Source organism: Scleropages formosus, chromosome 5, assembly GCF_900964775.1.
Source record: "Scleropages formosus chromosome 5, fSclFor1.1, whole genome shotgun sequence".
Classification (NCBI taxonomy): Eukaryota; Metazoa; Chordata; class Actinopteri; order Osteoglossiformes; family Osteoglossidae; genus Scleropages; species Scleropages formosus.
The window spans coordinates 4,447,085-4,515,139 of record NC_041810.1 but is presented as its reverse complement, the minus strand read 5'-3'; the positions used below and the strand labels follow the sequence as shown (position 1 = coordinate 4,515,139).

General features: G+C 41.7%; 3 protein-coding genes across 5 annotated transcripts in view; all 3 read left to right on the top strand.

Moving 5' to 3' along the window:
- Positions 1 to 2,402, top strand: part of rnf38 (ring finger protein 38) — a 33,282-nt gene extending 30,880 nt beyond the window's left edge. For both annotated transcript variants that reach the window (XM_029251941.1, XM_029251940.1), the window contains exon 12: positions 1 to 2,402. This exon is cut by the window's left edge and continues 317 nt beyond it. The gene's annotated coding sequence lies outside the window, so the exon portion shown is untranslated.
- A 26,215-nt stretch (positions 2,403 to 28,617) lies between these two features.
- chrnb5b (cholinergic receptor, nicotinic, beta 5b) lies at positions 28,618 to 47,163 on the top strand. 2 transcript variants are annotated; one of them, XM_029252469.1, is made up of 7 exons: positions 28,618 to 28,775; positions 28,913 to 29,077; positions 40,921 to 41,066; positions 41,680 to 41,724; positions 42,800 to 42,909; positions 44,316 to 45,270; positions 45,920 to 47,163. In XM_029252469.1, exons 2-7 carry the CDS (start codon positions 29,002 to 29,004, stop codon positions 46,064 to 46,066), a joined length of 1,479 nt encoding a protein of 492 aa, XP_029108302.1. In that variant the 5' UTR covers positions 28,618 to 28,775; positions 28,913 to 29,001; the 3' UTR covers positions 46,067 to 47,163. The 2 variants fall into 2 exon arrangements, with proteins under 2 accessions (XP_029108302.1, XP_029108301.1); XM_029252468.1 differs by having other exon boundaries at positions 28,618 to 29,077.
- Positions 47,164 to 58,965: 11,802 nt separating this feature from the next.
- LOC108930790 (neuronal acetylcholine receptor subunit alpha-3-like) overlaps positions 58,966 to 68,055 on the top strand; it is a 17,315-nt gene continuing 8,225 nt past the window's right edge. Inside the window, exon 1 of the mRNA XM_018746198.1 lies at positions 58,966 to 59,188. Within this exon, the coding sequence (XP_018601714.1) occupies positions 59,128 to 59,188 (61 nt within the window). The 5' untranslated portion in view covers positions 58,966 to 59,127. The remainder of the gene's footprint in view (positions 59,189 to 68,055) is intronic.

The window sequence follows — 68,055 nt, the reverse complement described above, 5'->3', positions numbered from 1 at the left end:
CAAAGATTGATTATTGAATTTTCTGGTATATTTTACGGTTTCTATTTTCTATTGTATCTTTTTCCTTGGGTTTCGTTTCGTTTCCGTGTGCGCACTAACATTCCCGAGTATGTGAGAGCTTCGAGCGGGCGCAGATTTACAGCGGCCGCGGGGGCTGACTGTGAGCGTGGGCTTTTCGGCTTTTTATATGACACAAGTGAATATATAAACATGTATATGGGGAAATAAATAACTTTTATTACCGGTAATGAAATACAAAACCTATTTTATACATAGAAACACACACGCGTATATGTGTGTGGTGGCGTGTTAGTGGAAACTGTAGCTCGATTACAACATAGCAATCTATCTTAAAGAACTTTGAATACTGTGAGCTGTGTGTGTGTGTGTGTGTGTGTGTGTGTGTGTGTGTGTGTGCGCGAGAGAGCGAGAAAGAGCACTGCGTGTGGCTGAGCATCGCTGGTATTTTTGTTTTTATTTATACGATGTGTGTGTGTGTGTATAGTGCAGTACACTGGTACCCCTGGTTCGCCCTCGCTTCAGCTACACCTTCGGGGTGTGTGTGTGGACCGCGCTGCCCAGGGTGTGGAAGGACCCAGGACCCAGCTGACTTATTATAGTCGTTACTACAAGGTGTGTGTGTGTGTGTGTGTGATGTACGTGTCTCGTCTCGTCATGAGCCTTGATCTTACAAAACACCTCCCAAAACTGGAGTTGGACGCTCATGCTTCTCAGAGACCCAGTCTGTCAAGAAAAAAATTGACCCAGGATGACCTAATGTGGTCCAGTCGCTCAAAATCTGACCCAGTCTCTCCTGTTCTATGAAAATCTGGTCCAGTCTTACCCATTCTGCAAAAATCTGGCCCATGATGGCCTAGTCTAACCCAGTTGGTCCAAATCTGACCCAGGATGACCCAGTATGTCCTGGTCTGTCCCATTCCTTGAAAATGTGGTCCAGTCTGCAAAAATCTGGCCCATGATGAACCATGAGAACTCAGCTGGTCAAAATCTGACCCAGTCTCTCCCAGTCTGTCTCAGTCCACATTTAACTCATATGACAAGACCACACCCACAGAGGAATTGTGGTTTTTGTCCTCAGGCGGTGACTGTAGTCCTCTGCTCTTCGGGCTTCCTGTTGTCGCACGTTTGGGATGAGGATCGTTCACCCCCCCCCCCCCGCTCCGCTCTGCACCGCCGGGTCTCTGGTGCTGATTGCTTTGCTTCACGCTCTTGCCTTCTTGGCACAAGAAGTCGTGGAAAAGCAGAGAGAGATGACATCAGTAGCGTCTTCACCCTCATTAGCTGCACTTAACAGTCACTATGTACATGGTTTCACAGTTCACGGTTTTTACGGAGGCAGAAATCCCTGTTCGATACACAAAAATGAGTCCGGTGATTGTTCTCACTATAATAAAATGGGGAGTTCCACATGTTGTATGTGTGAACCGATTAGTCAGTGCGTGTCCCTGATGTTCATGGAAAAGCCAAAATTGTTACATTCAAATTTAGGCCTTGAAAGGAATGACCAGTTCATTTCCTTCCTTGCATCAGTACTGTCTGTCGTCACTAATAGATGCGCTGTCTGTCACATTTCATTGGCTGCAGCATCTGCCAATCCGAAGGGGTGCTTCAGCAGATGGTCCAATTGGCACATCCGGCTATTTTTAAGGCGGGGCTTGGGGCTTCCTTCCACTTCCATTGGTCTATTCCATCGTTATTTTATCGCATTACTGAACTCCACACAAGTAGAACATATTATTACAGTAAAAATAAATGTAAAAAAAGGAAAAAAAATGCTTAATAGGAACAGCAGTTAATGCATTCTTTGCTTCCACTCCTCTTTTGACTGCCTCCATCACTCCCTCCATCTCGTCCGCTCCCATCGTCTTTTGGAATCATGTCACTCTGAATGTCTTTAGAATAACCAATTTCGGATCGGAACCCGCAGTGTCTTAATATAAGCGATGCCTTTTAGCAGTTCTCCGGCGTGGAGACGTCCATGTCCTCCATACCTTTGTGAGTGAGCAAAATGCCCTTTGCCTGTCGCCAATGGGGCCTGGCAGCCTGAGTGGTCACTTTTCTCCTTATTCTTTTTTTTTAATATCATCCTTTCTGTGTGTATGTGTTTTCCTCCTGCTTGGTACACTTGCAGTTACCTCATTTTTACTATTTATGTATTTTCAGAGTATGCTTAAAGTTATATGAAAGCATTTTGAAGTTTTGTTTTCTTCTAAATTCAGTTGTATCATTTAACTCGACATTGTAGTGTCACATGTGTTATGTATCTGTAACCAAAATCATTGGAAGGCTTGATATAAAATTTTTAACAGAATTTGTACATTTTTTTAAAATGAAACTATCATTAGTAAGGCTTTACAAAGTAGTGCAATGAAGTATTTTATTCCCTGTGCTCAGTGTTTTGGATTTGAGAGGATGGTTCAGTAATAAATGTATAACATTCACATACAGTGCTGCTGTGGTACATTTTTCTTCCTTTCTGTCTGGGCATGATTAGATTATTTATACTGTAATCTTTTTCCCACTATTTCCAGAACATGTGCAAGTCAATGCAGTCAGAAAGTTGTGTATAACAAAGTGCCACTAGAGGGCGCCATCACTGGCCTTTCTGTTTCTATCACCAACAGGCTTCTCACTGTGGATTATAAATCATAATAATTATTATTACCATAATAATTAGTAGCCTCCTATAATAGACTGCCATCTCAACCAGGTGTATCCTACTAAGGTTTACTACAATTTCCTCTGCAACCCCGTCGCCCTCCTGCATCAGCGTGGGCGGAATATGTATGAACACGTGGTTCGTACAGCATTTCACAATTATTATATCCACACGATAATTCTCAGTTAAAATTTCACATTAATATTGCACAAAGACATTTTTAAATAAGGCTAAGGAGAAGAGATACGATGGTGTTAAGTAATTTCAGATGTACACTTTTAAAATGATGGGAGCAAGAAGTGTTACTGATTCATCGGTTCTCGGCACATTTCTGTCATACGATGTGAACGATCGTGAAGAATGGCTGGATAAGAGCCCATGGACTTATCCAGGAAGAGCAGCGATGGACGTCAACCAAGCCTTAGGCAGAGTCCAGGCTGCTCCGGAGCCAACCGCAGTACCTGTGAAAAGTTTGAGTCATTTTACATTTATTTATTTAGCAGACACTTTTCTCCAAAGCAGCTTCCAATGAACTCGCTGTAGTGTTATCAGCCCACACACCTTATTCACTGTGGTGACTTACACTGCTAGATACACTACTTACAATGGGTCACTCAACCATACATCAGTGGAACACACACAGACGCACTCTCTCTGTCACTCACACACTATGGGTGAACCTGAACAGCATGTCTTTGGACTGTGGGAGGAAACCAGAGCACCTGGAAGGCACAGCAAGAGCATACAAACTCCACACAGACTGAGCGGGGATCAAACCCATGTCCTCTCGCACCACCCAGGCACTGTGAGACAGCAGTGCTACTAGCTGTGCCATTCCAGTATTCTGTAAGTAAGTTATGGCATGGTGGCACAGCGAGTAGCGCTGCTGCCTCATAACGCCTGGGTGGTGTGAAAGAATGTGGGTTTGATTCCTGCTCAGTCTATGTGGAGTTCGTATGTTCTCCCCATGTGTTTCCTCCAGGTGCTCTGGTTTCCTCTCACAGTCTAAAGACATGCTGTTCAGGTTCATGCACAGTGTGTGAGTGACACAGAGAGAGTGTGTTCCACTGATGTATGGATGAGTGACCCAGTGTAAGTAGTGCATCTAGCAATGCAGTCACCTTGGTGAATAAGGTGTGTGGGCTAGTAACACTACATAGTATTTGTTGTAAGTCACTTTGGACAAAAGTGTCTAAGTGAATAAATGTAAGTAAAAAATTATTAAATAATAGTTTTTCATTATTAGCTTGGATTATTTATCCATGTAACTGATTCTTTTCCTCCAAGCAACTTACAATATTGGCTACTCATTTAGCTGTTTATACAGCTGGGTAATTTACTCTGATGCAATAATACAGTAATGTACTGTATCAGTTCAGAGTAAGTACCTTCATCGAGGGTTAGTGCAGCAGGAGGTGGGATTGCTCAGTTAACCTGAAACGTAGCTAAGTGTGTACTGTACAGGGCTCCCTTTCTTTCCCAGCTTTTTACCGTATCCCCTGAGTGTGATCGACCAGGACTAGTCCCGTGTCCTGCCCTGTCCCCCGTCCCAATCCTCGTCCCCTCCCTGATCACGCCTCTCACTGTACTAACCGGACGTGAGGGCTGCATTTTCCCTGGGGCTGCATCTTGCCTGGACAGGAATAATTCAAGAGACATTCTTCGTGACTCTTCCCCTCAAGTTCTCTCGAACACAGAGGCACGTTTTCGAATCGGGAGACGATAATGAAGACGGAGTTCTCCAGCACGCCACACGGGCAGATAGGGCTGAAGAGCAGGCCTGCGGTCATCTTCCCACTCAGCGCTCACATCAACACCGAGCTGTGGTGTTTGCAGTAACTTTTCTGACCAGAAGGAGGTACTGTAGCTTCACTTTGACTTTTGCATTTTCCGTCACTGATTTAAAAAAAGAGTTACTACAATAAAAGGCCACATAACACATCACATGCATGAACAAGTGAAATATGGGTGCAGTTCAAGCTAAAAAGAAATAAATCACAGAAGCTGTATTTGGCCACATATTGCTCAAGCTTGACTCCATTCTACGGCAGAAAATGCCTTGTTTTGCTGGCCCTTAAACTGTGGAATTCTCTCCCCAAGAACACTGGACGTTCTCCTCTGGACACCTTTAAATCCAGGCTTAAGACCCAAGTGTTTAAAATCACTTAGACATAAAAAAAAACAAAATTACCTACTTACTTTTTTTTCACTCTCTTTTTCTTCTTTTCCTGACATGATTCATGTATTATTTTTTTCCTTGTTGTAATTCTTAAATTATTATTTTATTTTTAATTTACAGTACAGATTTAAAATACAGATACGGATACAGATTTTTTTCACTTTATAGTTGTAATCCATGCAAGTGTTTTATCACATAAAGGTTATTATTATTATTATATTCTTTACATGCATTTGGCCACTGATAGTGTTGCACACAACTGGGCCAACTTCATTATGCACGTTATTTACCTGCAAAACACGGAAAGGTGTAATATCAATACACGCCCATTTCCTGAATGTGCTCAAAAAGAGACATTAACTTGAGAACTTTAGTTGCTTTTAATCTTTTCTAACCTTAAATCTTTATTCAAACATGATTGTGAGACACACGTGCATATGAGTAGTTCAGTACTATGTAATTTATTTTTTCCTTTAGAATTTCAGAGCATCGTTTATTTATGATGTACTTTGTAGCATAAATATTGCAACTGACCACTGACCAGGAGCAGAGAGCCATTACCATTCAATTACAGATACTCGTGTTGTCAGTGTAGACCAGTGTTTATGCAAAGTATGCAAGAAGTCATGACTTCCTGCCCCTGGGCTGATCTCCACGTCCACCTCGATATCGCATTAGAAGGAGATATTTATTCACGTATGAGCCATTCTGTTTATTCCTGTCTTATTTGCTTGATCTTTTCATGAAGACAGCCGGCCTAATGTCATGAATAAATATGCTTGCTTTTGCATAGGAAACATTGGTGCAATGTCTAATGAGGAAAAAAGGATCAATTTTGCATATTGTTCTTTCATGCAGTATTGGTTCTTGCAGGACTGGGTGACTAATAAGAATCTGATACCCATGTTGTACCAGTATCATTGCAATGGCAGTTGTCAGATTCTACATAACCTTTAAAAATGCATCCTTTCTTAGAAGTTTGATTAAATTGATAATATAAAAAAAGAATTTTCTCAACTCCTTCTGATTTTAAAATTTAAGTTTATGTCAAAGAGATTTTTTTTCATAGCCTGTTTTTCCATAACTCTGATTGGATAGGGTTTGGGTTATACATTATTCCACTGTGTTGTGGCATATGAACTTGAAGTAATATTATACTCTAACTTTTTGTGATTGCTTATCCAAGTCAGGGTCATAGTGGTCCACTGCCTGTCCTGGAAAGCCAGGGTGAAAGCGCAGGCCTGAGTAGGGTGCACCCCACATGGTACGCCAGGCCATCGCAGACAGACAGACACACACGCCATCTGAAACTGCTTGTCCCATATGGGGTCAGGGAGCCTAACTTGGGAATACAGGGCGTAAGGCTGGAGGAGGAGGGGACACACCCTGGATGGGATGCCAGTCCATCACAGGGCACCCCAAGCAAGACTCGAACCCCAGACCCACCGGAAAGCAGAATCTGGCCAAACTCATCACGTCACCGCTCCCCCCACCCATTGCAGCTATTTTTTCTTAATTTAATACATTTCTTATATTTATTAAACCTTTTATGGAGCTTGCTTATTTTTACAGTATCAAATCAGGGTAAGGACCTCGACTGTGGATACTACCGCAGGAGGTGAGTTTCCAACCTGGATTCTTTGACTGCAAGACAATGGATCTCAGCACAACACAGTGAGCTCGTTGTAGGAGCACCAGCAGCCCCAGTGTTACGACCAAAGCCTGCCGCCTGCTCAGTGTACGGTCAGCTGTGCCACGGCGCCTGCCGCCACACTGGACCTCCTTAGGGCAAGAAAGTGTTCGCTGTCTTTCGACTGACCTTGAGGAGCACGGCGGGTTGATCCAAGCGAGCTACAGTAGCACTTAATTACAGCCAGGGCCCATGGGAGGGCCCCCGGAATAAGTCATTTATTCCAGCTTTGTGCGACTCTCCGCTGGGCTCAAAGAGCTCCGTCCCACAGCAACTGGTGCAGAAACGCAAGGGTATTTTTAAACAGCAGACGCAACTCAGCTCTTCTGGAAGACTTTTTTCTTTTTTTTTTAAAGATTAATTATTCAGAAATGCCACTATGTGGTAAATTCTGCTCTCAGGAAACAACAAAGGCTGAAAAATTAGACGGCATCAGATATGCCGCAGTAACTCTTTTGATATTTCTTTCTTTGAGATGAAATTGTAAAGCATGATTCTAATGAGTGTTTGACTTGAATTTGAGCTTATGTAATTTCCCATTTATAGCCACATGCTGAGAAATGCGTTACTCTGCATGTCTTAACCCTCAGTGAGCTATGAAATATTTCTTCTTCTGATCCACCTGAAACTCAACCAGCTGGATGTTGGATCAAGACTTGAACTGGTGGAAGTTATGACGCCTTGACCAAATAATTAACAGGCTAACTAACTGCTTCTGATTTCAGCGAATCATAACCTATATGATAAAGAATAGTTTATAATTAAGAATTTTTTTTTTCCTGCATTTTTGTGAGTTATTTATAGTATATTATTGAAGAAAATAGAACCCTGTATTGCTTGGATGTATTAAGGAAGAAAGTTACATAGATACACACACAATGTCTGCAGCTGCTTGTCCCAAGGGGTCACGTAAACCAGAGCCTAACCCAGCAACACAGGGCACAAGGGGACACACAATGGATGGGACACCAGTCCACCACAAGGCACCCCAAGCAGGGCTTGAACCCCAGACCTGCCACACAGCAGGCCCTGGCCAAATCTGCTGCACCACCACATCCCCGTTCTTTCTCATATTATCTATATATAAATACACACACACACACACACACACACACACACACACACACACACACACACACACACACACACACACACACACACACACACACACACACACACACACACACACACACACACACACACACACACACACACACACAGGGTTCTATCGATTCTAAATATATAAGATACACATATATGTTTAAAGAAAATCCTCGTTATAATGGTGCCAGACTTGACCATCTCCATTCTTACAACAGTTGAGGAGATTCTGTTTTTGTGGAGGTATTTGTTGGTATTTGTCAAGCAGCTCACCTACAATCCCACCCGCGTCGCTCTGGACCAAAGACCCCCGTAGACCTTTTTTAGTGGCATTTCATCTGTGAGGCTATTAAAGACTCTGCCATTGAACCTGTAATTTCAAGATGTGTACAGTATTCTCTTTATCTCGACTTCCGTGTTGTACAGATGTGGGAGGAGGCCTCTTGTACCATCTTGTGCACAATTAAATGAATGGCTAATTCTCTATAAATTTCCCTTCTTTTTGGAGCAATTAAAAGAGCTGGAAGGTTTAGGAGGAGGCAAAGGCAGGGGGACCTTCTTTCTTTAGATTCATTGCAGGCCCTCAACCCAATTTATTTAAAACTCAACGAGGCCCTTTTGTTCTTGACGCAGTGACTGGAGCGCATTTTACCCTGTTTGTGAGCACCTTCACTGCACGGCTCAATGCAATCTGGCTGGCTGGCTGCAGGTGACAAAAGTGACATAGAGGTGATGATGCGCTCATTCAAATTTCTCATTGGGTTTTTATGCAAGTGGAATAAAGTTCACCACAATGTACATATGTACCATAATAAGAACAAGTATTAGCTATTACCTGGACCCTGTGATGGACCGGTGTTCCGAACAAGGAGCCTCTCTCTCCCACGCAAGCCTTGTGCCCAGTGTTTCCGGGATAAGCTCCTGACCTCTGTGACCCTGATCAGGACGAGCAGTTTGTGAAAATGAATGAAAAGGGGTGCCCCATAATGGTAGGTAAGCTGCATCGAGCTGGTTACAATCATTTACTCATTTATACAGCTGGGTGATTTTTACTGGAGCAATTCAAGGTAGCGCCTTGATCATGGCCACTACAGTTGAGTCAAGTAACTCAAGTATGTTTTCTTAGGATCTCATGATAAATTCCATTTATCTTCATTACCGTGAACATGAAACAGTCCCGTATGGCATTCGTTGCACTCTGAGCAGAAACGGCCCCACGGACCCCGCAGACTACACAAAACGGGGGGGATGAATGATTCAAGAGATGCAGAAGTGGCCGGTTTATAATGGTACCATGACGTCTTCGCTTCAGCTCGTTTTTGAAGGAATGCCCTGAGTGCTCAGTGAACATTGTGGATATTTGAATCATAACTCTAAAAGCTACAGTAGAAGAAGTAAGGATATTATGAGCATCCCTCGTATAACGGAGATCCCTTACAATGCAAAAACCGTTACAACGACTCATATATGCATTGCTTTTTCTACCACATACGGTACTGTGCAAAAGTTTTAGGCACTTGGAGAAAAAAGCTGTAAAGTGAGAATGCTTCCAAAAATAATGCTCTTAATTAATGAACTTACTACAAAGCTCAGTAACCATCCATTATCAACAACTGCTTGTTGCAGCGGGTTTGGCTGAGTCCCGCTCTCTGGTGGGTCTGGGGTTCGAGTCCTGCTTGGGGTGCCTTACGATGAAGTGGCATCCCGTCCTGCGTGTGTCCACTCCCCTTCCAGCCCTGCGGCCTCTGTTGCCAGGTTAGGCTCCGGTTCACCTTGACCCTGCTTGGGTTAAGAGGTTTCAGAAAGTGTATGTGTGTGTACATACTTTCTTTAACATCATACAAAACCTTTACTGTAATACTGTAACTTTTTACAAACAGAATGCTTGGAAATCTAAAATATGCTCTTTCCCATTGACACTAATGCAGAAGACATTAAATAACCATCTAAAACAAATATTTTTGTGGAAAATCTACACCCTTAAGACTTTTACGCACTACTGTATGTTTAATTTCCAGATTAAATAATTTGAATGATAGATAGATAGATAGATAGATAGATAGATAGATAGATAGTCATGCATATACCTCATCCTTTTATTCATTTTTTATTTTATGTTTTTTGCCTAGGGACTATTTATATTTTTTTCCAGAAGAAATAATGGTAGAGAGATGGAGAAGTAATGGCATAATAATAATAATAATTGTTTCTGACAGGGTGATTTCAACAGTAGCCTCATTAGATGGTCAGTTTCTTGAGCTGATGTTTGGTACCATGTGGTCCAGCAGGGAAATACAGTAAGAGACATAACACATCTTTCTGTTTCTTCTAGAGGGTCTGCGGTGCTGCGTGATTCCACCATATGCTCAGAAAGCATCCAAATGTCCATGTGGACATTGCTCACTGCCATACCGCGTTTTGCATGTTGAATACACAGGAACACATTCAGAGCGGAAGTCGTGTGCAGCCGTCTGATAGTCAGCGGTATCCACTGTGGCTTGAAATCCAGTTTGCACGTGTGTTGTATTTGCGTTTGTGTGTTTGTTTTACTGTGAAAAGTGGAGGAACGAACGAGCACTCTTATCATGTTCCTCAAGCAGGGCAGACGAGTCAGAGACTGTGATGTTCAATTAAACGGCTTCAGAAATGGGAGAACATGCTCCTTGTCTCTTTGCTGGGAGTGGCATGGAGATATGACTCTGTGTGTGTGTGTTGGGGGATTCAGGTATTTTGGTGTTAATAAAGAAAGGATTTTCGGCTGTCTTGCTTTGTGGAAACATCATGAACGACGCACTCCTCCTAATCGTGCAGTCACACGTGGAACGATTCAGAAAGGCATCCCGCTTGTTATTCCCCCGACGTGTTCGTCTGAGAGAGGATGCCCGTTCTTTTCCCCCCATTTCACAAGTTTCTGTTATGCTTACATCTCTATTTTTAGGACTCTATGTTTTTGCCAGGTGAATGGAGTTGGAATGGTTGATGGGGGATTTGTGTTTTCCATGAGTTCTACTTGCAAAAGGCTCTCTGAACTTTTCTTCAGGTTTAACTTGAGTGGCGTGGTGGCACAGCGAGTAGCGCTGCTGTTTCACACCTCCTGGGTGGTGGGAGAGGATGTGGGTTCAATCCCTGCTCAGTATGTGTGGAGTTTGCATGTTCTGTCTGTGTGGGTTTCCTCTGGGTGCTCTGGTTTCCTCCCACACTCCAAAAACATGCTGTTCATATTCACCCATAGTGTGTGAGTGAGAGAGAGAGTGTGTGTATTCCACTGATCCATGCATGGATGAGTGACCCAGTGTAAGTCACCATGGTGAATAAGGTGTGTGGACTCATAACACTACATAGAGTTCATTGGAAGTTGGTTTGAAGAAAAGTGTCACTCTAAATAAATAAATGTAAATGCCCTCACTTTCTGCAGAGTTCTTCTGTCCACCTGTTTTTCAGCATGGTCTCAGTTAGTCAGGGCTGTAATCGGAAAGTTTGTGGTAGAGCTTCGACAGTAAGTTGGTCGGAGCACACACACACACACACAGTTACACCCTAAGGGTCATGTGGTTCCCAGCTTCCTTAAATAGTGCCTAGAGAACATTGGAGGAGATCAATGCACTCAAGTAATCCCATCCGAACACAAAGCAGGTGTAACCAGGTCACTGAGAGTGTCAACAGATTGCGTCTTCGCTCAGGACAGAAGTTGTTTGTCCAGCCGCAATGTTACACCCCAGTCATATGTGCTGCCATTCAACCTCCATCGAAGTTTCATATTTCACATAGACTTGAACTGTACGCGTAAGGGTTCGAATTCCGCCGCTCCCTTCCTGAGCCGTCTCGGTCAAAGGGCGTTCAAATTTTGCACATTTTACAGATTTACGCAACCATGGCTTTTTCTGTGTATCAAGTGAAAATATAGGATTATATGTTACAGAAAGAACCCAGCAGTTACTGGAATTATTTACGGCTTCCATAATGTGGCAAATACTTTTTCTGCGATCGGTTGGGCTATTTTTGTGGAGGGGTGATTGAATACAGCCCTAAGGGGAGAGTGTGGCTAGAAAAGTGGTAAAAGGCAGCGATAACTGCAGAAGCTCCGGGGCCGTGGAACTCCGCAAACACACTTATCCGTCAGAGTCCGTCGAGTCAGCACTCGAGAGGCCAAGTTAATGGGGCTGCCCTCTTCGCTGGGGCTCATCTTCCAACGGAAGGCTGAACAGAGCCCTATATCACACCAGAGCTCTGACTTACGGCGCACTGGGCTGAGGGATGGTCCAACTGTGGAAGGTTTACCGCCACATTCCTGGGTCGCCGCCCAGATTCCTCAAACCATTTCCAAGCCTCAACACAATCTGCTTCTTCTTCTTCTAATAATAGTAGTAATAATAATAATAATAATAATAATAATAAGAAGAAGAAGAAGAAGAAGAAGAAGAAGAAGATGAATACCGAGCCAGTGCTTTTAATTATGATAGCCAAATTTTTCACCCATTTATATAGCTGGAGATTTAATTAGAACAGTTTAAGTAATATGTTTAAGGGTACAACAGCAGGATCCATTCTCTTATTTCAAAAAGCAATGGTCATGGAAACTATAAGTATGTATCACTTTGTCTTTTTTTCTTATTTTGTTAATCGTTCAAGAACAAATGAGCTTTTTGCGTCATTTCTGGAGTCGCACTTTACGATGCATTACTCCAAAACTGAACCAAGAAGCAAGAAATAGGTGGGTCATTTTGGAATGGACCTGGTCCACACTTGGTAGAGGACCATTTTCATGTTAATGAAGAAAAAGCGCAATTCATTAATTTTGCCCATACAGTAACAACATTTATTATCTACCTTTTCCCCAGGTTATTAAAACAGTTTAAATAGAAGCCACGTTATTTTGTTGATTTATCACAACACATTTTTGGGGCTATACTTACCTGTCTTGAACACAGACAATGATTTTTTTTTTTAGAAGTTAACCTTTACATTTTCTTTCAGAAATATTTTTTTCCAATTCGAGTTTTTTTTTTTTTTTTGTCTTTTCAATGTCTTATTCCTGACTACAGATTCAAAGCATGAGAACCTAATTAACTATTTAACAAAAGAGCAAATAGAGCAAAGCTAATTGCACGGTCTGATCTCAGTCCTGGAGAAATAAAAGGGAACGGCAATACCGTTCAACAGCCGTTCGGCTGCGAGTCCAGCTTTCCATCCTTTAATTGCATGTCACTCAATGGAAGTGGTTTGCAGTAGATTAAGATTTTCACATGCATTTCAATGTAACAGTACAAATAAAAAGAATAGAATATTTACCATAATCTTTTATATTCTTTGTCACTATCTATATTCTAAAGACCTGGAATGTGTCCAATGTTGACATTATCAATCATATACTACAGTCACCTGTGTACGGTGGTGACATAGGGACTATTCAGGCACGCTGACCTCCAAAATCATTGGCACTCGCAAAAAAGATGGAAAAAAAAAAAAAAAACCCAGTATAAAACAGCTGTACAGATAAACAGACTCATGACATCAATGCCTCAGGCTTTTATTCAAACACATTATATTTTTCCCAAAAAAAATATACATAAACGAGGAGTCCAGTGCTCATCAGAAATATAGGCTTATTGGCTCCTCCGTGTTATTTCTCTTCTATTTCTAATTTGTGCCAGAAAATAAAACAAAATTAAACATGCAGCTGAATTCATATTGTGCAACTAATTGCCCCAGGGACCGTTTTTGGACTTCCTGCATCACTAAGGTATTAAAAGGGGTGAAATTCAGCATCCATTATGGCCAATGATTAAGAACAGGCAACTCGAAAAGAGAAACGATTGTTGATCTTAATCAATCAAGTCAGGGACACAAAAAACAGCATCATTTTACATTAATATTTCCACATTTACATTTATTTAGCAGATGCTTTTCTCCAAAGCTACTTCAATGAACTCTATGTAGTGTCATCAGCCCAGACACCTTATTCACCGTGGTGATTTACACTGCTAGATACGCTACTTACAAGGGGTCACTCATCCACACGTCAGTGGAACACACACACTCTCTCTCTGTCACTCACACACTATGGGTGAACCTGAACAGCATGTCTTCGGAGTGTGGGAGGAAACCAGAGCACCCGAAGGAGACACACACAGACAAGGGGAGAACATGCAAAGTCCGCACAGACTCCACATCCTCTCGCGCCACCCAGGCGCTGTGAGACAGCAGCGCAACTCGCTGTGCCACCGTGCCGCCCGTTAATGTGTTTTTGGATTTATTTCTGAATGCTGGGAAGTGATTCAACTTCTCCTCTACCTGCACTGCAAGTTATTTTGCCTCCTTCCCCGTCCGCAGCTCATGGATCTCACTATGTGCGCATGATGCATTGATGCGGTCACCACGGGTGCAGCAAAGAGGTATCATTACTATAGAAATCAGCACAAAACTGCCTTGCAGAAAGGGCTGCGTGAAGAAGCGGAAGAGGTCTAAGCCACAGTATCGGAAGTTTTATTTATGTCCGCGGGAGTCAGATCAGCAACGGCACTCACTGTTGTTGTGTGTCAAGCGTGCTTAGTTTGAGGTCACTGCGTTGACTCATCCACAGCGAGAAAGAATACTAAGCACCGAGCCGCTTGCAAAGCCTCCACAATCCCAAACCACAGCCTTTCATTTTTGCTTTTAAATATTTCTAGAGCAGCGGGTGCAGTGGTACAGCTGGCTTAGGAAGGTCCTATTCTCCGGCAGGTCTGGGGTTCGAGTCCTGCTTGGGGTGCTTTTTGACGGACTGGTGTCCCCTCCCTCTCCAGCCTTGCGCCCTATGTTGCCGGGTTAGGCTCTGGCACACCGTGACCCTGCTTGGGACAAGAAGTTTCAGTCAGCGTGTGTGTGTGTGTGTATTTCTTGAGCACATTATAGAATGAGAAGGAAGGAAGGAACCGGATTTCGTGGACGCAGCTGCTTATGCTCGAACTTCACTGCTTTTGTCTCTGCTTATTCCTGAATGCTTTGGTAAACCCTAGGGGGCAAGTAATGTGTGGAGTGTGTACTTTTTTCATTATCCGGTGCCTCCTGATGTGGTCGATACCCAATTTCCATTCCTCTAATCTTGTTTCTTTGTCCGCATATAAGAACTGTCACATCTTTCGAGAGGGAGGTGGAATTACATGGCTGCCGCCTGTGTGCCGATACCGTCCCTTTCAGGCGTATCGCCATGAGAGGCGACGTGACAAAGAGTTCTGTTTATTTAATCTCACCGACATGTATTGCACTGAAAGAGATGGAGGCGATCAGACTACGTGTACGAGGTGGATTGAGTCCGATTCTCACTTTGCAGCCTGATAATTTAAAAAAAAAAATGATTTGAATCAAATTACTCCAAACACGGCCGTTTTTAAATCTGGTGGTTCTGATTCCACCGGCTTAAGAGTTCCAGAATGAAGACTGTTTGCAATGAGTTTCAGGCTGCAGCAGCTTACCCGAAAGCCCTACAGCTCTGGATCCCTTGGTAATGAGATGCGGTGAGCGACTTCGACGGCACAGCAAACAGCAGGGGAGACAGAGGACAACCATCCCTGGCACCTCTACCCAGTGCCAATGGACCCATTCTTGATCTGAATAGTCAGAGTGGTTATGACAATGTTCTACCACTTCGACTCGACATTGGATTTCCCTGTCACAGTTGATTAGGGAGAGATGCCAGTAGCGTCAACAGTCGCAGAGGTCCTTGAAATTTTAAAATATGCGAGATCGGTGTCTTAGACGGGAAGAAGGCTGAAATTCTCTGGAGCATTTGTGTAAATGTGACTTAGAGCTATGAAGAGGAGTAACGTGATCACAAAAGTTTGTTCTGGTGCTCATTGCTTTCCTCTAATACATTTAGAAGAGCAAGACACTGATTTTGTTTTTTGTAAAGTTTTTGATTAAACTGGGATATACTGAGAGGGGGTGCGATGGAGCAGTGGTTGGACCAGGTCCTACTCTCCGGTGGGTCTGGGGTTTGAGTCCCACGTGTGAGGAAACTCACACATACACGAAGAGAACATGTAAACTCCAGAAAGGCTGAGATGGATTCGAACCTGCGCCCGAACAGCTCCACCACGGCAGACAACAGAGTAATTCATCATTCCTACAGCGATGCTATCATACTTCCATGTGCTGCAGATGTTCCATGGCACTTGGAATATTCTTATTCTAATTCTTATAATATTATAAGAATTTTTTGATATATCCATAGCTATTTCATTCAGACTGCACTAGAAGAAGGTTTCATGGGGACTACAGTATTTAAAAAATATTGTATAAATACATTGTAATATCCTGAGGTTCTTCTTGGGCGACTTCTCACATTTTTATAGCTTTTTTTGTCATTTGAATGTGAACCCAACTGAGCAGCCTCCCTACCTAAATTGCAGCCACGCTTTATCAGCGTCACCATAGGCCTTAGTATTCCCGAAAAAGAGATGTTCTAGCAAATGTCAAAAGGCCTACAAGTGGATGGCTGCATATCAAGGGCGGCTTTACCGTGAAGAGCAGGAGAGCTCAGTAAAAAAAGGGCATGGACACCATGATCCACAGTAAACAAAGACTTCATTTATTTTGATCCCAGATATAAACTGCTACAGATGTCCATGCGTCACGTGATGTCTACTTCAGTCTAAAGCCCTAACAGGGTGGAGCCACTTTTACCTTGTTTGCGTTTGCCTATTTTGAGAAGGGTAACATGTCCGCTTTGATAGAAAGTGGCTTGTCGTGCAGCGGACTTCTGTGCGCCGGCTGCTGGGGACCCGAAAAGGAGCTTCCGTGCCATGTTTTGTCAGGGTTTTGTGTGACTCATGACCATCCTCCCCCAAGAGGGAGGATCTGCAGTGTATTTTTGCGACGGCTCAGTCTCGACCCCGCATGATTTCCTGCTACAGCCGTCGTGAGCAGGGCGAGCTGACGGGGAGGTGTGTGGCGGTGCCAGGGGCGGAGACCCTGCCAGTACAGCGGAAGGGGGGATGGGTTCGGTGTAGGGTGGGAGGGGCGCTCGCTTTCTCAGCTCGCCAGACCCAGACGCACCAAGCGCAGCGATGCAAGCGTGGATCCGCAGTCTGAGAGCTCCCGGAAACTGCGATGCTCTGATGCCCTTGGCCACATCAATGCTCACTTCACTCTTCGCTGAAGAGCCTGTTCACAGCTTTCCACGGGTCCTATGGACTCACCTTGGAGCTGTCGGCACGGTGATCCCTCGACAACATGGACAGAGTGCATCACTCACAGCTTACCTGCAGCCCAAAGGCTATACTATATCTCATTCTGTAAATGTTGAGTAATTCTCTTGAAGCAGATCATATTTACAGCTTAACTATATGCATCGTGTGAGCATAAAAAAATGGTTATGAAATATACAAACCCCTCAAGCTTTTAATGTGATATTTAATCATCTCTGGAATCATCCAGCTGATGTGCCCGTGTCTGTTAAGCAACAATCTGCGCTTTACTTCGCTGCAGCAAGGGCACTTTATGAAGAAAACGACATTTTTGCACCAAGCTTTGCTCAGTCAATAGCACGATAAGGAATTGAATAGATTGTTTTGTATTGTACAGCCAGATTGTTACTTTTCTGATAATGTTTTACACCTTACATAATAAGATCAGAGCCCTTTATGACCTCGTAGGCTGTAACTAGAGTTGTGAATTGGTATGGGCAGCTACAGGAAATCTAGAAAGAATGCAAATAGTAATGATAACAATAATTAAAAAAAAAAAATTCATTCACATTTACATGCATTCATTTAGCAGATACTTTTCTCTAAAGCGACGAACATCTCATGGAAAATACAATGTGTTCATCATATTAGCAGGAAGAGACACTTAGATGCAGACGTGTGATTTTAAAGTGCAGTTTGTTTCTTTCCACCACATGGACCAATGTTCATCACACGAGTAGCTGCACACAACATATTATGAGAATATCCATGATTTCAAATAACCTTCCTAGTAATATATTTTTTTTGAGATATCTATCTATCTGTCTATCTATACACATTTACATTACATTACAGGAGTAGCTTTTTAAAGGTTTATTGTTAATTTCATTGTGTGTCGATATGAGAATAGTTATGAATATAGTTATGAAATATGAATAGAGATGCATGCTCAGATAAAAACGCACAAACGTATAACTGTCACGCAAAACATGTTCACATGTTTACAGAGATGCTCACAGATGTTTGCGCTGATACACCCAGCTTACGCATGCAGCGAAATACACAAAACACGCTCGATTGTTCAGATGTTGCTCACACGCGAACTCGTTCAAAGCCACAAGGGTAGCAGGTGCGGGGCAGAAACCCACAGTGTTTTGTCACCTGCCACATGTGCGTATGGTCAAGTGGGCATGTGTGTGTCTGCACCTGTGTGTTTCCATGGTACATGACCAACACAGAACACATTATTCAGCCCAATCTCCACTGACAATGTTTCCAAGCCAAACCATGTTGTTAAAATTTACAATTAGTCTTAACACATGAACCATATGCAATACAAAATTAAATGTAATTTTCAAACTTTAATGGGATCACACTATATTTTCATTATAAATTACATGTAATGCATCTCCTATAAAGTAAGAGAGTCCTAGAACTGGGCTCATATCATCAGAATTTTAGGGTATTTGCTACATCAGGTCATTAGAGATTTTTTCCCTCTGTTTCACTCTACTGGCGCAGGGGCCGTGTTTTCATACAGAAATATTTGAGAACATACGAAAAATCAAAATCTAGTTGTCATATGAAATAATGCTCAGTGTATTGCCACAAAGGTCACTTGGTGTCTCAGTCTTGCCGCCAGACCATTCCTTCTCAAAACAAGTCTGTAAGCAAAAGTTGAAAAGTTGGACATATTTTCTAACAGACAAATTATAGCTGAACTGGAGTGACTAATATTTTCAGTGTGTTCATAAAGCCTCCTGAGACAAGGTCTAAATGCTTGGACCATCTGCAATATTTATATGTATTTATTTAGCGGTTCAGAAAATGTGTGTGTGTGTATTTAGCAGACATGTTTCTCCAAAGCGGCTTCCAATGAACTCTACGTAGTGTTATGAGGCCACACACCTTATTCACCGTGGTGACTTACACTGCTAGATACACTACTTACAATGGGTCACTCATCCATACATCAGTGGAACACACTGTCACACACACTATGGGTGAACCTGAACAGCATGTCTTTGGAGTGTGGGAGGAAACCAGAGCACCTGCATGAAACCCACACAGACACAGGGAGAACATGCAAAATCCCCACCGACTGAGCAGGGATTGAACCCATGTCCTCTTGCACCACACAGGAGCACTGCTTGCTGTGCCACTGGGCTGCCCACAGTTACGCCTAAACTAGAGCAGGGTCAACTTTGTGTGTTCCCATATCAGTAATTCTACTTCTCTGTAAACTCAAATAATGGGCTAGTAAAAAAGGCAGACAGGGAAGCTCCTTTTTTACATGAATATATTGACATTGAATGGAGAACCATCATATCTGAAATAGTCCTTACGGTTTCAGAAGCTTCAGAACTGGCTTTTAGAAACATTACAGGTACAGAAGATAAGCACACTTAGCCCACACTTAGTGCAGCAAAATATAGATCAGTCATTCGTTGCGGTTTTAAAATATGTCAATTAAAGTTAAAGTACAGTAGAGGACCATTAAATTTTTTTTATTTGTTTACCAATTGCTTGTAAAAGCCAGGACAGCTCCCCATCTGAAGCAAACAAAATGTGGAGTTAATAGTTTTCGGACACTCCAGCACCAGATCAATGGCCCGCGTTAATGCATCTCTGCATCCGCGGCGATTTCCCACAAGAGTGTTCCGCATCCAGCGGACAAGTTCACCGCGTTTGCATTGACCAAGCAGTTGACGGCATTGGTGCCACAGAAGTCATAAACGATGACGGATCGATCCGTCCTCTCTCTTTTTTTTTTTTTTTTTTTTTTTCTGGATGCAATCTGCTCTGGATTCAGGAGGATGTCAAGCCTTTCGCTTTTTCGTCCGCTTGAAGTAATTTCCTAAGTCTTACCTGTCAAGTCCTGCTAAGTGCTCAGCATACCCCATTTCCCCAAAATGCATGAAACCCTAGACACGGTCAAACACGTGCCCCTTGTTGAGGAGTCCTGCTTCTAATGGATTGTGAGTTGAGCCAGATTGCTCTCGAGGTATCCACATGCCTGGTAAGCCAACATGTCTGGAACTGGTTGGATGGTACTGTATATCAAGGAGCGGCTGTATTCTAAATCAAGCCTGCGGAGGCCCTGGGGGGTGAGCTGTAGGTTGAGGACATGGTTGGTGGGAACAGAATGAGCTGGTTTAAGGAAAGGCCTTGACAAGGTACAAGCCATACAAGACTGTTACGGAAGGAAAATGATGCAGGAAATATATATTGTGACAGCAGCTCTGCCCGACTATATTTCACCTAGACTGCAAAACCTGAAAAGTATGACCAGTGACGACTCAGATAGAGTTTTACACAAACTGGCCAGGACACTTAGAAAATCATTCAGAAACACCTATTAATCTATTTTCAGAAAGTCACCTTTTATTGTTCATGTACATATATAGTCATTGTGCAATGTGATGGACTGGCATGTTGTCCAAGGGTTACCCTGCCTCAAGCCCATTGGAGGAAAGGGTCTGCTAAACACACACACACACACACACTGGCTGAGGCTGCTTGTCCCAAGTGGGGTCATGGTGAGCCAGGGCCTGGCCCAGCAGCACAGGGCCTGGGGGGGAGGGGGGGGGGGCACACTCACAGCAGGATGCCAGTCCATCACAAGGCACCCCAAGCAGGACTCGAACCCCAGACCCACCAGGGAGCAGTGTTCCATGTCTCTGGGAACTGCTGCAGAAGACATGGCCCCTCGTTACCTGGTCAAGCTTGACCAGATGTGTAGAGAAAAAAGATTCCAACAACTCAGATTGACTAATTTCCTATCTGTCCTACTGTCTTTTATTGCTCTTTTAGGTATAACACATCTGTCCTGCTGTGTCCTTTTGTTGGATTAGGTCCACGTATCCTCATGTATTTGTTTTTTAACTTGCGTTTCCTTCTGAAAACCAGCGGGCACTAGCAGGGGCGTCCCCAGGGCCCCGGAGCCAGGCTTCGACTTGCTGTCCCCTGCCTGCTTGCGTGCCGAGAGGAGATGGTGTCTTCCCCTTCACTGCACACGTCAGCACCACGACCGGTTCAGTAAGAAAACCGGCCGCTTGCAGCCTCCAGTCCCGCAGCAACTGTCTGGTTGCAGCAGCGACCGTCTGCTTTGTATTCAGCTCTTCTTCCCAATATCAGCACTGTTTGCAGCGGAGAACCTCTCTCTGTTCCTCTGTCTTGAAAAATCATGACTTTTATTTGTGATATTTTTGGTTCCTACATTCAATACCTTTTAGGGGCATTCATAATGCCTGTAATCTAATGTAACTTACATTTATTTATTTAGCAGATGCTTTTCTCCAAAGCGACTTTCAATGAACTCTATGTAGTGTTATCAGCCCACACACATTATTCACCATGGTGAATTACACTGCTAGATACACCTGTTTTCAATGGGTCACTCATCCATACATCAGTGGAACAGACACACTCTCTGTATGGGGGAACCTGAACAGTATGTCTGTGGAGTGTGGGAGGAAACCAGAGCACCCAGCAGAGACTCACACAGAGAACATGCAAACTCTACACAGACTGAGCAGGGATTGAACCCCTGTTTTTTCACACCATCAGCAGCAGCACAACTTGCTGTGTCACCATGCTCCCTGTAAGAAAAGCGGCAGGTAATATAATGGTAAAATCCAGGTTCAAACCCCACCTAATGCTGTAAAACCCTTGAGCAAAGTACTTGCACTAAGTTTATACAGCACAAATTACACAGCTATGCAATGTTAAGTAGCTCAACCCTGCAAGTTCCTTTGGCGAAAGCATCCAATAAATAATTTCACTTCTATAATGTAGCTATTATTATTACCCTTTGAAGAGTTATTATAGGAAGGGGATTTTTTTGATAAAACGTAAACAAAGACAAAACAAAAATGTGGCACATATTTGAATGATACAATATAAATCAAAAGCTAACCCAGCCAGCCTTTATGCTTATGTTCACAGCATATTACACAGATCTAGCATATTACGCTTTTTTTAAATGCCATCGCTAATAATGCTGGCAATTGTTCAAATACAATTTCAACCAGCAGTGATTTTAAACGTCCCCAATGCCATCAGACTGGTGAAGTGGAAGCTGTGTGCTATAGCTTTAGCAGCTCAATGAATGTCAGCTTGCATTAGTTACTTGATTAAAATTAATTATTACAAATTCTCTTGGGAATCTTTCCAATTAGCCTTTTCAAATAAGTGGACGTTATTTATATGAATCACTTTTACAGTTTTTTTGGGGCAAACAGGCTGCAAACCATGAAACTGCAGCAAATGAATTGCCATTGACTCTGCTATCATATAAGGATGACAATGAGGGTATGAGGTTACAGTATCACTGACAACCTCATAAGTTATTTGAGGAGGCGAAATCCTGTTTAACTTGATCTACCCTTACTACCCCTTGGTACCGTTCTTGTTGAACCCCTGCTGTACTTTTGTTGCGTATTTCGCAAATCAGTGCATTAGTGAAAACTATTTCTAGGGAGACTTTTATTCAGTGAAGCTGTGACAATGACTTGGTTTGCCGGACACGAGGACGTTGATTCAGGATTTCTCGATTCAGTAGTGTTTATCTGGGAGCTTTTAGATGACCAGGTGCGTGGAGAGGGGGGTCAGAACGGTTTTGTGTTTATATGCGTTTGAATGCTGCATGCATGTGCGTTGTGTAGACAGTATAGGTTTGCTAAGTCTCCACTATGGAGGTTAACATTTTCTGTCAAAGTGCCACAAAGGCCTATTTAGTTGAAGGGTATGTTGCAGGTAGTAGTTTAAAACGTGAATTTTCACCTCAGATCTGGGTTTTCTTTTTATTACACAGGCAACATGCTTGACCAGAACATGAAATGCAAATGTATCAAGTAGATTTGAAAACTTAGGCGTCTATTTATGCTTCTGTGTTTTCAGAACGGTTGAATCTTGACAATCGTCCTAAGATTGTCCTGCTTTATTAAATTTCCATTCCATCTGAGGATGGTACAAAAATTATTTTGCTGTAACGGACAGCGTCATGCCCAGCATCACGTCCCAGGCACCTGATCCTGGTCAACCAGTTCAGGTATAAAGGGAGCCGGTTCACCACCATGCCCCTGCAGAATCTCGTCAGAGACCACCGTCCCCTTGTGTCTCCAGCGTTTAATGTCCTACACCCCTTCGCCCGTACAGCCCCTTCCACGTCTCCTGGTTCAAGACCCCTCGCCCCGTTGTACGACCACATCTCCAGATCCTCAGCCGTACCCTGACCCCCGATCGTCCGAAGCGTTTGTCCTTCTGCAAATACGGCAAAAGCATTTCTTTGGTAACAGAAATTCAGAGCTTCAGCTTTGATAAAAGCAAACAGGTAAATATGACCACAATGCCGTGTCGACATATCACAAGTTGGACAGCAGCTACTGTGGCAGTTAAGGACACGGAGTGCTGACCTGAAATTTGCCAGTTCATCTGCCAGGAGGGGTCCATCTGTAGTTACTTTGGCTAGATCAAAATCTTAGTTATGTGATATTCACAACATATGGTCATACATCATTCTACATTTACATTTACATGTATTCATTTAGCAGACGTTTTTGTCCAAAGCGACGTACATCTCAGCAAAAGTACAATTTATGCATTACATTAAGAGAAGGAGACATAGCTGCAAACATGAAAGTCTCAAGCAAACCTAGTTTGTTCCCTACCACTTGCTGCACCGAGGTTCGTCGTGCATATTCTACGACAAACAGGGCCCTACGACAACGGGTTGGGCATCTTGAATTTGGCACTGATTTGGACAGGTGACAGTTATACCTGATGGCACAATCTTTTTACCTTTTTGTCATACTTTTCCATCTTATCTTATTTGATGTGCCTGAAAGGAATAAATGATAGTTCAAGCATCAAATTGGTACAGTAGTAAAAAATTCCTGATTGAATGCTATATGCCTCTGCCAGTTTTGATTTGAGCTAAATAAATGTCTTGCATCACCCCAAGGGAACATTATCATGATTATATGCTATGCTTACAGCACATATCTCTTCACATGTTGACCAGCAGACAGGAAAATTGTTAGCACCACTGAATTCCATTAGAAGGTCCCAGGTTTGAATTTAACTGCTGTTGTAGTATCTTTGAGCAAGGTACTTAACTAACTAAATAAAAATCATCGAAAAACCTAATATTGCAAGATGGCTTTGAGAAAAATATCTCCAGGAATGCATCGCAATATGTGCTGTGAAGATCTCAGTCTCAGGTGTGGTTCAGTTTCAGGAAGAAAAAAACTGTGCAAGACTTAGCAGCTGAGATTTTGATGAACTGTATGTAGTATTTCATAATGATCTGCAAAAAAGCACACTTTTCAAGTCAAAAGCTTAATTATTTTTGCCTGGAGTTCTGAATTGACATTTATGAAACATCTGTGCCACTGTTATAAGAAACTGAAGATTTTGAAGAAAGGATTCTGCCAAGGACTGATGGTACAGACAGGATATTAAAACACCAGTTCTTCAGAATATGATAATATGCCCATTATTAGAATTCTCCCGCTCAGATTAAACTATATTTATACCAGAATCACCACTTTAAATGTATCTATATAAGGAAACAACTAAATGGACTCATCAGTTGCCCAACATATTAATTCTAATATAAGCATCCTAAGAGCATTTGCTTGAGCTGTTAAAAGGGAACTTTAGCTGCAGAAATTTGACCAGACTTCAGCAAACTTCCCTGGCTTCAAAAACAGGGTCATTTGTCTGTGGAGAAGTTTGGACACCAGCATTCAGACATCAACAGGAACTAAATATTTACAGCTGCTGCTGGAAGTACATAAATATTTTAACCTTGATCTGGTTCAAAAACCATTAGTTTTCCCGAGCCGTCAAATTAATCTAAGCAAAGCGTTCAATTTAGCAGCAGCTAAAAATAAACATTAAACTGGCATGAAGATAAAAATAGTGCTCACTGTATTCTTCCACGAATGGCATCTGCTTTTTTTTTCAGTATGGATCCCAAAATGAGACAGACAGAATTTACCCAGTTCCTTGTAGTACTCCTTCAAATGGCTATCTGGTTACACTGATCATTTTTGACGACTCAGTTTCTTGGAAAATATACCCAGGATCTCCCCAGCTATCAGTCCTTGTCTGATCTCAATACTTCAGCAACAGGCAGAATGACCATCTGAATATAATTTTATCTTCTATACTCTTCACGGGTATCCTCCCAGACAACTGTTTGGCATCATTGCTAAATATCTCTGGCAGACCAGTACTCGACCGAAGGTACAGAGGTAGATGGTTAGGAATGGTAGAGAAGATCGATGGTGTTAGTAGCTCAGGTTGTTGATTCAGATGTTCAGGTGTTTGCAGAGCTTGGCATTCAGACTGCAAATGTTTCATCATGGGTCAAGGTGACATCATCAGTGTTTAATGCATGTAGTGCTGGTTTGACCAGAAAATAGAATGGGATCCAACTCTCAAGGTCATCTCAATCAGTCAATTAGCCAATCAAATTGAAGCCAAGGAAGATTCCAGCGTCCAGACCCATTTTAAAGATTGACGTTCAAACCAGCATTCCATGCATTAAGCACTGATGATGTCACCTCGACTGGTGATGAAACGTTTGCAGTATGAATGCCAAGCTGGGCGAACACCTGAACATCTGAGGCTGATGGTGCCAGGGAATTCTGAGTTCAACAGTCAGTCTGATTGGAGATCTGCGGCAGCTTGGATTACTTGCAGGACACATGCATGTATGTCAAGAACTGACAGCAAGAAAGTAATGAAGTGCAAATGTAACACGGACCCATAATCCAGCATAAATAGACACACTCTTCAAAACTATGTGACCTTGAACAGCGTTTGTGATTCAGCAGATGCAGAATTTACCCACTGGTACCAGTTTTCAGGGCACTGATATCGGCTTCTTGATCAATGAAAACGTTTGTCTAGATGTTTATAATGGAATGCCTTAAAAAATCAGTCAAAGTTACAATCCATCCTGTAATGCATTTTGTGTAGTGTTGTCACAGTCTAAGGTTACTGTAAATAAAATGTAAATTGTGACCATCCGAGGGTCATTTCAGATGAACGCTGCAGGCCAATTCTTCAGCAATGCATATAATCCAGGGACCTTCTTCATTTCACTACATTAATTACATATGCAAATTTCAATGTTAATCGGATGAAAATGAAAGTGAGCCGTGAAAAAGATTCTTAAAAATAAAAAAGATTTTTCATTGTTATAATGCGTTCAGCTGTGGAACTGGTCACAGGTCCTCATATTTATTCCACTTAAAAGTGCCTTACTTCCCAGTTCGTGAAACTTCTAGCATCCATATTTAATGCTTTTGAATATTACAAACTTTATGGAAAATCACTTTTACCTTCAGTGACTCTTTGCCCAAGTGTTGTAATAGTTATAATAAGTCTAATAGAGATCTAACATTTTATAACACCTCATACATTCAGACATAAATGTAGCCTACATTATTTCACACAATATTTATTCACTTTAACTACTGGTAGAAAAGAAAAAAGGTCAGTGGTTTCCTTTGATATTAATTTAAATATGATCTGAGAAAAATTTAAGTTCTCACACTCGTGGTTTACCTACTTTTACTGTTTCTTCATCGCTGTATCTTTATAAAGTGCAGTGATTGTGATATGAAAATTATACAATCATGATATATCATTCTTTCGGGACACCTTCTTGTACTTTTTCCCCCAAAGCCATTCTCAGGTGGTTAAATCAAAGCAGTGCAGTATTATAATGCCAAAGTATTGTTTTCATAGTTTTTAAGATTCCAGTGCACTGGTTAACAACAAAACCCTTAATTAAAAAGCCATTGTTGTCCTCTGAAGCAACTTATGAGAACATATTGTTACAAGTATTATAGTGCATTAGTGTAAAATAGCAGCGGTAATAAACATGGAAACAAGTCCAGCAGGCAGCCAATTAAGTGAACCTTTACTCTGCTTATTGCATGAAAGGAGAATCAGCATCAATAATAATGTTACCCAGCAGGAAACTCATCCTTTGCTCCTTAGTTCCATACATGCATTTTATCAATTTAATATCCTGGACATATAGTGTAAAAGCATTAATACAATATTTAAGTGTTCAAATGAATGTGGGATGAGCTTCATAACCAAGCAATTTTGAGTTTTGAATTGTAAACTAGAGTTATTTCCATGAATAATTCACATCTAGCTGACACCTTTGCTCAATACTACATTTAAATTTATTTATTTAGCAGATGCTTTTCTCCAAAGCAACTTCCAAGAAACACTATGTAGTGTTATCAGCCCACACACCTTATTCACCGTGGTGACTTACACTGCTAGATACACTACTTACAATGGGTCACTCATCCATACATCAGTGGAACACACACACACTCTCTCTGTCACTCATACACTAGGGGTGAACCTGAACAGCATGTCTTTGGACTGTGGGAGGAAACCAGAGCACCTGGAAGACATGGGGAGAACATGCAAACTCCACAGAGACTGAGCGGAGATCAAACCCACATCCTCTGTGAGAATACAGCGCTACAATACTAGACACATTAAGGTACCTGCAAACAAAACAATTCCACACACTCACACACACACACGACAGGTTATACTGACTCACCACTTCACTTGAAACATGTCTTTGGATGCGGAGAAAGCCTGAGCACCCAATGGAAACCCACACAAACACAGGGAAAACATGCAAACTAAACAGAGACTGAGGGATTTGAAACCATTTCAGAACCTACAGCCCAGGGGTTGTGAGGCACCAGCACTACCTACTGTGCCGCTCCACATTCAACTTGTAAAGGAATGAGTTAGGCTGGGCTGTAAACCAGTAAATTGGGCAGGGTTACAACCCAATAACTTGTGCTGATTTCATGCACAGGCTTTTGGATTTGGTTTTAAGTCATGCTGTAAAGGATCTGGAACCAAGCTTATTCTCTGTTTCAAATTAAAGCAGCACGGGATTCTTTCGGACTAACATTTGTTTCAGCGTCGCGCGTCTCGCAGCTTTTATTTGTTTTCTTTTTTCCACAGAAATCAGTGTGGAGCTTGCATGTTTGCACATTCATTTCTTCAACAATTCATGAATAATTCACGAATAACCCATTCCAGTTTGAGGGAAAATACATTTCAACATTTCAAGCACTGGACCAAAGAGGTGTTCCTGAGTCCTACCCTAGTCATGTGGTCCAGGGCTGGAAACTTTTGACAATCAGTGGCTTTGTTGCCCCAGATGTAAGAACCACAGAACTTAAAATCTCATGACCTATTATATTATTGATTAAATTAATTATAATACCCAATATTGCACAACTAGAGCCCTTGCATTAATAGTTCCCAATCAACATACACATTCTGAAAGTGATCCATGAGTGTATATATAGACATATACATACACATAGACACACACACATTTGAAAGCATGTGTGTGTTATGTTTTAGCTCCAATTACACCCCTGAAATTCAGCATATCTGAAGCAGACGCCAGATGTATAAGAATTCATGTTGACTTAAGTGGATAAGTGATTTTTAAAATTTTTTTTTTACACACATAAATAGGAAGTGAGAGCGCATCCTATGCAACATTTCCACACGAATGCGCGTCCACGAGATTAACACACTGAATTCACACAGCGAACGTGACTTGTTGTTGCTTTTTCTTTTTTCCCCCCATCTCTCTTTATCTTTTTTTTTTTTTTTTTTGGCATTAGTGCAGCCTGTCTCCGCGATGTGGCCTCGGCTGATGCGCGCGCTCAGTGGTGCGGCGGCACGCGGACACTGAGCGAGCGCGCGAGCCGGCGACCGACCCTCCTCAGCGAGCGCGCTTCCGCGGGTAACCGTCGCGCTGCGCACGCGGGCAAACGGGGGTCTCCCGTAGCGGGGGGCGGGGGGGAACAAAAAAAAAAAAAAAAGGTGTGCGTTTCCGTCGCGGAGGCGCGGCTCAACTCGGGCGCTCCGTGGCTGAAGGTCTGTCTCAAGTCGGCGACGCTTTTTCTCCTTTATTCCCCCTCCGCTTCGTGGCGCCGAACATCTGGGAGGGCGATGGGAGCCTGAACCCCCCGCAGAGCCCGTTTCTTTTTCTATATGCTGCCTTATTTGTAAAGGGCAGAGGCAGAGGCAGAGGACCAAGTTGTGGAAGAGCCCCGATCGATCGGGACGGGACGGGACGGGACGGGACGGGAGGCTCGCCGAGATGATGATGATGATGATGATGGCTCCCTCCGCTGCCACTTTGTCGCTCCTCTATCTCCTCATCCTCACTGTGGCAAGTAAGTGAAACGCTCGCAACGGCTAGCTCGAGCGGGAGCGAACGGGGTGCTTCTCGGGGAGTGCGTGTGCGCGGCGCGCGGGCGGAGGAGCGCGCGCGCGCGCTCGCGCGCCCCGCGAAAACGGCGAGACGCGCCTTGTGTGTGCGCGCGGCGCGGCGCGGAGCGGCACCTTTTTGTCGGCTTTTTCGGGAAAGTTCGTAGGGCGCGCTCACGTTCGGCCTTTGAATGTCATCATCATGTGCAGGTGTGAATGAAAGAAAGAAAGGCTCGGAAAGGTGCGAGTGCTGTCTGCTGCTTCTGCAGGTGAAGAGTATGAAAATATTTGTCGACTGCCTTATTTCCAAAACATTCTGTTGTAAGGTGTCACGTGGCGATAGGAAAACTTGAATGGAAAGTGGAAGAACACGAACAGTGGAGTAGTGTCTTATATAATATATAAATTAATACATGTATATACATGCATAGTGTCATATATATGGAATGAGCTTCTATGCATATATTCTTTTATAGAGGCTCTATACATGTCTATTATATGTGTACAGTAGATGGGATTCAAACCTGCAACCTTTGGGTTCAAAGGAGAGGTAGCAGTTCTGACCACTGCAGTACTATTTACCAGTACACAACAAATGGGTCCTGCAGCTCTTCTCCAGCACAGTTTCTGCACCTACAAAGCGCTCATTGTGCCCATCCTGTTGTTTCAAATCGACATTATTTTGTGCAGATGAAGAGACATTCTGATCCTGCAAAAATGTACATCTTTCATAGCTGCTTTTTTTGTGAGACAACAATATCACACTGTTGGAAAGGAGTATGCAGTAGTAAATCATAGTGTAGTGCTCAGAACTACTGCCTTTGAACCCAGAGGTTGCAGGTTTGAATCCTCTCTTTAGCTGTACACATATGTACATTCATAGAGCCTCTATATATAAAAGAATATGTGTGTGTAAAAAATGTAAACTATTATTTACCACTACATATAATTTATATAGTAGTGTAATGGTCAGAACTGCTACCTTTGAACTCAAAGGTTGCAGGTTTGAATCCCATCTTTAGCTGTAGTATCCTTGAGCAAGGTAGTACTTTAAATTTCTCCAGTAAAGTTACCCAGCTGTTTAAACAGGTAAATAATTCTAGGTAGCTTAACATTGTAAGTTGGTTTGCGTAACAGAGTCGGATAAATGAATGAATATGCGTTTATATTGGGTAGGAAGATAGAACCAATATGAAAAAGGGGTGCTATTAATTTCTTTATTGCTAAGAGTATAATATATATACGTGTGTGTGTGCAGGTTTTATACATAATATAGGTTGATTGATTGTTGAAGTGAAGATGTATACAGTGTTGCTAAAAACGGTGAAGCACATTTTAAGTGTGTCAAAAGTGCCACATGATGTTGCAGGCTGTTCTAAAGTATTGTTTATAATATATTTTTGGGCTTCATAAAATCTATGCATGCATATATTCTTATATATCCATATATTATATATGCATATATTATTATATCCAGACATTGTTAAAAGATCTCTGTTTTTATGAAGCAAGTCAGTCAACTCAGCACAGCGTTCATCATTTATTTTGTGACCTCAAAGGATATTAACTAATGAATTTATAACTGATTGATTGTTATAATTGTAAATAGCCAATTATCTTGATACATATGAATAATCAACTTATTATACTGTATATCAACCTAATTATGTGCATGTAATTATTTGCAGTTAGTTGTATAAGATGTATGATTAAGTTTAACTGACTTGATATATAATTAAGTTTACGTATACTGTGCATATTTGAAAAACAGGTCAAAGCAACACATTAGAGCTAAACAAGCAGTTTGGTTGAGCACATTGAGATGTTTTATGCAGCCCGTTTGGTGGAGTTAATAAAATGCTCTTCCACAGAGCTTGCCATGTGGTTCAATAGTGACAGTCTTGAGGTTTTAGAGTTATACAACGCAGCAGTAATGCACTAGGTGGTGATGAATTCTGATGATGTCAGTAGCTGAGCAGATATTTATTTTTTTTGCAGTGCATATGTTAAATTTTGCTCTTCCCGCTGTAGTCGTATTGGAGAAACGTCACCCTGCCCACTCGCGTGCGTCACTCATGTGTATGTAAACCTGAGAAAATGCCCTTCCTTGTTGTGCGAGTACCATGTTTTGCTCACCAAGACATCTACTGATCATGGTTGTATATTTTTCACCATTTCCATTAGCTAAAGGTTTGACCGAAAAGAAAGTGACTCCAGCAGGACCCAGTTTAGTTTATGCGCCCTTCTGAGGGCTAGTTTTTCTTCATACAAAACGTTAAGGAACGTGTAACATCATGTAGGGTCAAAGTGTGACAAATTCACACACACTCCTCAATGGAAGGTCAGCTGCCATTGGTTGCAGCTCAAGATGAAAAAATCTGAGTCTGAGATCAAGTCATTGGACAAAGGTGAGATAGATTATCAGGTTTATTCTTTACAGTTTTCACATGTAAAATTTTGTTCAGTCAAACAATTATATTTTCACCACAATTATTGATGGGGTTGGTTCTACACAGCGCATATGAAATAGTGATCTATCGAAATATTTGAAAATAGTCCAAAAGACCGAGGAAGTATTTTATGAAAAACACTAAAGTGTATTTTAATTTGTGTTGAATATATTTATATACACATATATAGGATGTATATGGGATATATAAGATATATATACATTTCTATCAGAATACTTTGTTGATATGTGTTCCACATGCATCTGGGATATTTTCTAATAGCTGCACTGAATAATCTAAGTGTACCATTTATAAAGTGAGAGATTAACGTATATCCGAGCTGAGCATTGCCTCTCGCTGAGTGCAGTGCTCTCACACAACTGTGTCCTCCTCACACCTGTGTCATTTTAATCCACCCTCAGGGTCTGATGAGATCTTTGCTCATTTGGTTATTGCAAAGCATTTTGAATCCAGCAGGGCAGATTAAATGCTCTCACACCTGCAGTAAACACATCTAGCAGCCCAGAGATTAGAGAAGTCAGGCATGGTATAACAATTCCCTTCCAAATCTGCCTTTTATAGATATTGTTTACATAGCCGGCGATGTAACTGTGCAGTGTACTGGCACAAGTGAATAGATGTGTATGTGTTTATTAAAACACCTGCCTGGTTCTAGTTAAAGACATTATGCTGAACTTTATGATTTATGCAACGCTGCAGAAACCAAAGTGCAAAGCCAGGAAACTTTGTAACATGAAGTTTATTTATTGCTGTTTCGTCATTTTGACGACATTAATGATATTTGCATGTTAATGTAAATATTAATATGTTTACGTAAACATGTATAAATGTAACAGCGACAGAGGGCGTCACGGCATGTGGGTGGTGCGAGAGGACATGGGTTCGATTCCCGCTCAGTCTGTATGGAGTTTGCATGTTCTCCCTGTGTCTGTATGGGATTCCTCCGGGTGCTCTGGTTTCCTCCCACAGTCCAAAGACATGCTCTTCAGGTTCACCATAGTGTGTGAGTGACAGGGAGAGAGTGTGTGTGTTTCACTGACGCATGGATGAGTGACCCAGTGTAAGTAGTGTATCTAGGTGCTCTGGTTTCCTCCCACAGTCCAAAGATATGCTGTTCAGGTTCACCCATGGTGTGTGAGTGACAGAGTGTGTATCTGTGTGCTCCACTGATGTATGGATGAGTGACCCATTGTAAGTAGTGTATCTAGCAGTGTAGATCACCACTGTGAATAAGGTGTGTGGGCTCATAACACTACAGAGTTCATTGGAAGTTGGTTTGAAGAAAAGTGTCTGCTAAATAAATAAATAAATGTAATGTGTCTCAAGAGTGTGATTGATACCTGTTGAAGCTTTCTGTCAAAATTTTTCTTTACGAAAATCAAAAAAAGGTACCACGGTGTGAGTGCCAGAGCGATCTGATAGAGACAGCCGGATGCTTCATAAGGATATACGGTATTCGCAGTGTCAGGCGATAATGTTCACTGTCAGCTGTGAGACAGACCTTTCGTCAATGCAGACACAGAGTGGAAAAAAGGCTGAAGTGTGCGAGACACTGACCTTATAGGGAGCTCTGCAGATGGTAGTCCTCTGAATTATTTACGCAGGATATTTTTGTTGCTGAAACAATTTAATATTTATTTACCGGAGAACAAAGGGGGGGAAATTTCTGTGTCTGTGTGCTCTCTCAACCCGAGTCCTTGTCATTTAGGTTCGTGCATCTGCTTTGCTGCGGATGTATCTCTAGGAGGAAACATTATTTGATGCTGGATTGTTCATGCAGCAAAATGCTTCTGGATGGTATTTCAGTCTCAGCTCAGCTGCCGCAGTGTTTTGCTGAAGTGTTTCGTGAGATCACGTGTGTGTGTGTGTATATGTTAAGAAAAGCGACTTAACACGTCACACTTTGGGAACTCTGAAAACATTGTTTTTCAGCTCTACCATAACCCACATGTGGTACATTATGGAACCTGCTTTTTACAGGAAGTCTTCATGTTTAGTCCAACTGGGAATAAAGACTAGTATGTCATTGAAGAATGGATATGACTGCTGTTGTACTGAGGAAAAGTACAATTCCCTATCAGATGGAAAAAATAAATAAAATTAAATGAAGTCAAACTGCATTGTTTCTGCACTTTCATCATATTTAACTTACATTTTAATAAAATGGGATTTAAATAATCTCATAATAAGATTTTCAGTTATTTGCCTCTTTTCTGAGAATGAGCCAGTTATTCTTTGAGGTAGACAACCATGCTACGTTTACTTCTCATAATAATAATAATAATAATAATAATAATAATAATAATAATAATAATAAAGTAGGCTAGACCAGGTATAAGTGAACAATCTTTATCAGATGTGAATCTAATCACAGAGATTGAGGAGCAATTATATTATGCTGTCTGAACACTTCTGTATGGACAAAGACTCTTATACTTAACCCCACTTGACCTTCATATCATAACAGGCTTCTCGACACATTAGAAAATATAGAAGGTGCTAAGAAGGTGAGTGCATAAATGAACCTTTAATCACAGTTTTACGCAGCTCATTAAACCCAAGCCTGAATCCACTTCCTGTGTGTTTGTTAATCCCTTTAGTCATAGATTCCCGTTATGAGGGAACGTGGAGCCCAGGGGGACTTCGGGGAAATGTCTCGAGGGGCTTTAGGCAAACAGATTCACTGAAGGTAAATTAGTTTTATTTGCAAATTATCTGTTGAAATCCCTTTTGATGCGCTTGCTTCATTAGCTCACATTTTCGGTATTTTTAACGTATGCCGCACAATAAAGCATATTGACGTTGCACATAATTGAGATTACAGTTTTCCATTTTATGAGAACACCTGTGCTCCTGACTTTTTGAGAACCTGACCTTGATTTTATTGAAAATCCTAATACCTAGTGCTTAAGGTCAATATTAAAGTACTGGTAGTTCTGATGTCGCACACTTTGTCCTTTTGGACTTAATACCATTGTCTGCCTTCTATACACTGAATGCAAAAGAAAATGACTCCATATGTTCTTGTCAATAGGTCTTTGTGGGTTGCATCTGCGAATAGAGCAGTTATACACTTTAATCTGTCTTTAATTTACATTTATTTAGCAGACGCTTTTCTCCAAAGCAACTTCCAGTGAACTTTATGTAGTGTTATCAGCCCTCAGCTCTCTCTGTCACTCACACACTATGGGTGAACCTGAACAGTGTGTCTTTGGACTGTGGGAGGAAACCAGAGCACCACAGTCTGAACAGCATGTCTTTGGAGTGTGGGAGGAAACCAGAGCGCCCAGAGGACACCCACACAGACACGAGGAGAACATGCAAACTCCACACAGACCGAGCAGGGATCAAACCCACATCCTCTTTCACCACCCAGGCGCTGTTTCGCTGCGTGAGACAAAATTCTGGAAAGATGCCTTGGAAGAGTTGTTGAGCGTGTTTTTCCGATACACCCCAAGGTGGCCTCTTTCTTTACACACAGGCTCGGTCAGTGCTGTGTATGAAAGGTACAGCTACATTCAGCTCTCCCGCTTGCAGATGCCTGACAGGTTTGAGCAGGAAACTTGCACACCCTCAACATCAGTGAAGAAATGCTAACTATATTTTGCCAGTAGGGTTAAATTTGATCTGAGCCATCAGACTGTGTCCTTCATAGATCACCAGCGGCCTGTCTTCTATATGGCGACACTTGGTTCTGAAATCCAGGAACACACATATGTATCTGTGCCAGGATGCTCTGTGAGGAGTTCTTCAGACGTGATTTATGGGTTATGTAACACCAGAGACGCCTCTGGGACAGGACCAATGCCACCCTTAACTGGTTTACATGGACTACGATCAACCATAAAGCCGAACATCCTTCTTCAACCAGATTAAAAATAATTCTGCAGCACTGTGACCAACTCCTATACTTAATTTCATCCTCAGTTTAATGAGAGATTTGAATCTAATTAAACACATTCGATACGCTTTGAAAAGTTCCTGGAAAAGCTAAAGGCAGCTGTGGACTTGAGCATTGCTTTTTTTTTTTGTCTGCTGTCTTGTGTGCATCTATTGGGAAGCTGCTCTCCCCAAGGATCCCCAGTATTGACAGTGATTTGTGTAATTCCCCATCTGCAGTTTACGAAACTCTGCTTCAGGAGATTGACAGGCTGAAGACAAGAATCCAAGCTGTGCATCCCCACGAAAAGCTCAACATACAAGGGGGAAAAAACGGGAACAATTTCTGAAAATTTACAGTAATAGGTCCACCTCCAATTATTATGTACCAGCTGTAAAATGTTGCCATGTATTTCTAATCCAGTTTTAAATCTGTGCATTTTTAGTGTATTTTTTTCACGTCTTTGTGTCTGCATGTTCTGAGACAGTCACTTACAGATGTTTCAGTTTTGAGCCATATACATCATATGCTGTTTATTTGGATTTTCTAGAGCAGTTGGGTTCAGATGTGGCCAACCACAAATGGTAAAGGGAGCTTTGGAAAGTTGGGTGTTTAAATAAATTTAAAAAAAAAAAAACTTAAAAGCTATTGAATCAATTCCTAGTTTGCCGACACAGCATGATATACAGTATTACACCTATTTAAGGTTATTTTTTGTGATTAAACATGTGAGTAAATTACATGCTCAACAAGAAAAAATAAAACATTGTGAGGCCACATCACAGATGCTGTTGTTAACCTGCTAAACATCAGCTTGAAAGGATTTTTCCTGCCTTACTTATTCGACCACAGGTTGTGCATTTACAGAAACGAAAGCCGTTCCTCATCGATTATCGGTCAGTGGTATTAACAAATGATTGATTGTACACATAGGAGAGAAAATCTCTAAAGAGGGAAGAACGGTAATTCATTGAAAGCCACCTATGCTAACCCAAAGTTAATTGGCTGAATTGGAATGACTGTATTTAGCTGATACTTTTTCCAAAGTGACTTACAACTATTTAGTCATTTGTATAGCTGGGTAATTTTACTGGTGCGATTCAGTGTACTACTTTACTCAAGGGTACTATAGCTAGAGATTGAACCTGTGACCTTGAGAATTAGAGACAGCAGCTCTAACCACTATGTTACCACCTTGATAAAGTCTGTTCCCTGACAAATACTTTATGGTTGGCAGCCAAACCAGACCCCATACACCTGGATTGAGAGCAACTTCTTACAAGGGTTCAGTTAGCACAAATGAGTACAGGTGGTCCCAGATTTACAATGGTTCTACTTACGATTTTTTTCGACTTTACGATGGTGAGCTGGCGAGAGACATTCAGTAGAAACTGTACTTCGAATTTTTTTTTTCTTTTCCTGGGCAACCAGTAAGCAGAGCGATACTCTCTCACAATGCTGGGCAGTGGCAGCGATCTGCATCTCCCAATCTATCACGCAGAGGCGTGTATTAGGTGTATTACATGCATTTTCGACTTACGATATTTTCGACTTATGATGAGTTTCGTGGAACGTAACCCCATCTTAAACTGGGGACCACCTGTGCAGCCAGTCGACCAAACCAAGGATTTCATTTAGTGGGACCAAAAGTGAGCAGGAAGGAGATTTTGAGAATGGTTACTTGATGAACGTTTGAGTTTTTCGACAGCAATCTGTTAGTTTTTGTTGTTTCGTTGTTGAGATTCTTCCTTTGAATTTTTGTGGTCTATAATCTGAATATTTATTTTTAAAATTTATTTTCCCCTCTGAGGAGTTCATGCTGTTAAGGTTTTTTTTTTTTAACTTTCATAATCATGGGTGGTAAATCCAGTAATAAGGTGTCCAAAACCTGATTGTGTCCACAGACCGGTGGGTCACAAATTATATTTACCGAAAGTTAAATTAGTTGCTCTCAAGGTCACAACACTAGAAGTGGACCTGACGATACAGTTCTCAGGTTGTGCTGATGACTGACACAATATGAAGGTGAAGTGAAATGATGTGATTTGATTGTGTGATTTGTCTGAAACTCTGTTCAGTTACATTTCACAATTTTTTTCATTATGTTCTGTAAAAAAAAAAAAAAAAAGTATATTTTTGGCGGCATAGGGGCACAGTGGGCAATTCTGGCACTACAGAGCTCTTTGTCTGTGGAAGTAGATGTCTGACTCCAGCTCAGTCTGTGGCGTTTGCATATTTTCCCCATGTCTGCATGGGTTTCCTCTGGGTGCTCTGGTTTCCTCCCACAGTCCAAAAACATGATATTCAGGTTCCCCCATAGTGTGTAAGTGACGGAGAGAGTGTGTTCCACTGAGGTATGGATTAGTGACCCATTGTAAGTAGTGTATCTAGCAGTGGAAGTCTTCAGGTGCTCTGGTTTCCTCCCACAGTTCAAAGGCATGCTGTTCAGGTTCATCCATAGTGTGTGAGTTACAGAGAGAGTGTTCCACTGATGTATGGATGAGTGACCCAGTGTAAGTAGTGTATCTAGCAGTGTAAGTCACCATGGTGAATAAGGTGTGTGGACTGATAACACTACATAGAGTTCATTGGGAGTTGCTTTGGAGAAAAGTGTCTGCTAAATAAATAAATGTAAATGTAAAGCGATTTCAGAGTTCCATGTTGTGCTGCTATCATCTGCACAGTACGGTGCTGCAGTAGCACACGCTTCGCAACGGGATGCTCCACCATTGTGGTGGTTAAGGAGAGACAGTGTGTGGTGAGGCTATCCCCTCTCCTGCTCCTCTCTCCATCTCACCTCTCATGCCCCTCTTTTTGCTGTCCTGTCGAAACTGTTTTTCCTCCCTTGGCTGCAGCCGCCGAGGGCTCCGTCTGGGGCGACGGAGGCAGCAACTGCTGCCTGGATTCCGCGGGAGCACCGTGATTCCCGGTCACACTGTGACAAGACCTTCTGAACTGAAACCACACACCTGCCTTGCTGTTCCGCCACCACACCGCTTTTCCCACAAGACGCTGGAGCTGTTCGGTGTTCACACTCTCCTCGTTACACCTGTCTGTGGGTTGAGCGTGTATGTGCAACATGCTTTCTGCCCATGGTGTCTCTGTACGTGGAGCTGTCCCATCGCAGGTGCAGGGCTGTGGGGTTGAATATCTTTGCATATGTTTACTGTGGTTTTATCCCACACAGCTGAGGTTCCTGCAATGGAACGTGCTTTCATGCATCACAACATCTTTCAAGATCATTTTTGTATTTCCTGCCTCACTCTCACTCCTAGAGACAGCCACTTGAGGAATATGCACTAGTAAAAACAGGTTTGAAGGTCATAGAGAGTATTGGTGGTCTTCGTAGCTCGGGTTGATGGTTGAGGTGTTCGGTTGTTCGCCGAAGCGTCCAACACAAATCACACAACTTGAACACTGATGATGTCACCTCGACTGGTGATGAAACGTCTGCAACCTAAATGCCAAGCTCGGCGAACAACCGAACACCTCAAAAACAGGTTTATCGGCCAGAGGAGCTGTGCCTCAGTGATCACCTCCTATCTGATGCTCTCAGCCTGTTGTGAAAAGCACTTCTGCAAAAGTTTGAGATCTACGTTGCTTAGGAGGACCATGTTGGTTCGAAAAAGAAATGTACAGTTGACCCTTGAGCAACACGGGTTTGAACTGCATGGGTCCTCTTATACTCGGATTTTTTTTCAATAAATATATTGGAAAAATTTTAGGAAATTTGCGACATTTTGAAAAAACTCACAGACAAACTGCGTAGCTTATAAATATCAAAAAAATTAAGAAAGTCTTAGGTATGTCATGAATGCATCATATACACACACACACACATTTTCAGAACCGCTTGTCCCATACGGGGTCACGGGGAACCGGAGCCTACCCGGCAACACAGGGCGTAAGGCCGGAGGGGGAAGGGGACATACCCAGGACGGGACGCCAGTCCGCCACAAGGCACCCCAAGCAGGATTCGAACCCCAGACCCACCGGAGAGCAGGACTGCGGCCCAACCCACTGCGCCACCGCACCCCCCGCATCATATACAGTACTGTGCAAAAGTTTTTGGCACTTGGGGAAAAAGCTGTAAAGTGAGAATGATTCCAAAAATAATGCGCCTAATTAATAAACTTCCTACAAAGCTTAGTAACCATCCATTGTCAACAACCACTTGGTGTGGTGGGTTTGGCGGGGTCCCGCTCTCTGGTGGGTCTCGGGTTCGAGTCCGGCTTGGGGTGCCTTGTGATGCCTTGTGATGAACTGGTGTCCTGTCCTGGGCGTGTCCCCTTGTGCCCTGTGTTGCTGGGTTAGGCTCCGACTTGCCACGCCCCCCCCTTGGGACAAGTGGTTTCAGTCAATGTGTGTACTTTCTTTCTTTACTGACATACAAAAGCTGGTACTGTAACTTTTTGCAGAAGGAATGCTTGGAAATTTAAAATATGCTCTTTCCCATTGACACTAATGCAGAAGACATTAAATAACCATCTAAAACAAATATTTTTGTCAAACATCTAAGTGCCTACGACTTTTGCAGAATATTGTATATATTGATACTAGTGTATTTTATCAGTTACTACCATAAAATATACACATAATACATATAACATCTACACTGGTTTGTATCATATATGACAATATTGATGTAGGTAATGACAGACGATTCATCTTGTAAACATAGGCGTAAAATTCCCGTATCCATTGATACAGTGCAGTACTGTAAATGTATTTTCTCCTCCTTATGATTTTCTTGATAACATTTTCTTTTCTCTAGCTTACTAGATTGTAAAAATACAGTATATAAAACATATGCAAAATATGTGTTAGTTCGACTGTTCGTGTTATCGGTAAGGCTTCCGCTCAACAGTAGGCTATTAGTATTTGAGTTTTTTGGGAGTCAAAAATTATACGCGAATTTTCGACTGCGCGGGGGGTCGGCACCCCTAACCCCTGCGTTGTTCAAGGGTCAACTGTAATTGCAAACTTACATTTGAACTTTCATCCCTCCTTTATGCTTTTGAGTCAAAGAGATGAACCATGTCCAATAAATGGACATGTAGGACACATTGATCAGCTCAGCCTCTGAACTCTTGTGACCAAAGTGAGGTTTGGCAGACCTCAGAGGTCTCACAGTGAGAACGTTTAAGGATTTAAAGCGAGCTGATCTCTAAAATGGGCAACTGATCGCTTCTGGTACCGAGGCCGTCTGCAGCGATACACACTGAGGGATCACAACTGCTCGCTCTCTCTTTCTCCAGCGACAGGACGTGTGCTCTGCATACAAATCGAGTGCCTTCAACGCCGTTGCCACTTCGTGTCTTCTTCCTTTTCGTTTTCCACACCTGAATGCTCCTTGCCCTCGTGGGGGGGGGTTAGTAGGCATGATTTGGGCCCTTCATTAAGCTCAGAACAGATAATCAGATGCACATAAATCAAATTTTCTTCCACCTTGCTGCAGCTGCCATGGCCGCCAACGCCGAAGAGAGGCTGGTCAACTACCTGCTGGGCCCTGAGCGCTACAACAAGCTCATTCGTCCCGCAGTCAACAAGAGCCAGCAGGTCACCGTCGCCATCCAAGTGTCCCTGGCACAGCTCATAAGTCTGGTCAGTACACTGCCCTCGAGGGGCCCAGAGCTCTCATATGACCCCTAGACAAGCCCCCTTTGCCCAGGGCGAAGTGTTCAGCCAAAGGAGAGAATTAACCTGTCACCATCAATCCAGAAAATGGACTGTTTACATCCTTTCTCCTCTGAGTTCATGGCATCAGCTGAGCTTTTGAGTCTTTTGGTCACAGAATTCAGCCCTTTTCTCTTTAAATTTTGGCATGGCCTATCAAAACAGCCCCTAGCAGCATACACTACGAATCACTATGAATACCAATACTGTTAATTAAAGTTAATGATAACTCAACAGCCAGCACACGAGCCCCAACAAATCCCCATGTTTGTTTTTTATCTAAATACGGCTTATGCAGCCCTATAATCACATTTCTGTCTCCAATAGTACTGGTGCATTATTTATATAGAGAGAATATTAAGTACAGTTAGTATTGTAGTTGATAGGGTAGAGAAAGATAAGATTTATGGAAATGTTAATCAAAAGGACCCGGCAAAGAAATACATTTCCACTGACGCACCAGTTGCTTTTCTAGCAGCTCATGATGGTTATTGACTGTGATTATGACTTATGATGGCCGTGCTCTCGTTTTCATTTACAGAATGAGAGGGAACAGATCATGACTACCAATGTATGGCTCACTCAGGTCAGTAGTGCATATTGGGTTTCCATCTCAGCATACATACAACATGCAAGGAGTGACAGAATACAGATGGTCCCCGACATACGATGGGGTTACGTTTCGATAAACCCATCGTAAATCAAAAATGTCCTAAGTCGAAAACGCATTTAATACGCCTAACCTACCTGACATCATCGCTTCATATCCTTTAAGATGGTTGAGGTCGTCGATTGCGAACGTCCAAGTTCACGTGCGATGGCCATTACAGGCTTGTTGCCTTCATGCTGGGCAATTTTTTTGAGTTTCTTCTCAACAGTAATTTCCTTCCTCTTCTTCTCACCATTAGCAGGAGACACAGATGGGTGTTTCATAGACATGATGGATGCACAAAACACAACGTAGATACAGGGGGTGTCCAAAAAACTCTGGCTACGCAGAATTCAATTAAATTCGATTCAATTTATTTTTATAGAGCACTCTTCTCACGCAGTCACGAGGCAAGCAAAACATCAGAATGAAGAAACACAGAACACTATAGAGTATCATTTGTAGACACTAGTGACCGCGCGGCAGACTAGGAGTCGCGCATCTCTGCCACTGCCCAGCTGCCCAGCACCACGAGAGAGCATCTTACCGCATATCACTTGCCTGGGAAAAAAATCAAAATTCAGCGTATCGTTTTTTTCTGAATGTCTATCGCTAGCACACCATCATATCGACAAATCAAATCGACAAATCGTAAGTTGAACCATCATAAGTCGAGGAGCATCTGTACACAACATTGGAACAGGTGACTGACACACCAAGGCAACGGTGTGCAAATAATTAAAATAATATTTAAAATTATACATAGCACTCTAGAATTAAAACGTTTATTTTAATTATACTTATTTTGCTTCAGTCTTTCATTGTATATTCAAAGTTTCTGCTTCTTGTGCAATCATAAGCACACAGTGATACACTCATACATTATGTACAGTCACAAGTCACCCCGTTTACTGTGTTAAGCCATTATACCCATTCTGTCTGCTGTATGTAAGTGATCATGTTTGTATATTTAATTTGCTCTGTCTGACCGCTATACCTTGGCCTCACCCAGGAGTGGAATGACTACCGGTTGATGTGGGATCCACAGGAGTACGAGGGCATCCAGAAGCTCCGCATCCCGTCCCATCACATCTGGCTACCGGACATCGTCCTCTACAACAAGTGAGGGCTTTCGAGGCGTCTCCTCGGTTTAGCACCAGTTCAGGTTCTGCTAATGAGCACTCGGAGCGGTAATGGTATTAGACGTGGGCGCGGTTCGGTTCAGTGCTTCTGCCCATCATAACTAATTAGGACTGCCATATGACTTCTTGGAGAAAGAATGCCTAGAGCACAGAAGGAGAAAAAGTGTTGATTCGAGTTCCACTCTGATCTTCAGAACCCTTCCCCCAAACCGCCTCAGCTCAGAGACAAAGGTCACACTTGTAACTTCTAATGATAGCCATTCTTGCACATATGCCATGATGGATCTCTGCACTACTGTGCTGTGAGGGGGCATGGTTCTGCGAGCTTGTCGTGGAAATACCGGCCGTTCGATGTCTGGCCCACTGTACCCTTGATCAAGGACTTCAGAGAGTGTGGTTAAAAAAATGAAAACAGAAAAAAATTTAAGAGTTTTTTATTAAAATTCATAGGTCAAACCATACCAGGAAAATAACTGTAGATATGAGCCGCCCCTTTTTACATAACACCTATAATGACAGCAGAAGATGAGCTGTAAGTGTTTGTACGTCAAACGATCAACATGCTTCTGTTCAAAGTGGACTTTCACCATTAATTCAGTTCAATTTACATTTATTCATTTAGCTGATGCTTTTCTCCAAAGCGACTTACCATGTTACTCTACCTACGATTATCTACCCATTTATACAACTGTGTAATTTCAATGGAGCAATTTTAGGGGAAGTATCTTGCTCGGGGGTACTACAGCTGGAGATCTAACCTGCGACCTTTGGGTCCAAAAGCAGCAGCTCTAACCACTACGCTACCAGCCATCCCAACGCCAGTTTGTCTGTTCAATTATGGATGCATCTATTTATTATTGATACTACACAGAAAAGTTCTTGGTTGTGCATGATTTGCTTGTTATGATTCTTTAATCATGGTTTCCTTAAGGTATCACTCTCCATATTTAATAATCCAGTAGATACAGGAGACGGTCAAAAGGTTTGGTCATCATGGTTTTGACGGAGTCAGTTCTGATTGCACACACATCTTGTCAAAGTGCTAATGCAGAGTTAGTGCTGTGTAAACGGCTTATCAGTCAAGTCAAGTCAAGTGGGTTTTTATTCATATTATACTTCTCAGAATCCACGTGCAAACATATTACTTGTAAAAATTGCTACACTTCATATGTTAACACATTTGGTACTGCAGCTGAAATTCTCCAAATCTGTGACGCCCTTCATGAAAATGTCAACACAGAAATCGCAACTATGAATAGACTATGTATACTGGTGGTTTTTTTAAGGAGAGCAAAATAAATTCTGTTACAATGATTTAGTGGCATCATCAAAATAATTAGAAAAAAATGGCTCTCCATAAGCTTTCTGTCTCATTGTTTCTGTTAGTGCCGATGGAACTTATGAGGTCTCCTTCTACTGTAATGCTGTGGTCTCCAACAACGGCGATATCTTCTGGTTGCCCCCAGCCATCTACAAGAGCGCCTGCAAAATAGAAGTAAAGGACTTTCCCTTTGATCAGCAGAACTGCACACTCAAATTCCGGTCCTGGACCTACGACCACACCGAGATCGACCTCATCCTCACGAGTGACTTTGCCAGCCGAGATGACTTCACACCCAGCGGTGAGTGGGACATTGTGTCACTGCCGGGAAGGAAAAATGAAGACCCGAATGACGCCACCTATCTTGACATCACCTATGACTTTATAATCAAGAGGAAGCCTTTGTTTTACACAATAAACCTCATCATCCCCTGTGTGCTCATCACCTCGCTAGCTATCTTGGTCTTCTACCTGCCCTCAGACTGTGGCGAGAAGATGACACTGTGCATCTCTGTCCTGCTGGCCCTGACTGTCTTCCTACTCCTGATCTCCAAAATAGTGCCCCCCACATCACTGGCTGTGCCTCTTATAGGCAAGTACCTGATGTTCACCATGGTTCTGGTGACCTTCTCCATCGTGACCAGCGTGTGTGTGCTCAACGTACACCATCGATCACCCAGTACCCACACCATGCCTGAATGGGTCAAGAAGGTCTTCCTCCACAGGCTCCCTTCCTACCTCTTCATGAAGAGGCCTGGCAGCTCAAACGTACGCGAGAAGTTCCGGCGGAAGCAGCAGCAGAGGTCCCACTCCGACCTGAAGCCTGGGAAGGCCGAGGCGGAGTCTTTCTACGTCAACGAGGAATCGGCAAAGAAGTATGGCTGGAAGATCAGCGACCTTCCTGAAAACACAGAGTTCAGGAAGAGGATGACCATTAAGTGCAATGCAGATGTGCAGGAGGCTGTGGACGGGGTGCGCTTCATCGCTGAGCACATGAAGAGCGAAGATGACGATGAAGGCGTGAGTGTGGCCCGTACTGTGGCACGAATTCTCTTTAGTACTTGCATGTGATTATTATTATTAAATAGTTTACTGTACAGGTGGTCCTCGATTTACGATGGTTCGACTTGCGATTTTTTCGACTTTACGATGGTGAGCTGACGATAGACATTCAGTAGAAACCGTACTCCGAATTTTGAATTTTTTCCAGAGAGATGCGGTTGCAGTTATAGGGATTGTGGTAAATAAATTAATTTGTTTGGGGGAATTATGCTATCGGCACAAGCGATATGCGGTGCGGTACTCTCTCGTGATGCTGGGCAGCGGCAGCGATCCGTATTTCCCAGTCTGTCATACAGAGGTGGGTATTAGGTGTATTAAATGCATTTTCGACTTATGATCGCTTTCGTGGAACGTAACCCCATCGTAAATCGGGGACCACCTGTAAGTTCCTTTAATATACTGTGAAAAAAATGTTATACGTATAAAGAACGATGTGGACAAAGTTGTAGGAGTAATAATGAATATGTATTTATTTTGTCTCTAAGACTACCTGTTGCGAAAGATGGAGGATTTACTTTTCAGTTTTAAAAATGCAGTATTAAAAAAAAAGGAAAAAAGAAAAAATATAAGATCTGTATGGTGACGAAGATGTTGTGGCGTTCTTCAGATAATCGAGGACTGGAAGTACGTGGCCATGGTGATCGACCGCCTCTTCCTGTGGATCTTTGTCTTGGTGTGTGTGGTGGGAACGGCGGGACTCTTCATGCAGCCGCTCTTTCAGAGCTACAACACACCCGCCACCAGCGAAGTGTAAACACGCTGTGGCTACAGTTCAACCTGGTTGCGAAAACACAGATCCCTCCTCAAGAGACCGAAAAATCACACACCCAGAAGAAACTCAGGACTTCTTTCGCCGGCACTCTTCATTTCACTCTTTTTTTGGTTCTAAATATATCCTAAGTTACTTACTGTCAAATCACAATGTACTAATTACATAATATCTGATAAATTAAGTTTCGTCTTGCATGTAGAATATGGTGTTTATTTAGTGTTGAGGGGTAAGGAGACTTGTGTTCATGATTTATCTATTCTTAGCCCAGATTCGCAAGCGAATGGGGTCAAGATCAACAAAATTGACATCTCTGCTGTTACGGTGAGGTAACAATCATAAAGTTTGCTTTGGGAAGTATGATGACCTGCAAAGCTGTGACTTAGCAAGGTGTGATAACATATGTTTAAACAAAAAAAAGAGAAATCATACAGTACGTCAGTCTTTAGACACCAAAGCAATAAAATACACTGTTTATCACATCATAGGAAAACCTTTTTTCTCATTTGTTTTTTAGAAATGTATTTTTTTAGACAATATGCATTTTGAATTGACTAAATGATTCAGATGCCAGTAAATAAATCTATGGAGCCCTCTCTGGCTTTATAACTTTTTCGGGAGGTCGATTTCTCAAGCAGTTTTTATTAGCTTAATGACTACAGACTGAAGGGAGCAGCAATACGGTAGACTTTTTCTAGAAGACCATATCAACTTGCAGATTGGAGCGGAGAAGGATGCTTGCTGGATGAGCCGTTGTCAATGCCAGTACTTTTTACGCACTCCGGTTGTGTTCTCGTACCTTTCTCACTAAATGGCAGGTTGGCAAAGGCGCCACTTTGCTCGTCCTGCAGAAATCTCTGTAAGTATGCGCGCACGGCGTCTTCTCGTGCCACGTCTGTTCATAATTTCACGACCGAAACGACCGTCGCTTCCGCCGCTCAGCAGGAAGGTTTCTGCTGAAGACGTGTCCGAGCTGAAGTCGGTCTGTGATGTTTCTTTTTGTGAAGAATGTGGTGTTGCTTTTTTTCCCCTCCCAGTTTTCTTATTTTCATTGCCTGGGTAGGAAATGAATGCATACTTGACTGCTGAGGAAGACTTGAAAGGTCACAAGAACAAGAAAAATAAATCGAATTTAGGTACCAATAAAAGACGAGCTCGAAAAAGAATTGCTCAGAGCTCTTCAGCTGTAACCCGAACAGTGAATGTATCTGTCTGGGTGACTGGTTTACAATTAATTGGTTTGCCTCATATTAGAGACATTCTGAATTTCAACAACAAATCCACATGACAACCTTTGAACAGAATATAATTTTTAGAAAAAATTGGATCATATGTTTATTCATTTAGCTGGCACCTCTATCCAAAGCAACTTAGAACTACTTACCCATGTATACAGCTGAGTAATTTTACTGTAAAAATTTAAGACAAGTACCTTGCTGATGGGTACTAATACCTGGAGCTGGGATTAAAACCTGCAGCCGTGCCACTAAAAAGCAGTAGCTCTGTCCACTATACTGCAAGATGCTCACAGATTAAACATCAAAGATATTAAGAAATATTAATCAAATGAAATAAGTGAGGAAAAAGTGAATAATATTTTTAGAGACGTGAAAAAACACAACAGATTAAAAAAAAAAAATCATAAAACACAAATGAAACATTTTGAACTCATTCAGTCCAATAATTGAGATTATTGACTACAGTTATAGGGATTGTGGTGAATGAATGAATGAATGAATTTGTTTGGGGGAATTATGCTATCGGCACAGTTGTTTGCTTGGTTGTGACGTCTTTTTTGCTATCAGTCATGGAACGAATTCTTGCCACACTGTTTGTCAGAGCCTAGCGCAAGATGTCAGAACAATGCTTCCAGTGTTTTGTCAAACAAAATAAACCCTTGATACCTTACAGCGCTTCTGACGTGCTTGCCGTAACTTTTTATTTCTCGCTTTGCAGCTGCAGTCAGAAGCGAACGTGTCCGAGACAAGTTTGACATTTTCAGGATGAGGCCATTTAATTTCCCTGAAAATGTAAATGATCTGAGAATTATTTCACAATCTGCATACACACCTTAGTCAGTTTTACAAGATAAAATATCTAAATCGAGTCTGTAGCATTTTCTGGATTTCAGGAAATGAGAAGCATAGCTGACTCCTTGAGTCGTCACTCACAATTCAATATAGGTCAGATGTCTTTCAATATTTTCTCCCTTTGATCTGTTTAAAATAAGGTTTTCCTTTTTTTAAAACTTTTGTACAGTGTGTGATTTCACTGAGGAATTCTCAGAATATTTCGTGCCTCATTGCATCGAGTGAGATAACAACGAATGACTCGAGAGATGCATTTTGTCTTATTTACTGCATATAAATTAATTTGCTCATGTTTTCTGAATATCTGTATTTGTGGGAATCTGCTTTGCAAGCGTTAAGTCAAAGTAGAGTTATTTTTGCCTCCCAGAGTTGCCAGCATTCATCTGTCTCAGTGATTATGAAAATACATGTCCTCTGAATATTTTTAAAATATTGGAAAACCAGCAGGCAACGTTATGGCCATTCATTGGTTTATTTTCCAGAGTACATAGTGTTGATGGTAATAGTGATGGCAGCTGCAGTGTCATTCTTTCGAATGTCATGTTAATAAGAAACCCAGTAAGGCACTTGATAATGTCACTGTGTTACGCAACCTCAACAGTCACTCCCACCGCCTGCAACCCCCCCCACTCCCAAGTGCATGAAGGGGTGCGAGGGAGCGATGAAAAGGATAGCAAACGCTGCATGTGAACGATAGAATGTGTACCTATATGAACTACTGAAAAATGTTCAAGCGTATTTGAAAAATCAACAGCAATTCTGACTGAAGAAGTGATATGTCTGGGCAACACGTGCAACAAAAATCAGAGCGGTTAAACTGCAAAATCTGTGCACAATTTATGCACAGAGGCCGACTTTTTTTGTTTTTAATGCGTTGCGTCTAGTTAATTAAAAGCCACTGATGCACTTTTGAACATATAACAGACTAATAAGGAACTTCATTTATGCAACACTTCTAAATCAAATTTAAATCTCTTTCAAAAATAGGGAAAAAAGATGAACTAATTAAACTGATGCGAGTTAAAGCAAAGCCTGCAAAAGAGAGCATATACAACTACAGAGGCCGGAAAAATATACAGATAAACAAAGAAATACGAAATAGATCAAATGGAAGGCAAGGTTGAGAACAACAGATGGATTTTAGAAAGACGTCGAAAGCTGACGCTGTCTGCGCTGCCTGCCTGCGGAGTGATGAGGCCGTCCGAGTTATTAAGCTCAGATGCAGTGACAAAGGTTGCTTGTCCCCAACTTTGCTCGGTTCCGGCTTTTCCCCCCCCAACGAGACGTATTCAGTCATGGCTGTCTCATATTAAATACTGCGTGCACATCAGTCGCCAGCGAAAACCCACAGTAACCCTCGTTTACCGCATCAGTAGCTCATTTTACAGACACGGGGGTGCTGTGCTCCGGTGTCCACAGCTGTTGTGTCTCTGTCAAAGAGATAAGGTTGTGTTGCAAAATCGAGACTTTAGGGCAATATCAATATAATGAAGTAAACATTTTTTTTTTTTGAAACATGTAGGTTTTGTATGATTTCACATCCTGATTTATTTCTTTATTTTCTTATCTGTCACAGGCAATGTATTCTGTGTATAGCTGTGAGATAAAGTTTGTGACTCCTTTGGATATTTCTAGATTTCCACAGCAATAGCTCCAAAAATGTGATTTTATCTTCATCTAAGTCATAATAATAAAGACAGTCTTATTTAACACTCATAGTATTTTAAATTGTGATATGTGTATAGAACAAATAATTAATAATTAGTTGTTCGAAGATTGCAAGCCATCCAGGCCTTGAGACAGCAAGTCAGCCCCACAGCATTATACTCCCACCACCATGCTTTACAGTTGGGATTAGATTTTGGTGTTGGTACACAGTGTTTTGTTTTCTATAAATCTAAGGGGGGGCGTGGTGGCGCAGTGGGTTGGACTGGGTCCTGTTCTCCAGTGGGTCTGGGGTTCAAATCCCACTTGGGGTACCTTGCAACGGACTGGCGACCCGTCCTGGGTGTCTCCCCTCCCCCTCCAGCCTTACGCCCTGTGTTGCCGGGTTAGGGTCCGGTTCCCCGCGACCCTGTGTGGGACAAGCAGTTCAGATAGAGTGTATAAATCTAACACAGTGTATATTTAACAGAAAGTTCATTTATTTTCTCACCTGTTCCAGTAGTGCTGTGGAACATTCAGGGGGTTTTTAGCAAACTTGTGGCATGCAGCTATATTTTTTTCCTTTCTTTCTGGACAGCAGTGGTTTTCTCTATGGTAAGCACCCATGAATGCCATTCTTGTTCAGTGTTCTTATGGTAGACTCATCACCCCAGACATTATCAAGAGCAAGAGGTGTTGATCATTGTAGGATGCACACGTCTAGGGACAGTAACAACAGTGTGGAATCACTTGTATTCGATCTGACTGACTGTGGACTGATGGAGGCCCAAGAATTTAGAAATGATCTGTAACGCTTTTGAGTCTTCTGAGTTTCAACAACTCTTCTTCTGAGATCCTCTGAAATTTATTTTCATTGAGTCATATTGCACTCTAGCCAAATCCTGCTATGGAAAAGAGGTAACCAAATTTTTTTTTTAATAGCAGGGTAGTTCAAACTCACACCTGAAATGAAAATCTGACTCCAATTGTTCTCTTTTAAAATGTCATAGAAGTTTACAATATTTAAAACTAGCAGAAATGTAGCTTTAAAAATCAAAAAATTAATGATGCAAACGTAATTACCTTATTCTCACACTATTTTTACATTTACCTGATGCTTTTCGTCAAAGCAACTTACAGTGTTAAGCTACCTATGGTTGTTTATCTATTTAATTACCTGGTTATTTTTTGCTGGAGCAATTTAGGGCAAGTACTTTGCTCAAGGGTACTATAGCTGGAGGTGAGATTTCAACCTGCAACCTTTGGGTCCAAAGACAGCAGCTCAAACCTCTACTTTACTACCTGCCCCTTCTACCTTTTGTAATGTATTGCGATGTGTACATGCATATGTTCTGCAAAAACTCCAGTGTTACTTTTATAAACATTGCATATAAATATAAGACGGCATTTTGTTGCACACAAAATTACATTTTGCCATTACTTTGTACGATAATGAGGCTTTTAAAAGCCCCGACTCCAGCATGACAAAGACATCAATGGACCTCTCTGCAAAGAGTGACTCTCGCAGTCGAGAATATGTTTCAGCAAACAGTGCTTGTGGTTGTTTCCCTTTTAACTGCGATCAATACACATTGCATTATCAGACTCTCACGGTGAGACTTCTGGAAGCACTCTGACTATTCCCCATCTACACGCTGACTCTTCAGGAATGGCTGCGCTTCCATCATCAGCGCCAACGGGATGAGAGCCTGAACAACTATTTGAAGTGTGCGTGAGTTCTGGATGGTTTACCCAAATAACACAGGAAAAATAAATTAAAAAAAAAAAAAACATTAAGGTAAAAATAAATGAATGAATGAACCTTCAGATGAGATCAGAACTGCCACCATCAGCACACAGGCACAACCACACGGTGCGCTTCTCAAGTTTCTGTGATGCACTGCATCGCTTGATGGGAGGCTCTGCACAATTTATGCTATGTATCCCAGAACTACAATCAATATTTATGAAGAACACTGTTCCTCAGCTCTTAGTCAAATAGATCCATTTGCCTCTCTGTCCCTGTTCCATTAATTATCAATATTCACACCCTGCTGTGCATCTTTTACCCCCCTTGTTTGAATAATACATGCCTCAATGGATGCAAACAGTCCGAGGAAATATTTCAATGCTGCATTTTATTTCAAAAGGGGACTCCAAGGAGACCTTTTTTTCTACATTAGCTTCTTTTTTAACAACACACAACAATAGAGGAGTCAGTAGCTCTGCACTAGTTTGTAATTATTCTAATTAACGTCTTTTTCTTCTGCTTACGAGTCTGTTAGTGACAAAAGGGTTACTCTAAGGCAATTTTGTACCCTAGTTTTGTCCTCAGAGAGGTCACAAAATAAATTTGTGAGCATTTCTTTGTAACACTGGGTATTCTCTTATGAAACACCAAAGATTAAAAAAAAAAAATTAAAAAAATAATGCATTAAATAATGTCATATATTAGCACATTGCGGTACAGTGCTGTGTGAAAGTATTCAAAACCTATAGGGATGGCCATTATTCTTGTATAAAATTTAAATTTTACATAATATAAAATTTTAAATTTTGCAATACATTTATATATGTATAAATATATATAAATATATTTTAAATATATATATATATATATTTAAAAAGGGGGGGGTGCAGTGGTGCAGTGGGTTGGACCGGGTCCTGCTCTCCAGTGGGTCTGGGGTTCGAGTCCCACCTGGGGTGCCTTGCGACAGACTGGCGTCCCGTCCTGGGTGTGTCCCCTCCCCCTCCGGCCTTACGCCTTATGTTGCCGGGTAGGCTCTGGCTCCCCGTGACCCTGTATGGGACAAGCAGTTCAGAAAGTGTGTGTGTGTGTGTATTTAAAAAGTCCATATGTTAAATTTTAAAAAAAACATAAAAAGAATAAATGACTATGATTTACACATCTGATTCTACTTACTTCATTTGATTAATGCAACTTGGGGTTCACTTATTTTCACACGCGCACTACTTCCGTGTTTCTTCTACACACATGATTTCCTCTGAAGCAACACATGAAACTGGTCATTTTACACCAGTCATGTCAGATGATAAAGACACCTTCTCCTTCAATAATTTTTCAAGCTTTTTGTGGTAAAACTAAAGGACACATGGCTTGAAAAACAGGCAAAAAGCCCAACCTGACAACACAGGCTGCAGGGTTGGAGACACACCCTGGATAGGACATCAGTCCACTGCAAGGCACCCTAAGCAGGACTTGAACCCTAGACCCACCACACAGCTGGCCCTGGCCAAGCCCCCCACACCCCCCAGAGGAAATACAGTCTCCTTTTAACAGCATCCTGCACAGCCTTCTTCATCAGAAATGTTTCCTACTTGGCCGCCGTAAAAAAAGGTTTATTTTTGGAGCCTAGAACATGAAAATGTATCCAGCCATGAAATAAACAGCATTTGATTGCCAAGCAACCTTTTTACACTTTTATTTCGTGTTCTCATCAACCCCTTCATCTGGCCTTAAACTGCGTGGTTGCTTTTGCTGGTTACCTTCCAGTGATGTTTTAGAGTGTGTTCATGTTTTTTCTTGCTGCAGTTTGATGTAAGTGAAGTTTGGTGCGAAGTCTATTAAAATTCAGGGCAATCTTTTTTCTCGCTCCTCTGTGGAATCAGCTTGTCAGAACTGATGACACAGTGGGACGAGAAGAGTGAGCGGAAAGCAAACTTCCTGTCATCGACAGAGGGCTTTTACACATTTTTTTTACACTGATTCAGCATAAACATATTTGGCTGGACACCCCCCCAGTGCATCAGGATTTTTTTTTTAGTTTAAATATGGTCACATGCCATTGGGGGTCGCATTTAAGGATGTGATTCTGGATTTTGCTTAATCTTTTTGGAATAGAAAGATTTTTTATATCATGTTCTAGTAAGAGTTTAAGTCAAAAAGTATCTGCAGTATTTTTGGTGAAAATAATTGTGGATTCTTTTTCACTTTTTCACTCTGGTATGTCTGTTCTAGATGTTACGAAACTTCTCTAAGCCCCCAAATGCAAATGTATTCAAAATTTTGCATCTTGTTGTTTTTTCTGAATTTTAAGATTCTAATTAAGAAGTGAAGGGGGGCAAAGATGCAGCAGAAGTAGGAAAGAACCAGACAAATGACAATAAAAATTGCAACTCATAAGAACGCACAGGGGCTGCTTTGCCATTCCGTGATAATTTATTAAAGATTCTCTTAAGGTCGGGCAATCCCAGTGCGGATCCCTTCAAGGAAGTCATGCTTGAGGATACAGTTGGGCTTTAAAGATTTAAATGGATTTCTGGGCGTTTTATCCGCAGATGTGCAGAGATGACTGAAGTATCCAACAGGAGGGTTAGACAGGGCAGAGACGTTTGTGAAGCTGAACTCATTCCTGGATGCTCTTCTCCTCACTCTTCACCACTTCTTTTTCATCAGTGCTTTTTTTTTTTTTTTTTGTCACTGTTCCTCCTCTCTGAGTCAGTGCTGCTGGGTCCCAAACTAAATATTGTTTTTCCATGTGAAATACACCCATTCAGTACTGTGAGCTAAAAACATTTCAGATAACATAAATGAGATTTATAAAAAAATAAATATATAACACAGAATGTAATAAATTATACTTTAAACAAATCAACTGGTTTTTTTAAAACCTAAAATCAAGACACATCACACTTCTAAATATCCCCCCCAGCATTACTTTTTTTCTAAAATACCACTGGTTATATCATCAGGATTATTAATGATGGAATCAGTCATCAGTATGACTCAGAATGTTTATAGTCCCGACATTTAAAAAGCAAAAAAAAAAAAAAATCCAAAGAGGACTTTTATGTACAGGATTACTTAAAACACAGTGGCTTTTTCAGGTCCAGAGAATGCACTTTGCCTGTGGTCTGGGGAAAGAGCTGCTTTTCAGGAGTTCATATGTAGTGGCTCTCAGCGGCGGGGCGTGCAGTGGTGCAGCAGGTTTGGCCAGGTCCTGCTCTCTGGTGGGTCTGGGGTTCGAGCCCTGTTTGGGGTGCCTTGTGATGGAGTGGCGTCCTGTCCTGGGTGCGCCCCCTCCCCCTCCATCCTTATGCCCTGTGTTGTCAGGTTAGGCTCCAACTCACCGTGACCCTGCTTGGGACAAGTGGTTTCAGACAGTGTGAATGTGGGTTTTCAGCGGTTTTTTCTGCCCTCGGAACTTTTCTTTCTGAATCTGGGCATCTTGGGCTCTTTCACTTCCAGGTCCAAATAAGTCTGAGTATTTCTCCAAGATGTGTCAACCGTGGTTACTAACTCATGGTATACCAGCCAAGTCCATGGGGGTCTTTCTGGGAAAGGATAGTGTATTTTGCGTAATGTTTAAAAACACTTCTCAGAGCTTGTGAGTTTTGGAAGAGTTTAGGCAACTGAAGAAACAAGTTCTGGTGTTTTGTGTTTAAAAATGCTGGAAGGATGGAAGTAAAATCGCTTGCAGAGAAGAAATACAGATTCCGGAGATGCCAAACCTGAGCTGGAAAGGGGAGGACCTCACTCCTCCACAGTGTTCTTTGCTTTACTCTGGAGGCTTCATTGATGAAACTTGCATGTGAAGGAACTTACAACATCTCAGAGGAAAAGCTTTGTCCATTGTTATTTAGCTGTTGAGCTCTGAGAGATCCCTCCCCCTAAAGGGGGCTTTTATATGACCACCTCAATACACATTTATAGTTTTTTTTTTTGTTAGGAGACACTTTTTTCTAAAGCAACTTCCAATGAACTCTATGTAGTGTTATCAGCCCACACACCTTATTCACTGCAGTGATTTACACTGCCAGATATAGTACTTACAATGGGTCATTCATCCATACATCAGTAGAACACACACACACTCTCTCTCTTTCACTCACACACTATGGGTGAATCTGATCAGCATGTCTTTAGACTATGGGAAGAAACCAGAGCAGCCAAAGAAGACCCACACAGAGAACATGCAAACGCCACACAGACTCAGCAGGGATCAAACCCACGTCCTCCTGCACCACCCAGGTAATGTGAGACAGCAATGCTACTTGCTGTGCCACCATGCTGTCCACAGGTCACCCTCCAGAATTAAATGCCTTGAAGAAAGGATTGTACAGTTTAGTCTGAATAAACCAAATACATCTCTGTGATAGTATTTTACTGGAGCTTTTATTAAAATGCAAGTTTCAATTATGAAGTATTGTCCTCCCTCTTATGAAAAACCCAAACAGTCTGAAACGGCTTGTCCTGAGCAGGGTCCTGGCAAAACGGAGACTGACTCGGCAACACAGGGCGCAAGGCTGGAGGGGGAGGGGACACACCCAGGACAGGACGTCAGTCTGCCAGAAGGCACCCCAAGCGGGACTCAAACTCCAGACCCACCACATAGCAGGACCCAGTCAAACCTGCTGCACCACCACACCCTCCTTGTTATAAAAAAACAATTGCTATGCTACCATTTTTTATCTCTCTTCCTTCATTGTACTGCCTTTTAACAAACCATAGGAGAGTCTGCTGTGAATACTACATCATATAACATAAGAGCTGAAAAATACCCTTTTATATCATTAAAATCTTTCAAGGGGCTTCCTGTTCTTGAAGGTAAAACACATTTGTCTAGAGATAGCCTTTTTTCATATAATGGAAATTGTATTCACAATGTCTGGAGTTGTAAAACCTAAACTTTTAACTCCTTAGAGGGTGTAAGTTATATAACAGTGATGTATCTCATTCTTCACTTAAAGATACAATCAAAACTTTTTAATAAAAAAAGTATCACACCAACTCAAGAGGTGTAAACACAGGCCCACACCTCCTCCGATGTGCATGCTGTGAGCCTACTATTTATTCCCTATGGCTTCAGATGTCTTTGGGTGACGTAACACGCTTGGAGAGGAGCTCTGTTTACACATTTCCTGAGTGTGGCTCATCGAAGGTGTTGCTGAAATCAACAAAAGGAAGTTATGTGATCAAGGCAGCATAGTTCCTGGCATGGCTAGTGTGGGATGACCCAGGTCCCTACTGCGTGCTAAATATTTGTGTACATCTCTCTCTCAGCCACAAAAACACACACTGCAGCCACCCTTCCAAATTTTAATATCTAATTTTTTTTTTTTCCCAGAACCACTCATCCCATACAGGGTCATGGGGAACCAGAGCCTAACCTGGCAACTCAGGGCATAAGGCTGGAGGGGACACACCCAGGACAGGACACCAGTCCGCCGCAAGGCACCCCAAGCAGGACTCGAACCCCAGACCCACCGGAGAGCAGGACCGTGGTCCAACCCACTGCACCACTACGCCCCTATCTACTTTGTCTTTAGAAATTTTATTACTGCCATGTTATTATTGCAACACTGAAACAGAAACGCAATAATAAAATATGTTTATATAATGTTATATAATTATTTAAACACTGTAGGAGACGTTTCATGCATCTAAAGATTCAGTTCTATAGGCCATGAAGTGACACTATCGACACACAGGTATCAGGTTCTGCATTATGACTAAGATGACCATGTTCCTTTGTACCACCATTACAATTACATGTGGATGAATGTTGAAAGATGAATGTCGATTTAAAGGAATAAAAAACACATTTTACCTGCATGCAAAACAGCAGCATGGTTTCCATAATGTAAAGTCAAAAGGGGGATTGTGGGAGTTGGAGTTCTTTAAACAGCACCGAGGAGAATCCATAGAATATTAATGTTATTAATTTTATTAGCTTGTTTTACAGTTCAGAAAAGGGAGAAGTGAGTTTCATTAAGACGTATTTTGTAACTTGATAATGTATTTTGAGCTTGTAAATGGTGCACTTGTAGGTTTTCAGGTTTTTTCCCTGACGATAAATCGCTGTTGATCCGCACCACCTTGCATTCTGATTTCTGTACATGACCAGTCTTATCAGACTGATGTCCGTTGTCCTACCTGAGGGCTAAAACCCTTTTTTCAGTCGGTTAGCGCTGTTGACTCATTGCTAAAGGAATATTGGATAGATACTTTCAGAACAGAATTTGCATATTATTCCCTTGTTTACATAGGTTGCATTGAAGTATTTTGACTTCTTCCCACATTCCAAAGACACGTGATTCAAGTGAACTAGTCAGTCTAAACTGTATGTACAGTGAGACCACGTGGATGAAAACATAGAGCAATTAACAGAAATATCACATTTATGTATTTTGGACATTTAATTAATATACAGCTTTAAAAAAGAAGCAAGACGTAGATATTGCGTCCAGAGTTCACAAACAATGTCTACACATTTACGTTTGGTTCTTCTTTTGAATGTAAAAAAAACAAACAATATCAAAATATTTTGTTGTTTTCAAATAGAAATAATCAAAGTGAAACCAAGTAGGGCGACATATGATGTTTTAATAAAAGATGATATGAGATGTTACTGGTTAAAACTGTAGGGTGAGGAATTCTAGCAATGCACAATAGATCTGTCTTCATCACTAAACATTCGAAGGTTTTTCCCTAAAATTAAGGGTTAACAGCTGCATATGGAGGAAATTCACACAGAAAGCTCATTAAAATGTAACAGAGAAGACAGAGCAAACAAACATGCAGCGTATTGTGCAGGCAGAGATGCACATGTAGGAAAAATGCTGACATCAACAATTCTGACATTCCCTATATGAACAAGGGTATCTCTCCATGTGTGTATCAGTGCGGCGGTGTGTGTATATATGTGTGTGTGTGTGTGTGTGTATATATGTGTGTGTGTGTGTGTGTACCATAGCTGGTGACTCATAAATGACACACAGTTTGCTCTTTCATGTTCAGGACTCAGCTGGTAGGAATCCTAAGTTGGGATATTTACGTTTTCAATTTCCTTTTCATTCCATTGCTTTATGCAGCATAAAACCAGCAACCCCCCCCAGATTCAGGGAAATGATGCGATGTGGATCCTCCACTGCTGTTCTTTAAGGGGGAACCAGCTTGGTTTCTGAGATGAGGGAGATGGTGACCAAGCTGATGATCATGGTGATGATCCAGGTGATGAGCACAGCTATGATGAAAACTCTCAATTCCCAGGTGATGGTGATGCTGATGGGTGGTTGGTTGGGGGGAGGAGGAGTTGATGATGATGAAGCTGAGGACTCGACTAGGGGGGTGATGCAGGGGGTGGGGGGTGGAGCGGGACAACACCGAACTTCTCCGTAGCAGAAAGGGCACGGACAGCCTCTCCGTCCGAATCCGCAAAGCGAGAAGCGCAACTTTCCTACATTTCGCTCCCTTTTTAATCTACAGCCACTTCAAAAACTGCACAGTCCTTTTCTGTTTCATTTCATTTTATTCCGTTATTTTCTGGGACCCAAAAAAAAGAGCTCCAGATGAGTTCAGCAGCAGGGAAAGGGACTTTGCTTCTTCTTTTCGCGGTGCTGTTGACAGAAGGTAAGAAACGAAGGCAACTTTCGGAGATGCTCAGAGCGCTTCCTGTTTCTTCTAATACTGCATAATAAAACATCATTTTCATAAGCGGCAGAATTTCCTCACAGAACGTCGGAATTCATAGTAACATCATGTTTATGTTTCCAGGCACAAGACAAGTGAACACAGAGACTGTTTCCCGCCGCAGAGCGAATCCGCTGCACATCATATTACATCACACATTGACACAATGTTACAATTTAATTTATTACGTGTCTATTTCACTGTTCATAGCAGAGAACTGCTGTCTGTCCAGAGCTGAAGTTTTAAACATGGGATTTACCTACATTGTGACGTGTCTGTCTGCAGACGTGGAATTAACGTGAAAAACGCACTAAATTCCATCATTTAAAAAATCGTAATTTAAAAGGAGATAATTTAAAAATGAGCCTTTATATCCGACACTTGTTTCTCTGGCGCTTTATTTTGCGTATATGAAGGGCTGCTGATAATAAAACCCCGAATTGCTTGGGGGGGCTAGATTATGGTTATATTAATATTTTACACTGTTTTAATTGAAAACACTGCTGAACAATTTGTGTTTGACTCAAACCTTATTCATAAGAATAATAATCCGAATAATCCTCGAAATAATCTGTGTTTTCTTGTTTATGTTTATAGACGTGTTTTATTCTGATGGATTTATGCGTTTATCCCATTTTGGTCAATTAACATGAACTGATATTGGATTAAATCGATACAGTTGAACAGTTTTCCTGCTTGGCCGTGCTTTAGTGCCTTAACTACTCCACCCCCTAGTGTTCATACACTGTTCAGACATATTTACGCTCCTCAGACATCCAGATGTTCATTTGGAGTGCCTGTCTGTATGCATGCATATGTGCTTCCTGGAACTATAGCAACATTAATTAAACAATATAAAGTCAACTGAATTCAAATGCTTGGTTAAATCTATTTTATAATTTGGTATTTTACATGAGCTATTCAGATTAGTGTCATGAGCAGCCAGAAAAGAGCAATGCATCTCTCAGAACTGCCAGCCTTCGCTATTCTAATTATTAGTAGTAGTGATTTTAGCAAACTCCTCTATAAGGTATCTTGCAATGTTAGATACAATCAGCTTGACAATGATTTTTCCATTTATACAGCAGGGTCTAACAATGTGAACACTAAACTGGTGGGGAACTGGTAGGAAACTGGAGGGAACCGGGCTGCTTGAGGTGAACATCTGGAAAGTGATCAGTACTACTTTAAATGAGCTTGTGACCAGTCAGAGGAGGAGATCATTTACACTCCCTGCATGCTTTCCGAAAACATGGTTATTTACAAGACTTGAGTGAAGATTAGAAACTAATCCATGCAGAGGATAACATATGGCACGTAATTACAACGCAAGTAACAACCACAGAGAGAGGCCTCATTCCACAGATTATGGTAAATTTAGTCATGTATTTAACACTGGTAAAACACCAAGTTCTTTCTACACTAGGTTGTGTACTATGTGCTCTATTACCCCATACTAGAGTATTCTTTCTGAGGTCAAATTTACTTAACAGACTTGCAAACTGACAGCTGTTTAAAGTGCTTGACAAAACCCTCTTTTCAAGTCACAGTTGTTGAATATTAGAAATTTACTGTGCACGATTATTAGAGCTGACTATTTGACTTCCTGGAATCAGCTACTAATGAGATGAAAGTGAAATTGTAAGCTTCTTCAAATGACCTTCAGTGTCAAGAAGGATTAAAGCAAGAAACGCATTTATAGCATTAGTATTTATTAACATTCTCTAGACTACTTTTTTGCTTAGTTGTGGTCTTATTGATTTAATACAGACCCATAAAATTAATGACCCAAACCAATTTCCTTGGCAAGTCTTGGCTACTTTTGACCTTTTGGACCTTAGAGAAATAATTTAACACATGTATACATGCAGCATTCATGTTGCTGATACCATGGTGACAATATGAGATAGTTTACATTCAAGGTGTAGAAAGAAGCCACCAAACACACCTCATTAGTTTTACTGGTATTGGCCCGAGGTAGTTTTACCACTATAAAAAGTAGCTGAAGGCCACACTCAGTACACTCCGGTTATGTACATCTTTCTTAGTAATATGAAATGTCAAAATTCATGAGGGTCTTTCAAATTTATTCTTCTCACTTTAGCACCATGCCAGGAGCAGGTTCTAGAGGAACCATGGCTTTGGTCTCATTCACAGTGGGGTTTTTACACCAAGGAGGCTAGTTTCTCTGTACGACGCCTTTATTGCATTAGACACACATTCATTTGAGGCAGCGAAAGCACTGCTTTACAGGGGCGGCCCAAAAGATATGGTCATGATGAGACTTCTGCTGATCAATGAGGCATGGGTTATGTAGGTAACTGAATTACAATTCCACACAAATATGGTGTCCTCAATCAACATTTCACCGTGCACCAACCTCTCTTTCTTCATTTCTGAGAACAATACGGTATTAGCGACTCCTTGACCATACTGACAGTCAAATATACTTAGAAACCTTGGGAGAATGCTGGACATGTTGTATTCATTTCATACCTAAACTCTAATTTCTAATTTTGTACACCCTATTTCTATATTTTCAGGTTTAAAATATATGTCGTTGCTAATCTGGTCTGCCTTGTGCTTATGTTCTGCTTATTTTATGTTGGTCTGTTCAGCTGTGTGTCCTGCCACTGTACCAGGAGTTTCAGCATAGCACAAAATAAGGAGCTGCTGATCTTGCAAAATGTATGATTTGAAACATATTTACATGAAAAAATAAGCGGAACGAGCCCTGCATAGGCCAGGAGATAAGTGACCGGGAATGATTCAGCAATGAGAACTTAACAGAAGCCCCCAACATTCAAGGGAGATGTGCATAGGCTTTCATGCTGTGCTGTACCAGTATCTCTAATATGCTTATGGAGCAATAATGGCAGATGACCCTGCCATTTCATACTCTTACCAGCCGCTTCATAGTGGTGAGGAACAGTCCAAGCATTTCCTGGAATTGCTTCTTAATGCTTTTTGGTCCGAGTCGTGCCCCACCCCTCCTGCCCAAGGTAGCAGAAATATTGCACCGTGGGCATGTCAGCAAGTCGTTCTGTGGGATTAAGACAGAGGAAGTGACCTGGACTGGGCCCTGGAGGTGGGATGAGACTTCTTTGCTGGAATGCTGCTGTGCTGTCCTGTGTCTCAGCCACATGTTCCCAGACTCTCCCTGTGGGTTTATGGGACAGGGGTCTGTATCTCCTGCAGGGCTGTGGAGTCGGCACACAAAACCTTCGAATCTGACTCCGACTCCAGTAACCTAATAATTGCTTCCGACTCCACACCACCGCACAAAAGTTGCACATTATTTTGGGGGTTAAATTATCTGGCTAATATTGGCCTAAATCTATATGACACCTCAAATTTTTGGGGCTCGACATATGCTGGATCACCTTATACTCCAGCATGTATGGTACATTTAGTCGGAGTTGGTACATTTTTACCGACTCCAACTCCAGTAACCCAACAATTGTTTCCGACTCCACAGCACTGCCCAAAAGTTGCACATCATTCTGGGGTTGACTTATTTGATGAATATTGGCCTAAACTTATATTACACCTCTAATTTTTGGGGGTTGATTTATATGCCGGATCGATTTATACGCCAGCATGTATGGTACATTTAGTCAGAGATGGAGTTGGTACATTTATACCAGCTCCGACTCCAGTAATCCAGTAATTGCTTCTGACTCCACGACTCCAACTCTACAGCACTGATCTCCTGTGTGCTAAAAGTGTGCTGTTCTTCATTTTTATACTGAAGACATTTCTGTTTGATTTTGCTGATGCGGCACCGAGGTATGGGACATTGTCATACGGAACACAGGGATCCGGGACGGCTGAACCCAGGTGCAGCGTTGTTCGTCAGAAGTTGAGGGAAGAGGCAAGTTCTCAAAACCAGGGACAGGCGAAGGGTCGGTCGATCGGCGAACAGGACAGGAACGAGGATCCACGGACGTGGTTGGAGGATGAAGCAAAGAGTCAAAAAACCGGAGATCGTGAATAGAGTAAGAGTGCGTGTAGTAACGCGAGGAAGGGCGGTTGTCCCAAACGAGATTCCGCAACGGTACGGGAGCTGAAGAGGGTCTTTATAGGGTGAGCGATTACTCAGGAGATAGTGCAGAGTCAGGTGTTGTCGCTTGTGTTGTGGGTGTGGACGTGACAACCATGAGGACGCATTGACGTAGTTGGTTATGTTTCTGTTTTTGAAGGTGCTATTAACCAATTCTGTGCCTAATCTACACTTTCCACTGTGGCAGCCAGATGCCAAAATGAAACGAGAAAATTTTAACCACAAACCAGGCTCCCCAAGTTAAACCTGCCTCTGGTAGTAACAGTGTAAAAAATTTTCTAATTTGCATCACCTCCCTTATCGTCCGAGTTGAGGTTTTGTCTCCTTCAGACGTTCCTTTTCCATGATTTTTCCCGTTTACATAAAACGAAAGTCACATGACATTATTTGTTCACTGTTTGTTTCGTTAATATCTGTTCATGCTGATGAAGGCTTGCTGACAAAATGCATCTGTGTGTTAGGTTTCACATGTTTAAATTTAATATGGTAATGAATACAGTTACCACTAACTGTTTTTCTCTTTATTCAGTATGGTGAAGGACAAAACAAGTTTGCAGGTTGTCATTTCAGTTTTAGAAGGATTTCACAAAGCTTGGCGGCAGATGAGTAGTGTCAGATGCCACTAGACACCCTACATTTACAGTACTTGTTCATTCATATTGAGATTTTTTACATGCATGACTCGTATGTCTTCGCACATTTTACTGGCTTGATGGAATTACAGTCAGCAGGTTTCACTATCCAGATGGTAAGGGTTTTTGTCAGGTCATCTCATGACTCCTGCGATGACTTCCCTTCGGAGGGGTCAGAGGGCTGAGGGGATCGGGAAGACTGGAGGGTGACGGCATACAATGTAAGTTTCCCAGGAGGGAGCTGGCATGACCTCTGGTACACATCTCTGTAGGTTGGGTGTGATGTGTGTGTCTGTTTATATCCATGTATGATATAGCACTTCCGTCTGAGGCTGTTCCTTGTGGGGGAGGCAGATTCCTCGCTGGGCCGAGTTTCATGATTGTTGAATGAAGAAATCTGTAGCGATTTAGCTGATGTCTGGCTTGGACTAAAACAGTCTCCCTGGGTCTTCATCTGTCCCTGGTTTTTCACATCTTAGCTTATGTAATTTATTTTTTCTATTAATTTCATTAATACTTTTTAAAAAATTATTTGGACCGTGGTGTAAATTCATTTTATATACATCAGACAAAGTTCCTGGCTGCAGTTCGATGAATTTCCATTCTACTTTTGCATAACTGCTCTGACTGCTGTTTCACTGACAAATGCAGTGATTTACTATATGCTCTATTGTATATACATACAGAGCAATTCTTTGAAATGATTGTTGTTTACATCAGTTGAAAATGAAAGTATCGTGTGTGCAGTGTCTGGTAAATCGGCTCCTAGGTTTGTCATCCACTCTAAATTGATTGTGTAATCCAGCTACATGTATTTATTAAAGCACTTTTATGTGAGTTTGTTTTGTTTAATTTGAAATATCAGTAGGAGATTGCAACTGAAATTATTTGATTTATCCTTCATGCATTTGCCAAACTGTGCTAGATACGATTCTAGTGCCTAACATAATGGTGTACCATATGCTCTGTTGTGTGCATAGTGTAATACTCTGAAATGACAGCTATTTACACAAATCCAGTATGAAAATGAGCACAGATAGCCATCTGCTGCGATAATCTGTTGCTGTAGAATACTTTTCTCATTAAGAAATTGTGCCCTTATTGTCTATTTTTCCAAATAGGCTGCTGAATTTTATTGAATAATTAATAGTCTGATTGGACAGTATGTTGTGGTGCGGATCAGAATGTCTGACTTTGAACCACAACTTCAGAATAATGCAGAAGAATCAGAATGACATTTGCCACGTAATACCTTCTGGCTGAAATTGTTCCCTTTCTGTGGCTGGAGGGAGTTTAGCCATTCCGATGTTAATCCCATAGCGAAAAGCTGATCATGGGGCAAACAATTTATGACATCGAGGATGAAAGCAAACACGAGCATTAAGCTCGCCCCTCCCCATCACATACCAGACACAAAGCAGAAGTTGTAACAAGTTTATTAGTTATGTTATAGGTTTTTTAGATCCCTTGATGTATCGGAAATTAAAAAAAAAAAAATGTTGACATCCCAGTCATGATAGTTTAATAAACTCCACAATTCTGTAAGACTGTAATGTACAGCAGTTTCAGGAGGAGCTCACTCCTTTAATTTTATAAATTCTGTGTTTTGCACATTTCAATATATTGTACGTATGAATATATTTCTAGGTAAAAAAGCTCTATGGTACTGAAGGCACACCTGCTTTTTCCATATAGAACTCACAGTTTCAAAGCCAGTTAAAAACAAGGTCACACACATCAGCAGTGCATCAGTTTGTGCTGCCCAATGGCTTTTGTTAATATAATTTGTGAAGACATTTTTCACTTTGCCCAGATTTATGGGGTGATTTTTTTTCTAGTGCCTTTTCGCTTTTATCACCTGGTTCACTTTGTCTCGACCTTTACCGTGCTGTCATTAATCTGTCTGAAAGCGTTGCCTTTTTACGGATGATTTCCTCCAAATCACCACGCACACACACAGCACCGCGCCAACTAATCAGGTATGTTCATTTTATGTAGTAATAGACATATAAACAGCATTCCTTCGCGTGTTGGAATTGTGACTTAACGGCCGGTGAAACATTTGCCGAGTAATACGATGGAGTAGGGGCTCTTCAGAGGCTGTTATTTCAAGCTTGGGAATAGTTACGGCTCCAATTAATATTCACTGGACAGCACCCAAATTAATTTCACTGTAATGGAATTATCAATACCCAGCGCCTTGTGAAGTGCTGTACAGTGGCTAATCAGACGCAGTGGGCTGTGCAATTCTCCTTGTCATCTCGGTGGTGCCACTCTTTCCACTGGCCTTACGCTTGGGACAGTTATCTTTGCTTTAACTTCTGCACCCTCAAGGTTCGTACATTTCAACATTCCAAGAGGGTAGTACTGGTGCCTCCCAGTTTCCGGAATGTATGTTTGGGCATTGGCTCAAATGCAACCCATTCTTTGTAGAGTTTGTAGGTTCCTCCCATTTTTATCTGGGTTTTCTGGTGAACTGATGACTCACCTGCCATAGTGTGTCTGAACGAGTTTGTGTGGTTGCCAAGTCGACAATGCACTGAGCGTAGCTTCGGACCACCCCAACCCAACACCACATAATGGATGAGCGGGTATTGCATTTACATTTATTCATTTAGCTAGTGTTTTTCTCCAAAGCAACTTACAATATTAAAGTCAGAATTATTAGGAGGTTACAATTATTTATCCATTTATACAGCTGGGTGAGGGGTGATGTTTCTGGAACAATATAGCATACAGTAAGTACTTGCTCAAGGGTACTACAGCCAGAGATGGGGATCAAACTTGCAACCTTTGAGTCCAAAGACAGAGCCCTAACCACTAAACTACCAGCTGTCTGTATTACTGTATTACCAAGAGTATCAAGAATTGCGGGTATGAGTAGAATGCTACAGTACCAGTTACCGTAAAATCTTACCATTGTGCAATAACTCTGATGTTTTGACTGATATTCATGACATTTTGCCTTTTCAGTACGAGTGTGACTGCTTTGCATGGCCAAAAGCTTTGAGCTTTTCGTTAGTTTCTAACCGGAGCCGTGCTACTCTCATGGTGCCACGTTCAAGCATAATGTAGCTCCATCTCCCGTTAATCTTGTCTCAGGAGGAACACATATTTCACATTCATTTGGAAAGGTTAACATTGTCCTTTATGGCAGAAAACCCACATACTTACAAATGTACTGTTTTTTTTTTTTTTTTCTCTCCCTTGACAGACAGCGCGATTAATTAACTAGCATCTTCATTTCCTTGACCCAGTTAAACAGAAGTGGGCCTTTGAAATCAGTGCAGAGCTTTTAGCCACTTTTTATTTCTTTATTTATTTATTTATTTATTTAGATCACAAAATGCTGCGGCCTTCAGCATTCAGTCTACAAATCAGAATTGTACTTAGCATTAGCAACAGCCTATAATTAGAAATGGGTAGTATTGCTGTTACAGCTGCCACCTTCCATCCAAAGGACTCAGGTCTGAATCCTTTTCCTACTGCAGTACTATTGATCAAGGAACCTAGCCTGAACGGGTAAATCGCTTTAAGTACCTTAACATTTTAAGTTGGTTTGGAAGGAAATATCATGAGATAGGGCACAAACTTCAATTTAATTACAGTCATGTGCCACTTAATGACATTTTGCTTAACGACTGTCCACATACACGATGGTGGTCCCATAAGATTATAATGGAGCTGAAAAATTCTTATCGACTAGCGACATCGTAGCCGTCGTAAAGTCATAGCGCAACGTGTTACTCACGTGTTCGTGCTGGTGCTGCTGTAAACAAGCCTACTGCGCTGCCAGTCGTCTAAAAGTATAGCACATACAATTATGTACAGAACATCATACCTGATAAGGATAATAAACATCTATGTTACTGGTTTATGTATTTACTGTACTGTGCATTATTTTACAGTGCACTCTTTCTACTTATAAAAAAAGTTTACTGTAAAACAGTATGTTGTGTTACGCCAGCAGCAGCATCATAAATCTCGTGTTTACAGCATCTCTGACTGCATTGAAGCTATACCATCCAGGTTTCTGTAAGTACACTCTATGATCGAGCCTAATCCATATAGGTTTGTATAAGGACACGCTATGATCGAGGTTATACCATGTA

Bases quoted from the DNA above. Each gene is read 5' to 3' on its own strand.
- chrnb5b (XM_029252469.1), top strand. From the start codon at position 29,002: ATGATGATGATGATGATGATGGCTCCCTCCGCTGCCACTTTGTCGCTC. The intron at 41,067-41,679 runs GTCAGTACACTG...TTTCATTTACAG, and splicing joins TGGCACAGCTCATAAGTCTG to AATGAGAGGGAACAGATCAT. The intron at 42,910-44,315 runs GTGAGGGCTTTC...TGTTTCTGTTAG, and splicing joins GACATCGTCCTCTACAACAA to TGCCGATGGAACTTATGAGG.